Here is a 72,089-nt window from a genome sequence, read left to right on the forward strand (position 1 = left end):
GCCGACAGGTTGCGACATGCTACGGTATTGGTGAGATGTGAGAAAATAGCAGAACTATTCGGCCAGTTTAGATCATTTTGACTGAAGGGTATTTATACCAACTGTCACTAATGCAAAATAATGCTCACTTTAGTTCAACAAAGTCCTCCTATGAAACATTTAGGCTTCATTTGACTCCAAAAGCTCAGTTGAAAGTCAGATATGTAGAGTGTAAACTTCAGTCTGATAACAGTATGGTGATAACAGTAGAAATATATTATATTATTTTGAAAGATTTTCTCTTGAAAGTTGCTTAAAAACCTGTATAAGCCTGTATTAGACAATGTGAAATCTACTGATGTAAATGTTTTAGTTAAAACTCTGTAATAGTAACTTCTAGTGTGAAGAAGTGTGTGAGGTTTTATTTGTTTTTTTTATGAGATGTGTATGACCACATGAATTTCCCCTTGCGGGAAAATGAAGCTGACCTTTAACCCTCAGTTCCCTTTAATTTACTTCCTTAAATGTAACTTCTGCTGATGTAAAGCTGAACAGTTATTATTATTGCACATAATATAATAATAATATGTTATAAGTTATGTGCAATACTGTCACACTGACAGTTGAGCGTACAAGAGATTTTACTTCTCATTTACATCAAATTATGTATAGTACATACATACCACATGACTAGAAACCATAGTCCAAGCATTTATATGATCAGAGTGGGGAAAAGGAAAAATCTGTGAAGTATTCTAACAAGGCCTTACTCATATTGGTTTTCTGCATGATATTATAAGTTTTGGGGTCCCCCAAGAATTTGAATATGTTGCACTTTCACCACTGCTTAACAGATACATGAAAACAAAGCATATTATTAGTTAGCATGCTAAGATTTGCTAATTAGCACTCAACACAAAGTGCAGCTGATGCTGATACATCAGACCGGCACATCCGAGTACTTCACAAAAAGTCAAGGCCACGCCCCCTTTTGGGGGATCGAAAACTGAAGATCTCATAGACTTCAACGCAATAAGACGTATGTTTGGATTGTAATTTTGACAAGTTCTTATGCATACATCTCTTGTTTACACACATGTCTAATATTTATTTTGCGATCTTGCCTGAACCTGAGCGTTGGCGATACCTTAATAAATGAAGGTTGATCCCTTCAGTCTTCCCCCATCCAACACAGTGGCTGGATATTACTGATCCAGACATTTCTACATATCTGATTGAATCCCGTTAGGCTAAGTGTTGTCTGTACATAACCAACGTGTTAATAACCAACTGTTTGATCTATTTGCTGAGATTTAGTTGGAGACGACAGTCTGATGCTGCTATAACGTTAATGTATGACTGTATTACTGCAGCAGCCTCCCACTCAAGCTAACGTTAGCTAGCCACCCTAGTCACTGTCACCAGCATCATTTAGCCATTTAGCACACTGACAGTGAATATTTACGTATCGTATGTGCCTCAAATCTCAGTGTGAAAGCCTCGGTTAACCAGCAACACAACAGCATTTCATGATTTTCTCTTCTGTGACAGCGATTTTCTTTTGGAGATCAGCGTTTTGGGATTTATTGTTGGTGCAACCAACTACACAGCAACTCTTCAGTATAGCGTAATTACTATTAGCAGTTTGTTTAAAGTAGAAGTTTGGAGACATGTTTCAATTTCTGTTTACTCTGTTACCGTCTATGAGGAACACGTGATTGAGAGCCTACTCTGGATGACGTATTGCCGGTCTGATGTATGGGAATGTCATTAGTTTTGCAGGTATTTGGTCATTAACTTAAATATAAAGATCATAAACAAAATGATTGGACCAATTAAAAGTTAGCCCTGATGATGGCGCTAGAGAAGTCCCTGAATCCTTAAAGTGGTTACAATTCACCCTGAGGGGACCATGTATGCCTGTTGGAAATTAAATGACAATCCATCCAATAGCTGTTGTGACATTTCACTCAACACCACATTACAACCTCATGGTGCTGCTAGAGGAAGTCAGGGGATGAGTTCATTCCGGTTCATTTGCTAGCTTCCATGGCGAAGGCTGTGTTTGCCTGCCAATTTGTTTCATATATGGCAACAGGGTGTGGAAATGGTCCTTTAACTTAAAGAGTAACTTAATAACACCCCCTAGAAATCTTGTCTTTGCTGACCTCCAGTGGTTTAACTTCTCATCTTGCTGCAGGGATGTACAAGTGTACTTCAGGACCCCGTGACATCACTGTTGGGTGTGGTTACAGAGCACATTTCTGACCACACCGATCAGTGAAGCTGGCTGTGTTCAGAGATGAAACAGGCCTGAAACACTTTTTGTCAGCCTTGTGTTATGTGTTTTAGTTATAGCAATTAAATTATGTTTAAGTTTAGGTAAGGGTTAGGCAATTGAAACACTTGGTTATGGTTAATACAAAGGCTAACTTTTATAGTAATTCTGTAAAAACTGAATTTCCCCTAATGAAATATGTCTTCTAACTCTTTGTCTTCTACCCCTCCACCACCATGACCTCCTCACCCATACTTCCTGTCTCACTACATATAGAGTTTACTACTTCCTGCACTGGCACTGAATATCGGCACTGGAAGTAAATTGTGAAGTGCAGAATTGTCCAGTATGAAAATAATTCTTAGGGATACTGGGCTGGTAATTACTTAGTACTATCAGGCTAGCAGCTACTGTATGCAGAGAGTGAGAATAAGGACTTGACTGGTTAAAAAAAAGTACAGTAAATGAAGACAGGGAATCTCCCAGTTTGCAAACCTCACTGCAGAAATGCATACCTACTTCTATTGTTGACAAAAGAGAAGAAATACATTCTTATAAAATCTCCACTTGACTATACAACAACAGATGAGCAATAAGCAGGTTCTTGAGCAAAATACAATACACTTCTCTTACAGCTAACCTTTGGCCTTCCAGTGACAAACATGATCCACACGTTAAAAACACTGTATTTCCAACTGTTGTTGGAGGTAACACATCCTCTTATTTACCAGGAACCAATGATGGCGGCTGTTAAAGAGCTGCTTTTGGAAACACTGAATGATCTGGGAGAGGAAGAGTTAAAGACCTTCAAGTGGTTCCTACAGCAGGCTGAAATCCTGGAAGACTTCCCAGCCATCCAAAGGGGTCGTCTGGAGAAGGCTGACAGGCTGGACACAGTGGACCTGATAGTGAAGACATACAATAAACAATCGGTGGAGGAGACCAAGAAAGTGTTGACAAAGATCAACAGGAATGACCTGGTGCAGCGTTTATCCAACATCGGCTCAGGACCCAATGTGCATGATGTTGGAAGAATTTCAGAGAGCAGAGAAACATCCTCTGCCCGTCCCACCAGCAGCAGTCAGACTAAAGGTAAAGCTCCTCTCATTTTCTCTCCCTGGATGTCTTTTTAATCAGCCTGCATATTTAGTTAAAGGTGCTAAATGTGAGATTGATGGTGACGGCTGAGCCGGCGGCTCACAGCTAACGGTGCTAACAACGCTATCAGTGAAAACAACAGTGTCGACAGAGCTAACAGTGTTAACCTGGGGGGAAACAATAGACTGTAGCTGGCCTTAATAAGAATTGGACGTAGTCATGAACATCATGCTGTATTGAAGAAGACTTGAAAGTAGTTATTGACTCGACGGGAGCGAGTAACATTATCTACTCATCCACTCAATCTAAGCAGGAAAAGTGAACAGTGTTTGGTTTGTCCGTTCTGGGCTACTGTAGTAACATGGAGGTGCAACATGGCGGACTCCATGGAGAGGACCTGCTCCCTATGTAGATATGAAGGGCTCATTCTAAGGCAACAAAGACCAACAATTCTTATTTTCAGGTGATTATACACTAAAGAAAACATATTATTGATATTATATTCCATTTCTGTCAATAGATCTCCCTAAATGCTACACACTGTTCCTTTAAAGACTTTGGATTGGATCTGCTATGTAGGTGTTTTTAACTCTATGATTGTTTTCACAAAGTTTTAGCAACGAAACCAGGGAGATTGTCTTCAGTCTCTAGTTGAGCGAAGCGTTTACAGACTGATTTATGAGTCTAGTCACGGTGTGTCTCTCTGTCCCTCCTCTCCAGCCACATTCCCTATTTCCCAGGCCCCTTCATTGCCATTTTCCATCCATCCACCAGATGCCCTTGGACTTTCTTTCCTTTCCCCATCACCTGACTGCCCCACCCAGCTACACACCTGTTCCCACCTCCCTCATCTGTTCTGCTGCTTTCCCTCATCAGCCACTCTCCATATACTGGCCCAGATCCTTTGTTCCTCTGTCAATTTATCAATGTTGCAATGTGATTTCCGGTCATTGCTTTTGAGCCTGTTTCCTCTCTGCCTGTAACCAGGCAGCAACCTCCTGTTCCGAAAAGTAAAGCCAATGGGGAAGTGCCTTAAACTTGCATTCTTCCTAACAGCCAGCACGACTTCTCAGGTTGCAAAAAAGAAGTCTGGTTGTATAGAAGTCTATGAGAAAATGAGCCTACTTCTCACTTGATTTATTACCTCAGTAAACATTGTAAACATGAGTTTATGGTCTCAATCACTAGTTTCAAGTCTTCTTCAATACAGCATGATGTTCATTTAGTAAATTATGGTCCCATTTAGAGTCAAATAGACCATAAAGCAGGGAATGCTTTAGGGCATGACTACCTTGTGATCGCTACCACGGCGTTGTCCGGTCTGGGAGTTATCCGTGTTTTCGTCTTAGAACTTTAACCCTGTGTTTTCTGCTCATAAAAGTTAATTGGAACATTTTGATCGTCTAAAGATGTTTTGTTCAGCTTTCAGCTGTACTTAGCTCCAACCTCTCGTGTCACTTCTGGTGCCAAACTCAAGGCTTCAAAACCACAGTCCACAAACCAATGGATGACGTCACTGTGACTACGTCCACTTCTTAAGGCTCTGACACACCAAGCCGACGGTTGGCCATTTGCCAGTTTAGGGCCGTCAGTGAGCGTCTGTTGGCCTAATTTTTGCGATGTGTCCCGCACCATCAGCTCTAGTCTGCCCGTGTCTGAGTTTTTTTGGGCCGATTCAGCATGTTGAAACGGCGGCGGTGCCAGTCAGTGAGAGAAGTCATTCTGATTGGCTGTTTAGCTTAAACCAAACAGTGCACAAGAAGTGAGGAAAGCAAGCAAACAAGTAAAGTCAAGAGGGCACACACAGAACAGACACACATCTTTATCTCATCTGATCATTCAAATACACAGATATTTTCACAACCACATGGCCACCTGAACTGAAGCTAAGTGGTGAGCGAGAGTGGTGTGAAAATGGTCGGCAAGCGCCGCTTTGTTTCATGTACATATAACAACAGCATGTATAGCCGCCGTCCTCGGTCTTCTGGTTTCCCTTTTTGAATGACAAATACAGACTAAAGCTGCCTGCTGGTGTGGAGAGTTATTTCCTCTCATGCAGGGGCAGAACAAAAGACGGCTAACTGGCCGTCGGCTGCAGTCTTTGCTGTGTCTTCAAGTACAACTTGTCGGCCAAGACAAAGGCGACGTGAGGCGACGCAATAGCCAGCTTTCATCGCCGCTAGTTCTTTCGTGTCAGTTTGGTGTGTCTGGGCCTTTATATACAGTCTGCCTGACCTACTGCCTAATTTGGACTCCTGTCTTTAGCTTCTCCCAGCCTGGTCAGGTCTGCCTTCCTTTGTTTGCCTGCCTGCCTGTAAGTCTATCCATACCCTTGCCACAATGAAACACTGAAATTGCCCTGCTTGCTCGACTGTCTGCATTTGAGTCCTTCCCCCGTTGCCACTGCCCCCCCTCCCATGTGACAGAATCTGTTTGTGGATATACTGATTGACAGTTTGTATTTACTCTATGTTAATTTGTTCTCGCATAGATTTGCTGGAGCCAGAACCTGACCCTCCAGAACTCATTGATTTAAACCAACGCACACTCCAATCACACCTCCAGAACAGGTTTATGTGTGCCCAAGAAGGGTGGACAGAAAGGATGGATAAAAAACACCTAGATGACATCTACATAGAGCTCTCCATCAGATATGGGAGCGGTGCAAACATCAATATGCAGCATGAAGTCAGGCAGGTTGAGATGGCATCAAGAGAACCGGGGGGAACAGAGCAACCAGTCCAACCCAGTGATATTTTCACACACCCCTCTGGAAAAAACATACCCGTAAGAACAGTGCTGACCACTGGGATTGCAGGAATCGGCAAAACATTCCTTGTACACAAATTCATCCTGGACTGGGCTGAAGGAAGAGCCAATCAAGATGTGCATCTCACGTTCCCCTTCACCTTCCGCCAGCTGAACTTACTGAAGGGCAGAAGGTTTCGTTTGGCAGAGTTCATTCACGAATGTATCCGGGAAACTAAAGACATCAGCGAAGAGGATCTTAATGACATCTTTACAAAACTACAGGCTTCAGGAAACACCAACTACGACAAGAGTAAATTCAAACTTCTGTTTGTGCTTGATGGGCTGGACGAAAGCCGCCTTCAGCTCGACTTCACTGCTGACAAACATCCCACTATTGATGTGACACAGGCAGTTGGAGTAGAAGTCCTGGTGACTAGCCTCATCAAGGGAGATATGCTCCCCTCTGCTCGCCTCTGGATAACCACACGGCCGGCAGCAGCCAATAAGATCCCTTTGAACTTTGTTGACATCATGACCGAGGTGAGAGGGTTCACTGATCCACAGAAGGAGGAGTACTTCAGGAAAAGATTCAGAGATGAGGAGCTGTGCGGCAGAATCCTCTCCCACGTCAAGACATCACGAAGCCTCCACATCATGTGCCACATCCCAGTCTTCTGCTGGATCACCGCTACAGTTCTGGAGGATGTGTTGAAAACCAGTGACAAAGTAGAACTGCCCAAGACCCTGACTGAGTTGTACATAGAATTCTTGGTGTTCCAGATCAGACAGACGAAAGAGAAGTATGGCACACAGAAGTGCATTCAGTACATTAATTCGCTTGCAAAACTTGCTTTTCACCAACTGGAAAAGGGGAACCAAATCTTCTATGAAAAAGATCTCAAAGAGAATGGCATTGATTTCAACGAAGCCTCAGTGTACTCAGGAGTGTTCACGCAGATCTTTAAAAAGGAGCGCCGCTTGAAGAAGGGCAAGGATGAGGATAAGATGTTCAGCTTTGTCCATCTGAGTATTCACGAGTTCTTGGCTGCTGTTTATGTGGTGCAGTCACTCATTAACAGAAACAAAAATGTAATGGGGCAACAACAACTCGTGCAGATGCTTTTTAGCAAACCGTCTATAGCGGAGGTCCAAAGAATGGCTATTGACAAGGCCTTAAAGAGTCCAGATGGACACCTGAACTTGTTCCTCCGCTTCCTCATGGGTCTCTCCTTAGAGACCAGTCAGGATAGCCTACAAGGCCTACTGAAACAGACAATAAGTACTTCAGAGGCCAATCAGGAAACAGTGCAGTACATCAAGGAAAAGATCCGGGAGAATCCGTCTCCAGAGAGATGCATCAACCTCTTCCACTGTCTGAATGAGCTCAATGATCATTCTCTAGTGGAGGAGATCCAGCAGAGCCTGAGTTCAGGAAGTCTCTCCACAGACAAACTCTCTCCGGCTCAGTGGTCAGCTCTGATCTTCATCTTACTGTCATCGGGAAAAGACCTGGATGTGTTTGACCTCAGGAAGTATTCTGCTTCAGAGGAAGGTCTCTTGAGGCTGCTGCCGGTGGTCAAGAATTCTAGTGTGTTCTTGTAAGTGTATAGACAACCCTTTATAAAATGTTATGAAGTGAGAAGATATTGATTTTCCAAATTGATTTTATCAATCTTTAGACCTGTAAAGTCTTAATGCAATAATAATTGGCCATCATGTTGAATCACAGTTCACATTGCCAGCTAATGGACCTTTTTCACAGCAGACATTTTGACTTGTCCTAGCAGGAAAATTACAGGTGAAACACATTTCATTAACCCTGGCTCAGTTCCATTACGTGTCCTAATAAGCTATGCCAGTAAGCAAGTGTTGGAGGCGGGCACACGTTCATTCCGATGAGAGTTTGCTCAGTCGCGCATGAGCCAAAATGGCCCGACTGCCGAGTGATAAAGTACCTCATCTTCCTCATCCATTGGGCCCATAGAGCAGGCGCAGTAGCGTTTCCTTTGACTCCGCCTCCCAGCCCTCGCTCCTGCCTCGGTCTGGGTCTCATTCACATGAACGGAGGAAGAGAGATAACTCTGGATTCAGTTATTAGTGCATTTTACAACTTTTAGGACCTAATGATTGAAACAAGGGCTATTCAAATGTTTATACTGGGCAGTTGATTTACCTAAAAAAAAAAAAAAAGAAATATCCATTGATGTATGGACATGTCTTTCCCAATGTAAGTTCCCAATGGGAAAAAAGTTTTTTTGGACCCAATGGCATCACGTGACGGACGGAAGTTGTAGTACCGCCATTTGGCCACTATGAAAAATTGCTTCAAAGCCTGGGGCTCTTCCTGGGGCTTTGGCCAACATGCACCATACCAGGACCCTGGAACTAGCTCACGTGAATTGAATGCAGTTGATTTTAATGTTTTAATTTACACCTGTGCTTTTCCTGCTGTAAAGACAGGATAATCGCAAGTCTTTTCGTGTGCAATAGGAACATTGTTCTTGCTTTTGGCATGCCATGTGTACGCCATGTAGTCTGTATTGACTGCAATATAAACGTAAAATCTGCGTAAATATGCAATACTCAGAGCTAGTGACGTAGAATAAAAAGTGAGAAAGACAGCTTATGGTGGGCAGTAGGAGAGGTGGATGGGTCCAACAAACACAGGACTTTCAACCTGGAGACCAGTATTCAAGACCAGTGTTTGTGTCCCAAAATGTTGTTGAGTTAGTTTGAAGTAATGTTAGTGACATTATTTCCATACTTTCGTTATTTTGTTTCCGTACATATTTCACTTAATTTACATATTTACTTTAAGCCCAACCATGATGTTTTTCCTAAGTGGTTTTGTTGCCTAAACCTAACTGTGGCCGTTACAGTAGTTTTGTTGCATGGCCTAAAAATGACACACAAGAGAGGTGTACAACTGACATGCAAAAAGGATAAAAGGCGTTTTCATGATGTGCCGAATGTTTTTGTAATGTCTTGCTATTTATATGCCTTCAGCTTAAATATGCAACACTCAGAGTTAGTGATGTAGAATAAAAAGTGAAAAAGACAGCTTATGTTGGGCAGTAGGAGAGGTGGATGGGTCCAACAAACACAGGACTTTCAATCTGGAGACTAGTGTTCGAGACCGGTGTTTGTGTCCTAAGGTGTTGTTGAGTTATTTTGAAGTTACGTTAGTGACGTGTTTTCCGTACTTCCGTTACGTTGTTTCCATACATATTTCACTTAATTTACATACTTACTTTAAGCCCAACCATGATGTTTTTCCTAAGTGGTTTTGTTGTCTGAACCTAACTGTGGCTGTTACCGTAGTTTTACTGCGTGGCGTAAAAATTACACAAAAAGAGGTGTACAAAGGAGACGCAAAAAGGCTATTATGCGTTTTCATGACACGCTGAATGTCTTTGTATTGTTGTGCTATTTATATGCCTTCCCATGAGATCGGGTTACATGATAAGATGTCTGCAATGAAAAAGGTCTATTGTGGTTTGTTACATCTGTCACTATTTCTCCTTTAGCCTGAGTAGCTGTAAATTGTCAGAGAGAAGCTGTGAAGCTCTGTCCTCGGTTCTCAGCTCCCAGTCCTCCACTCTGAGAGAGCTGGACCTGAGTAACAACGAGCTGCGGGATTCTGGAGTGAAGCTGCTTTCTGGTGGACTGGAGAGTCCACACTGTAAACTGGAAACATTCTGGTCTGCTCACCTCAATTTTATAACCATTCGTAATTCACTTTTACATATTTTATGTTTGTGCATGTGTATGTTTTTCAAGCCAAGCTTATTGTGAGATTATTTTGTTTCTGATTCTTAATCAGGCTGAGTGGCTGCAAACTGACCTGGAGAAGCTGTGAAACTCTGGCCTCAGCTCTCAGCTCCCAGTCCTCCGGTCTGAGAGAATTGGACCTGAGTAACAATGACCTGCGGGATTCGGGAGTGAAGACACTCTCTGCTGGACTGATGAGTCCAAGCTGTAAACTGGAAACACTTAGGTTAACATTCATGAAATTGCACAGTTTGACTGAGTTTTAAATCAGGTTGGAAATGTTAAAATATGTTATGAGGAAAGAGGGTATGGAGGAATTCATTTATCTGATACACTGTAACTTGAAGAACATGTATTATGAGTGAACTGTAGTTTTTTTGGATTCCCCATTATGCACTGATATTCCAACACAGTCTGACGACAGTTTGTGAAATAGTCATGAAATTTAAACAATTTGATTCGTGTACACAGACACAAATTTCCCCCTTTTTTTTCTCGTGACGCTCAGCACGACTTTAAGCAATGTATTTTTTTGTGCTTTTTCCTACGAATGTTCAGCAACACGTGACGCACATGTCAATTTTCGCTCCAGTCTAATCAAAATAAAACTAATTGGTTAGGTTTAGGAAAAGATCGCGGTAAGGGTTAAACTTACTCTTGAAGTGCCATAACTTAAGTACGGAAGTTACGTGACAAATAAATCAACTTTGACTTCTGGTTTCAAATGGGACACAAACACCAGTCTCCTGTGTGAAAGTCCTGTGTTTTTTGACACACCCATTCACTCCAACTTCCTCCCTACATGCCGTTCACCGCTCTTCACAAAAACCTGGATTACATATGAATGCTATGAAGCAGAGAGAGATTACTGGTTGCTCTGTGTACCCAACTGTAGATAACAAATGTGTTGGGTGCTTTTGGAAAATGGGGAAAAACCGGATAAACACGAAGGCAATCCAGGCACTCCAAAATCTTAGGACAAGTAACAACGAGGAAATAAATATTAAAAAAACCTTTACGATCATGGCTAAAATCCGGAAATGAGTTAACATTTTAGCAATTCGGTTCCCTCGTCTGGAAGTCAATGGGTTTTTAGTAAGATACCTGAAATTAGGTCTGTGGTTAACACAAGCTTACAAGATGTCAACGTTTTGTTCTCTAACATAAAATACATCAGTAAATACCGTAAATTGCTAACAAATGGCTAAATGAGACTACTAAACGTCATTACGCCGACTCGTCCTCCTTTACAGCCTCGTTGTGTTTACTCGTGCTCATGCGACCGTGGTGTAGTTCATTTATAGCCTAACGTTAGCTTTTTACTTCTGGCGATTGCGTTTACGCTTCAAAAATCATAAAAGTGGTGTTCATTTGTGGAGATTATCTTGCTGAACAAAACGTGTTAGTATCATAAACGTGCATTTGCCACAGAGCAAATTTTCTGCAATAATCCAAAACCCAACGGAACAATCCCATGGGCTTTTTGTCGAGGGAACCAGGGAGATGCTAACTTCCTGGATGGCCTACGAAAATACGTCATACCTGGAGCACTCTATTCATCAGGGCATTTAACTATATGAGTACAGTATGAGTGAAACAGAATTTTATATCTGAACTTTTCTTTTATGTTTTTCAAATTTCTTTTTTATTCCAAATTCTTCAGGTTGAATGTGTGTAACCTGTCAGAGAGAAGCTGTGAAGCTCTGTCCTCGGTTCTCAGCTCCCAGTCCTCCAGTCTGAGAACGCTGAACCTGAGTAACAACGACCTGCAGGATTCTGGAGTGAAGCTGCTCTCTGGTGGACTAGAGAGTCCACGCTGTAGACTGGAAACCCTCAGGTCAGGAATCCTCACTTTGACAATACTGCCGTTTGGTAAGTTCCCCTCGGCATTGGAAACCGACGCACAGAGACACCCTTTAGCAACAGTATGTGACGAACCGGGCGTTCAACTAACTCCAATGTAAACCCACCCACGGTATTATTTTTGACAGTCAGAGCAGGGGACGTAGTATTAATAGCGTGAGAGTCTGTACAGGGCGGGCGGGAAGAGTGGTGGAGGGGTCAAACAAACACAAGACTTTCAACCAGGAGACCGGTGTTCGTGTCCCGTGTGAAACTAAAAGTAATGTTGACTTATTTTGTCACGTAAGTCGGTAGTCAGTGAAGCTAACGTCAACCACGACCATTTCCTAACCCTACCTAAGTGTTTCCTAACCATACCTAAGTGGTTGTGTTGCCTAAACCTAACTTCCTGTGAAAACAGAAGTTTATTTTGAAAGGACACTGTGCATGTAACAAGCGTATATTGACACGCCGTCCTCGGTCCGTCCAAAAGTAACGCAAGAGGGTTACCCCGTGCATCGGTCTCTGATGCCGAGGGGCACTGACCAAGCGGTGGTAAATGACGAGTTGGGAGTGAGAATGTGTTGGTTTGTCCTTGTTGCCTTCAGTGTTGAGGTCTAAATTACATTATAAAAGGGAATTATGCAGCAGCTTATTCAAGACCTGCTGAAGTGACCAAATACAGGCAGAAAGAAGATTATGGAGCAGTGGTTGCTGTTTGTTTTTCTAAAACATTTTAACACCACACATACAAAGTGCTTTGTAGTAAGACCGTGGCCCTCTCTCATGTCTGTGCAGGTTGTCGGGCTGCCTGGTCACAGAGGAAGGCTGTGCTTCTTTGGCCTCAGCTCTGAGCTCTAACCCGTCCCATCTGAGAGAGCTGGACCTGAGCTACAATCATCCAGGAGACCCAGGAGTGAAGCTGTTGTCTGCTGGACTGGAGGATCCACTGTGGAGACTGGGCACGCTCAGGTAAAGCTTTGAACTAAACCCATTTTCTCAGTCACACTGATGAGCTGATAAGTATTGTCTCCATATTTAACAAGGTTATGACTGATATTGCTTGTAAAAAGAAAATACAACAGTCTGGTTTTGTTTATTTCTCTAGAGTGGACCATATCGGAATGTGCTGGTTGAAAGCTGGTCTGAGGAAGTGTAAGTGTGTATCTTTTCATAATAAGTCCTGTGCATTCGATAATGGACACAGTTTTGTGTGAATGCTAATCTATGATACCTTTGGGAAGCAGGGCTTGGGTCTGTTAGGGCTGTCACTCTTTATTCAATGTTTGAACATGGGAAAATAGTGGTAACAACATAAAACACTTTTTGACACACCAAATTAAACAGAAATTTGATTTCTCAAATTACCTATGATAATTTAAAGAATGATACATGAAATAGAAACCCCTGTACAATGTGATGTAATGATAAGAATATATTTACATTGTATCATGTTATAATTGTTTATACTGTGTCAGTTAAGATTTCGTGGAACTTTTATAACTGTAGTTTGTTGTGAGGTGGACAAAATATCAGAAACACGTTTTCATATAATACAGTTCAATATGATAGCAAAGAACGCAAGAAGTGAAAGTCAATTGTTCGTTCCTTTGCAACATCAGCGCCCAGCAGCAGAACTACGCTTCCGCCATTTTGGACTGAGAGCGACTACTGAACGCAAGTAAAACGTCCGCCTACAAGTGCCGTACAAAATTAAAACTAAATTATTTATATTCTATTGTCATATTCTACTGAAATGGCCTGTGTTGAATAATAAAATGTTATAAATATAGTAAGCGTTTTCAGTCCAAAATGACGGCAACAGCTGTTGTCCAAAAAAACACTTTAGTTTTGTCTCTTTGCTTCTCTACTCTTTGATAATAGGCTACTAACACAAACACCGAGCACCCTGACCGGTCTGTGGCTACACAGCCCCATACGCAACAAACTGCGATGCACTGTATATTCTGACGCATTTCTATCGGAACCAGCATTCACTTTTTCAGCAGTTTGAGCTACAGTAGCTCTTCTATTGGATCGGACAACACGGGCCAGCCTTCACTCCCCACGTGCATCAATGAGCCTCGGGTCTGACCCTGTCGCCGGTTCACCGGTTTTCCGTTCTCTAACCACTGCAGACCGGGAACATCCCAAAAGAGCTGCAGTTTTGGAGATGCTCTGACCCAGTCGTTTAGCCATTACAATTTGACCCTTGTCAAAGCTGCTCACATCCTTATGCTTGCCCACTTTTTTCACAAAGTTCAAAGTTCAAAATTTGCACTTGCTGTCTAATATATCCCAGCTGCCATTGTAATGAGATAATCAATGTTATCACTTAACCTCTCAGTGGTCTTAATGTTATGGCTGATATATCTATATATATGTCAATTCTATAATAATAACTCTATTCTATCTTTCATGGTGTCAGTAAACAGCCGTTTTCAGCTTTGCGACGATGCTTTTTCCAGCTGATCCAAGAGGATTTTTTAAATAGTTTATTTAGCTGAAGAAGTTGGAGCATTTTGTCAATCACAAACATTCAACATCAACACATCTGGAGATACCTGGTTTTCACTGGAGAGTAAGGGGATGAAAAACTGTCATCTGAAAAGTAACTTAAGCTGTCAGACAAATGTAGTGGAGGAAAAAGTAGCTGCAAAATGTACCCCTGAGATGTGTAGTTGTAGAAAGTTGCATAAAATAGATACTCAAATAAGTACCTCAAATTTGTACTGAAGTACAGTACTTGAGTAAATATACTTTCATTCCACTACTGTCCTTCTGTAATGAAGTTCTGTAAGATCTGAGCTAATCACACAGACAAAGTGCTTTGGTTAAACAGCAAATTAGAATTTCTGTTGATACAGAGCGGAGCTAAACATTGTTATCCTGCTAACCGGACCCAGTTTATCTCATCCCTGTTGTCTTCTGCCAACCACTTCAGCTGCAGAACAGTCCCACATCTAACATAAGAAAAGCAGTTTGGTCTCCACACAAAAGATGGAAAAATCATGGATAAAGATGATTTCTTGTTCTCTCCATCAGATGCTTGTGAAGTCACCCTGGACCCAAACACAGCAAACAGATACCTGGTTTTGTCTAAAGACAACAGAACGGTGACACTGGTGAGAGAGAAGCAGCCATATCCTGATCACCCAGAGAGATCCTCCAATTCGAAGCAGCTGCTGTGTACAAATGGTCTGACTGGCCGCTGTTACTGGGAGGTGGAGAGGAAAGGGTGGGTTGATGTAGGAGTGACTTACAGAAGAAACAGTGCTGACTGCTGCCTCGGGCTCAATGACACGTCTTGGAGCGTGTGTTGCTCTCTGGACCGGTACTCTGCCTTTACCAATAACAGATTGACAGCCATATGTACGACCACCTCTGTTTCTGACAGAGTAGCGGTGTATCTGGACTGGCCTGCCGGCACTCTGTCCTTCTACAAAGTCTCCTCTGACACGCTGGTCCACCTCCACACCTTCCACTGCACATTCACTGAACCCGTCTATCCTGCGTTTGGGTTTGAGTATCTGAGAGGCACAGTGTCTCTGTGTCAGCTGAAGGAGGGAGAGTCGCCTCCCGTAGACAAACACGGTTGCTGAAATAAGGCCGTACAACATCACGCACACAAATAAAACTTATATGTTTATGTTACAATATGTTTTTTCATGTGACAATACAAATCTCAATGTCAGTGTCTTAATGTATTCTGCATGGAGGGAAATGAACAGTAACATAACTTGTGCAGTATCTGTATATTATGATTGACCGATTAAATTATCTTTCTTATGAACCTTTTTCTTTTATTTCTTTTTTTTATTGGGTTTCTTTAACACTTTTCTTTTTTGTCAACCTAAGCAATTTATGTTTTCAAATGTTGTCACACAGAATTACAAGTTAAAGGTTAGAGAACTTTAATTGTCGCTCACGGTGGAAAAATACACTGAAAACTAAAAGCTAATGTCCAAGAACTTGCACATTCTGTCTGAATATAATAATATTGGCCCCTTGGCAGTGACAGTGAGTGGACATCTACAAGACGAAAACAAGACTAGTCACATGTATCAGGACTGAACAACATTCAATTCTGTACTTTTCCAGAACTTCTGTACAATGCCGATTTTTTTGCAGAGCTGGACATGATGACATGTCAGTAATCCAGGCTTTATGGAGACACAGAAGAACCCTGCTTTAAGCACAACACAACACAACCAAACAGGGATATGATCTCTTTAACTTCCACTTCAGGAAGTGTGTTGCAATCAACATTTTGGCAATCACATATATTCTGCTATAGGAGCTGCTTCTCATATAACCATTCTATAACATAATAAAACAGATAAAAAGGAATGCCCTATATTAGTGGAGAGCTAAAGGCAGACACTGGAGGACAATGGAAGGCAGAAAGGGAATACAACAAGCAGAAACGACGTTCACTTGTCCGACCCCTTGTCTCACCATGTTGAAAAGAGTGCAAGAAGGGTTGCATGCTTAAGAGTCTGTATTCGGACTTAAAGGAGTAAAACAACACACAAAACATTCATAAAGAAAAGAAAAGGCAAAACAATAAGTGACAGTTAAAATAAGATAAAATCAGAAATATATTAGAATTTTAAAGGGTCTGTATTTAAGTTTTTACACTTAAACATTTTTTTTTGCCAATGTGTGAACAGGTTTTAATCTAACCAAAAACAAAAATGAGACCCTCCATGACTTTCTGGGTTTCCTCTTTATCAGCCTTTAGACTGCATTTAATGTGAAGAACGCGGGCCCGTGTTTTTTCCAGGAAAATCCAACGGATGTGACATCATGCGCGCTTGCAAGTGCCTTTATTTTCAGCTCTGCTTCAGGGTTAACAGTGTGCAACCATAGCTAACGTTTGGTTAGAAATGGTGTCTGCTAAATGCTAGACGACCAGCCCCCCCACCACAACTCAAGACTCCAACACAAACTCTACGTTGACTGTCGTCGACTTCACAGGCACCAGTGTCACTGTTAACAAGCAATTTCTGATTCTACATACAGTCCCTTTAAGATCAGATTTTGGATTTCATCATCCTCAATGTTTCTCCATTTGGGGCATTCCATCAAAAATCAGTCACCTTTTTGACCTGACAGAAAGCTCTTTCCTACATTAGACCTGCAGTGAGCAGTATATTTTTTGCATCGTTTCAGCATATTGTCATTCAAGTGTTCTGAGAGAAAACTAGACTTCTGCACCTCCTCGTTGCTCTGTTTTCAGGCTTTAAAGAATCTAGCCCGGGACATGAGACTTTGACCAATCACAGGTCATTTCAGAGAGAGTGAGCATTCCTATTGGCTGTTCATTCAACGGAGGCAGCTGTCAATCACTCTCAAACTCCGATCAAATAGAATATTGATTCATATTTGATCAGTGCTGCCTATAGTTTGACCGTTTGATTGGAGTTGGTGAGTGATTGACAGCTGCTCAGAGACGGCGGATTCCAGCTCAGCTCTGATTGGTTGTGTTCACAGAGGGAACACAGAGGCTTTTTTTCAGATTACCTGTCTCATGCACTACTGTCAGGAAATAATGACCGTTTTATTAAAGCTCCATTTCTACACACTGCAGCTTTAAGATACAATAAAATCAGAAATATACTTACATTTTAAGATCGGATTTTTGATTTCATCATCCTCAATGTTTCTCCATTTGGGGCACTCTTTGTGGACAATGCTCTCAGGCTGGTTTGTCTCCTGTAGCTTCCACCACCCTGAGTCCACCACCAGGAACTAAAGGGGAGCTACACTACAACTCAGCCAAGTATAGGTACTATGCAAGTGTGCAAAAGAGTTAGACAAAGCTCTCCATCTACTGGACAAAGAGAAAAATTAAACTTCCACATTATGTTAACCTCAGTGTTCCCTGAGCTCAGCCTCGCAGGTAACATTTCCTCCCTTCTATGTACTGCTGCCAGCATGCTAATAATAAGATAGCTTTTCTAAAGCCTGAAAACAGAGCCATGAACACTTGAATTACAATATGCTGAGAGGTTATTGAAATTATGGAATTTATGCCCAATGATGCCTAAAACATTCTGCCTACTGCAGGTTTCAGATAGTAGATGGTTAACTTTAGTGTTTGGATCATGACAGTGTTCGGGTACCTGCCAATCATACTGAATGGCAGGTTTACAGCATGCAAGGAAATGTTGCCTAGCAAGCTTCACTCAGGGAAACAATACCTCGCAATATTTCTTCACCTCAGACTTGCACTGGTCCAACGGTTAATCTGGATTTGAAGAGTGAAGTTGTGAGGATGTGACAGCAGAATCAGATCAAATGAGGCACAATCAGCAATGTCTCCTGAGCGTTTCCTATACAGATGGAATGAAAATCTCTTCATTTGGATGTGAGTTGTCTATGTTTAATGAACAAATTATTGCCATTTATTCTATAATTATATATATAAGGATGACTACAAGGGCAGTTGTATATCTGAATATTAATTTGAGTTGTAATGTGATTGTGGGAGCCATAGCCTTCTATGAATCCATTTTTGTTTGTTATTCGCAGTGTTACAAGAATGAGGCCGACCGGTTGCAACTTGCTACGGTATTGGTGCAATGTGAGAAAATAGCAGAAGTAGTCGGCCAGTCTATATAATTTTGACCGAAGGGTATTTATACCAACTGTCACTAATGCAAAATAATGCTCACTTAAGTTCAACCAAGTCCTCCTATGAAACATTCAGGCTTCATTTGACTTCAAAAGCTCAGTGGAAAGTCAGATATGTAGAGTGTAAACTTCAGTCTGATAACAGTATGGTGATAACAGTAGAAATATATTATTTTGAAAGATTTTATCTTGAAAGTTGCTTAAAAACCTGTATAAACCTGTATTAGACAATGTGAAATCTATTGATGTAAATGTTTTAGTTAAAACTCTGCAATAGTGACTGCTAGTGTCTGTGTATGTGTGTGTGTGTGTCTAGTGTGTATCTTTAATTTACTTCCCTAAATGTAACTTCTGCTGACGTAAAACTGAACAGTTACAAACGCACATAACAAAGCTATGTGCAATACTGCCACACTGACAGTTGAACGTACTCAAGATTTTACTTCTCATTTACTACAAATTATGTATAGTACATACATACTACATGACTAGAAACCATAGTCCAAGTATTTATATGATCAGAGTGGGGAAAAGGAAAAATCTGTGGAGTATTCTAATCAGGCCTTACTCATAATGGTTTCCTACATGATGATACACGTTTTGGGGTCCCCCAAGAATTTGAATATGTTGCACTTTCAGCACTGCTTAACAGATACATGAAAACAAAGCATCTACTTAGTTAGCATGCTAAGATTTCATAATTAGCACTCAACACAAAGTGCAGCTGATGCTGACACATCAGACCGGCACATCCGAGTACTTTACAAAAAGTCAAGGCCACGCCCCCTTTTTGGGAATAGAAAACTGAAGATGAACTTCAATTCAATCTGACATATGATTGGATTGTAATTTTAACAAGTTCTTATGCATTCACCTCTTGTTACAATACATATACAAATGTTTGTTTATACACGTCTAATATTTATTTTGCGATCTTGCCTGAACCTGAGCGTTGGTGATACCTTAAAGGGACTATTTGTAACTTTCAGAATTGCTTGTTAACAGCGACACCTGTGGCCGTGAAGTCAACGAAAGTCAGCATCGGGGTCGCGCTTGCTCGCTCTCAATATACCTGAACAGTGGTTCAAAACAGTGAGGCGACACACGTCAGCTAAAACCACAATATCACTCTATATTTCACCTGCTTGACAGTAATGTTAGCTGACCAGGCGAAGGTCTCTCCATGAATCAATGCTGATCCTAGTGTTGGCTTTTCCTGCTTCAGCGCAGGCTGAAGCAGAGGGGCTCCGCAGCGAGTAACGTTGTCGTCTCCGCCCGCAGCCGGAGTGAGCAGGGAAGACACCGGCACCCGGTCGATAACGAGATGATAGCGTTTCTCGCTGCGGAACCCCGTCACTTCACAAGACTCGGGAAACCTCTGTTGGTCTGGAGGAGTTGCAGCAGTTATTTCTACACAAATGTCCACTGAACATTCACGAGATATTCTCAGAGCTACTAACTCTCCTGCAGTGTGGAGTGAGCGCGCGTTCACGTCTAGAGGTGGAGAGAGTACGCGAGAACGCGCACGCGCGCTGTCTGAGTGAAGGCAGGCAGAGGAGGAGAGGCTCCGGCCACACGCGAGCACGCATGTGTCCCGACCCGGTACATTTATACGCTTAAAAAGTTACAAACAGTCCCTTTAATAAATGAAGGTTGATCGCTGTCATGTCCCTTCAGTCTTCCCCCCATCCAACATAGTGGCCGGATATTGCTTATCCAGACATCTCTACATATCTGATTGAATCCCGTTAGGCTAAGTGTTGTCTGTAAATAACCAACGTGGTTACAGCTAACTTTTGGCCTTTCAGTGACAAACATGACCCACACGTTAAAAACACCTTATTTCGAACTGTTGTGGGAGGTAACACATCCTCTGATTTACCAGGAACCAATGATGGCGGCTGTTAAAGAGCTGCTTTTGGAAACACTGGATGATCTGGGAGAGGAAGAGTTAAAGACCTTCAAGTGGTTCCTACAGCAGGCTGAAATCCTGGAAGACTTCCCAGCCATCCAAAGGAGTCATCTGGAGAAGGCTGACAGGCTGGACACACTGGACCTGATAGTGAAGACCTACAATGAACAATCCGTGGAGGTGACCAAGAAAGTGTTGAAAAAGATCAACAGGAATGACCTGGTGCAGAGTTTGTCCAACATCGGCTCAGGACCCAAACGTAAGTCATCACATCTGCAATGTGACAGAAATTAAGTCCTGTATAAACTGAAGGTCTTGGGAGATACTTGTTTCTTTCTTTATTTGTCAGAAATTGTGCATGATGTTGGAGGAATTTCAGAGAGCAGAGAAGCATCTTCTGCCCGTCCCACCAGCAGCAGTCAGACTAAAGGTAAAGCTCCTCTCATTTTCTCTCCCTGGATGTCTTTTTCTTCCAACATTATTTTTATTATGCTCTTAAATACAGACACAGACAAAACCAACAATACACCAACACACAGTGGCCACAATAACTAAACACCAGATTTAGATCCCTAACACACAGTATACATAGCACATAATATACTCAAAGAGTATATTATATGTAGTTGAAAATATCAAAGCATCTATGTATGTTTATGTATAAGGATAAGGAGGCGCTCAGTCCGTTACAGTTTATCCCAATCGACACTGATGCAACAACAAAACATTTTAAGAAAAATAAGAAAACAAAACAAAATAAATGTCTTTTTAATCAGAATGCTTATTTAGTTAAAGGTGCTAAATGCGAGATTGATGGTGACGGCTGAGGCGGCGGCTCACAGCTAACGGTGCTAACAGCGCTATCAGTGAAAATAAAACAGCAACAGTGCCGACAGAGCTAACAGTGTTAACTTGGGGGGAACGCATAGACTGTAGCTGGCCTATATAAGAATTGGACGTAGTCATGAACATCATGCTATATTGAAGAAGACTTGAAACTAGTTATTGAGACCATAAACTCGACAGGAGCGAGTTACGTTATCGACTCCTGCCCAAGCAGGAAAAGTGAACAGTGTTTGGTTTGTCTGTTCTGGGCTACTGTAGTACCATGGAGGTGCAACATGGCGGACTCTATGGAGAGGACCCGCTCCCTATGTAGATATGAAAGGCTCATTCTAAGGCAACAAAAACACAACAGTTCTTATTTTCAGGGCCTTCATTACAGTTTGGGGCTGTCAGTGAACGTCTGTTGGCCTAGTTTTTGCGGTGTGTCCCGCACCGTCGGCTCTAGTCTGCCCGTCTGATGTTTTTTTGGCCGATTCAGCATGTTGAATCGGCGGTGGTGCCCATCAGTGAGAGAAGTCGCTCTGACTGGCTGTTTAGATTAAAAGAAATCAGTGCATGAGGAGTTAGGGAAGCAAGCAAACGCTGCTTTGTTTCATGTACATATAACAACGGCATGTAAATCCGCCGTCCTCTGCCTTGTGGTTTCCCTTTTTTAATGAAGAATACAGACTACCGCTCCCTGCTGGTGTGGAGAGTTATTTCCTCTCACGCAGGGGCAGAACAAAGGACGGCTAACTGGCTGTCGGCTGTAGTCTTTGCGGTGTGTTCAAGTACAACTTGTCGGCCAAGACACAGGCGACCTGAGGTGACGCAACAGCCAGCTTTCATCACTGCTAGTTCTTTGATGTCAGTTTGGTGTGTCTGGGCCTTTATATACAGTCTGCCTGACCTACTGCCTAATTTGGACTCCTGTCTTTAACCGCTCCCAGCCTGGTCAAGTTCGCCTTCTTTTGTTTGCCCTCCTGTCTGTAAGTCTATCCATACCCTTGCCACAATAAAACACTGAAATCGTCCTGCTTGCTCGACTGTCTGCATTTGAGTCCTTCCCCCATTGCCACTGTCCCCCCTCCCATGTGACAGAATCTGTTTGTGGATATACTGATTGACACTTTGTTTTTACTATATGTTAATTTGTTCTGCATAGATTTGCTGGAGCCAGAACCTGACCCTCCAGAACTCATTGATTTAAACCAGCGCACACTCCAATCACACCTCCAGAACAGGTTTATGTGTGCCCAAGAAGGGTGGACAGAAAGGATGGATAAAAAACACCTAGATGACATCTACATAGAGCTCTACATCACATATGGGAGCGGTGCAAACATCAATATGCAGCATGAAGTCAGGCAGGTTGAGATGGCATCAAGAGAACCGGGGGGAACAGAACAAGCAGTCCAACCCAGTGATATTTTCACACACCCCTCTGGAAAAAACACACCCGTAAGAACAGTGCTGACCACTGGGATTGCAGGAATCGGCAAAACATTCCTTGTACACAAATTCATCCTGGACTGGGCTGAAGGAAGAGCCAATCAAGATGTGCATCTCACGTTCCCTTTCACCTTCCGCCAGCTGAATTTACTGAAGGGCAGAAGGTTTCGTTTGGCAGAGTTCATTCACGAATGTATCCGGGAAACTAAAGACATCAGCGAAGAGGATCTTAATGATGTCTTCACAAAAATACAGGCGTCAGGAAACACCAACTACGACAAGAGTAAATTCAAACTTCTGTTTGTGCTTGATGGGCTGGACGAAAGCCGCCTTCAGCTCGACTTCACTGCTGACAAACATCCCACTATTGATGTGAAACAGGCAGTTGGAGTAGAAGTCCTGGTGACTAGCCTCATCAAGGGAGAACTGCTCCCCTCTGCTCGCCTCTGGATAACCACACGGCCGGCAGCAGCCAATCAGATCCCTTTTGACTTTGTTGACATCATGACAGAGGTGAGAGGGTTCACTGATCCACAGAAGGAGGAGTACTTCAGGAAAAGATTCAGAGATGAGGAGCTGTGCGGCAGAATCCTCTCCCACGTCAAGACATCACGAAGCCTCCACATCATGTGCCACATCCCAGTCTTTTGCTGGATCACCGCTACAGTTCTGGAGGATGTGTTGAAAACCAGTGACAAAGTAGAGCTGCCCAAGACCCTGACTGAGTTGTACATAGAATTCTTGGTGTTTCAGATCAGACAGACGAAAGAGAAGTATGGCACACAGAAGTGTATTCAGTACATTCATTCGCTTGCAAAACTTGCTTTTCACCAACTGGAAAAGGGAAACCTGATCTTCTATGAAAAAGATCTCAAAGAGAGTGGCATTGATTTCAACGAAGCCTCAGTGTACTCAGGAGTCTTCACGCAGGTCTTTAAAAAGGAGCGCCGCTGGAAGAAGGGCAAGGATGAGGATAAGATGTTCAGCTTTGTCCATCTGAGTATTCACGAGTTCTTGGCTGCTGTTTATGTGGTGCAGTCACTCATTAACAAAAACAAAAATGTAATGGGGCAACAACTACTCAAGTTCCAAAGTGTGCAGATGCTTTTTAGCAAACCGTCTATAGCGGAGGTCCAAAGAATGGCTATTGACAAGGCCTTAAAGAGTCCAGATGGACATCTGGACTTGTTCCTCCGCTTCCTGCTGGGTCTCTCCTTAGAGACCAGTCAGGATAACCTACAGGGCCTGCTGAAACAGACAATAAGTACTTCAGAGGCCAATCAGGAAACAGTGCAGTACATCAAGGAAAAGATCCGGGAGAATCCGTCTCCAGAGAGATGCATCAACCTGTTCCACTGTCTAAATGAGCTCAATGATCATTCTCTAGTGGAAGAGATCCAGCAGAGCCTGAGTTCAGGAAGTCTCTCCACAGACAAACTCTCTCTGGCTCAGTGGTCAGCTCTGATCTTCATCTTACTGTCATCAGGAAAAGACCTGGACGTGTTTGACCTCAGGAAGTACTCTGCTTCAGAGGAAGGTCTCTTGAGGCTGCTGCCGGTGGTCAAGAATTCTAGTGTGTTCTTGTAGGTGTATAGACAACACTTTATAAAATGTTATGAAATTAATTTCTGAGAGAAGATAGTGATTTTCCAAATTTATTTTATCACTCTTTAGACCTGTGATCAGAGTTCACATTGTCAGCTAATGGACCTTTCTCACAGCAGACATTTTGACTTGTCTTTGCAGGAAAATTACAGGTGCAACACATTTCATTAACAATGGCTCAGTTCCATTACGTGTCCTAATAAACTATGACGGTGAGCCAGCATCATAGAGAGAACTGAATACAGCGTTGGAGGCAGGCGCCCGTTCATTCCGATGAGAGTTGCTCAGTTGCACATCAAGCCAAAATGGTCCGACTGTCGAGTGATAAAGTACCTGGATCATCCGGTGAAATTCCGCATCTATTGGGCCCATAGAGCAGGCGCAGTAGCGTTTCCTTTAACTCCCCCTCCCAGCCCTCGCTCCAGCCTCGGTCTGGGTCTCATTCACATGAACGGAGGAAGAGAAATAACTAATAACCTAATGATTTAAATAAGGGCTATTCAAGTGTTCATACTGGGCAGTTGATTTACCTAAAAAAAAAAATATCCGCTGATTTATGGATGTCTCTTTCCCAATATAAGTCTATGGGAAAAAGTATTTTTGGACCCAATGGCATCACGTGACGGACTGAAGATGTAGTACCGCTATTTGGCCACTATGAAAACTTGCTTCAAAGCCTGGCGCTCTTCTTGTGGCTTGGCCAGCATGCACCATACCAGGACCCTGGAACTAGCTCGTGAATGGAATGCAGTTGATTTTAATGTTTTCATTTGCACCTGTGCTTTTCCTGCTGTATGACGGACACAGTAATCGCAAGTCTTTTCGCGTGAAATAAGAATGTCGTTCTTGCCTTTGGCATGTCATGTGTACGCCATGTAGTCTGTATTGACTGCAATATAAACTCATCTGCGTAAATATGCCACGCTCAGAGCTAGGGACGTAGAATAAAAAGTGAGAAAGACCGCTTATGGTGGGCAGTAGGGGAGGTGGATGGGTCCAACAAACACAGGACACTTCACCTGGATACTAGTGTTCGAGACCGGTGTTTGTGTCCCAAAGTGTTGTTGAGTTAGTTTGAAGTTATGTTAGTGACATTTTTCTATACTTCCGTTATGTTGATTCCGTACATATTTCACTTATTTGACATACTTACTTTAAGCGCAACCATGATATTTTTCCTAATCCTAAATGGTTTTGTTGCCTAAACTGTGGCTGTTACCGTAGTTTTGTAGCATGGCTTAAAAGTGACACGCAAAAGAGGTGTAAAAATGAATTGTGAAAAGGATAAAATACGTTTTCATGACGTGCTGAATGTGTTTGTATTGTGGTTTGTTATATCTGTCACTATTTCTCCTTTAGCCTGAGTAGCTGTAACTTGTCAGAGAGAAGCTGTGAAGCACTGTCCTCGGTTCTCAGCTCCCAGTCCTCCACTCTGAGAGAGCTGAACCTGAGTAACAACGAGCTGCAGGATTCTGGTGTGAAGCTGCTTTCTGGTGGACTGGAGAGTCCACACTGTAAGCTGGAAACTTTCGGGTCAGCTCACCTCAATTTTATAACCATTTGTAATTCACTTTTACATGTTTTATGTTTGTGCATGTGTATGTTTTTCAAGCCAAGCTTATTGTGAGATTATTTTGTTTCTGATTCTTATTCAGGCTGAGTGGCTGCAAACTGACCTGGAGAAGCTGTGAAACTCTGGCCTCAGCTCTCAGCTCCCAGTCCTCCGGTCTGAGAGAATTGGACCTGAGTAACAATGACCTGCGGGATTCGGGAGTGAAGACACTCTCTGCTGGACTGATGAGTCCAAGCTGTAAACTGGAAACACTTAGGTTAACATTCATGAAATTGCAAAGTTTGACTGAGTTTTAAATCAGGTTGGAAATGTTAAAATATGTTATGAGGAAAGAGGGTATGGAGGAATTAATTTATCTGATACACTGTAACTTGAAGAACATGTATTATGAGTGAACTGTAGTTTTTTTGGATTCCCCATTATGCACTGATATTCCAACACAGTCTCACGGCAGTTTGTGAAAATAGTCATGAAATTTAAACTATTTGATTTGTGTATACAGACACAAATTTTCCTTTTTTTTTCGTGACGTCCAGCACGACTTCCAACAACATATTTTTTTGTGCTGTTTCCTACGAATGTCCAGCAACACGTGACACACGTGTCAATTTCCGCTCCAGTCTTATCAAAAGAAAACTACTTGGTTAGGTTTAGGAAAAGATCGCGGTTTGGGTTAAACTTACTCCGGAAGTGCCATAACTGAAGTACGGAAGTTACGTGACAAATAAATCAACTTTGACTTCTGGTTTCAAACCGGACACACCAGTCTCCTGTGCGAAAGTCCTGTGTTTTTTGCTGTTCGCCACTCTTTATACTTCCCGGTTCACAATTACGTGGATTACAAATGAATGCATTTTGTGTTGACCATCATGAAAAAAATGTGTACGCGAATCAATATATTCAATTTTGTGACTTTTCACAAACTGCTGTATGACTGGGCTGTCTATTAATGTGATCAAACAGGAGAAAACAATGTCTGCCAGTTTAAAAAGTTGTTCAGACCTGGACCACATGGGTATGCTATTTTGGGGTAGAACTCAGCATCCAGGACAATACAGTATGAGTGAAGCAGAGAGAGATGACTGGTTGCTCTGTGTACCCAACTGTGGATCACAAACGTGTTGGGTGCTCTTGGAAAACAGGGGAAAAACAGGATAAACACGAAGGCAATCCAGGCACTCCAAAATCTTAGGACAAGTGACAGCATGGAAATAATTATTAAAAAACCTTTATGATCGTGGTTAAATCATTAAAAAAAGCCAACATACTACGGCCAATGTAGGTATAGAGTGCTACAAGAAGGAGTCCTAAAACCCGGAAATGAGTTAGCATTTTAGCACTTCACTTCCCTCATCTGGAAGTCAATGGGTTTTTAGTAAGATGCCTGAAATAAGGTCTGTGGTTTACACAAGCTTACAAGATGTCAACGTTTTGTTCTCTGACATAAAATACATCAGTAAATACCACACTCGTGAATTGCTAACAAATGGCTAAATGAGACTATTAAACATCATCACGCCGACTCGTCCTCCTTTACAGCCTCGTTGTGTTAACTCGTGCTCATGCGACCGTGGTGTAGTTCATTTATAGCCTAACGTTAGATTTGTACTTCTGGCGATTGCGTTCACGCTTTAAAAATCATAACAGTGGTGTTCATTTGTGGAGATTATCTTGCTGAACAAAACGTGTAAGTATCATAAACGTGCGTTTTGCCATCCAAAACCCAACGGAACAATCCCATTGGCTTTTTGTCGAGGGAACCAGGGAGATGCTAACTTCCTGGTTGGCCTACAAAAATACGTCATACCTGGATTATGTATTCATCAGGGCATTTAACTATATGAGTACAGTATGAGTGAAACTGAATTTTATATCTGAACTTTTCTTTTATGTTTTTCAAATTTCTTTTTTATTCCAAATTCTTCAGGTTGAATGTGTGTAACCTGTCAGAGAGAAGCTGTGAAGCTCTGTCCTTGGTTCTCAGCTCCCAGTCCTCCAGTCTGAGAGAGCTGAACCTGAGTAACAACGACCTGCAGGATTCTGGAGTGAAGCTGCTCTCTGGTGGACTAGAGAATCCACGCTGTAGACTGGAAACCCTCAGGTCAGGAATCCTCACTTTGACAATACTGCCGTTTGGTAAGTTCCCCTACGCATTGGAAACCGACGCACAGAGGCACCCTTTAGCAACAGTATGTGACGAACTGGGTGTTCAACTAACTCCAATGTAAACCCACCCACGGCAGTATTTTGGACAGTCGGAGCAAGTGACGTAGTATTAATAGCGGGAGAGTCCGTACAGGGCGGGTGGGAGTAGTGGTGGAGGGGTCAAACAAACACAAGGCTTTCAACCAGGTGACCGGTGTTTGTGTCCCGTTTGAAACTAAAATGAATGTTGACTTATTTTGTCACGTGAGTCGGTAGTCAGTGAAGATAACGTCAACCACGACCATTTCCTAACCCTACCTAAGTGTTTCCTAACCATACCTAAGTGGTTGTGTTGCCTAAACCCAACTTCCTGTGAAAACGGAAGTTTATTTTGAAAGGACACTATGCATGTAACGAGCGGATATTGTCACGCCGTCCTCGGTCCGTCCAAAAGCAACGCAAGAGGGTTATCCCGTGCGTCGGTCTCTGATGCCGAGGGGCACTGACCAAGCGACGGTATTTCACGAGTTGGGAGTGAGAATGTGTTGGTTTGTCCTTGTTGCCTCCAGCCTCCTTCAGGACCTGCTGAAGTGACCAAATACAAGTAGAAAGAAGATTATGGAGCAGTGGTTGCTGTTTGTTTTTCTAAAACATTTTAACACCACACATACAAAGTGCTTTGTAGTAAGACCGTGGCCCTCTCTCATGTCTGTGCAGGTTGTCGGGCTGCCTGGTCACAGAGGAAGGCTGTGCTTCTTTGGCCTCAGCTCTGAGCTCTAACCCGTCCCATCTGAGAGAGCTGGACCTGAGCTACAATCATCCAGGAGACCCAGGAGTGAAGCTTTTGTCTGCTGGATTGGAGGATCCACTGTGGAGACTGGACACGCTCAGGTAGAGCTTTGAACTAAACCCATTTTCTCAGTCACACTGATGAGCTGATATGTATTGTCTCCATATTTAACAAGGTTATGACTGATATTGCTTGTAAAAAGAAAATACAACAGTCTGGTTTTGTTTATTTCTCCAGAGTGGACCATATCGGAATGTGCTGGTTGAAATGTGGTCTGAGGAAGTGTAAGTGTGTATCTTTTCATAATAAGTCCTGTGCATTCGATAATGGACAGAGTTTTGTGTGAATGCTAATCTATGATACCTTTGGGAAGCAGGGCTTGGGTCTGTTAGGGCTGTCACTCTTTATTCAATGTTTGAACGTGGGAAAATAGTGGGAACAACATAAAACACTCTGTGACACCAAATTAAACAGAAATTTGATTTCTCAAATTACCTATGATAATTTATAGAATGATACATGAAATAGAAACCCCTGCACAATGTGATGTAATGATAAGAATATATTTACATTGTATAATGTTTTCTGCTTCCAACACAAAGTTCAAAGTTCAAAATGTACACTTGCTGTCTAATACATCCCAGGTGTCATTGTAACGAGATAATCAATGTTATTCACTTAACCTCTCAGTGGTGTTAATGTTATGGCTGATATATCTATATATAGGTCAATTCTATAATAATAATTCTATTCTATCTTTCATGGTGTCAGAAAAACAGCCGTTTTCAGCTTTGTGATGATGCTTTTTCCAGCTGATCCAAGAGGATTTTTTAAATAGTTTATTTAGCTGAAGAAGTTGGAGCAATTTCTCAATCACATCAAGGAACACTTCATCTTTCAGTTTATCACAAACATTCAACATCAACACATCTAGAGATACCTGGTTTTCACTGGACAGTAAGGGGATGAGTGGATGTAGTGGAGTAAAAAGTAGCTGCAAAATAAAACCCTGAGATGTGTAGTTATATAAAGTTGCATAAGATAGATACTCAAGTAAGTACCTCGAATTTGTACTGAAGTACAGTACTCGAGTAAATATACTTTTATTCCACTACTGTCCTTCTGTAATGAAGTTCTGTAAGATCTGAGCTAATCACACAGACAAAGTGCTTTGCTTAAACAGCGCACTAGAATTTCTGTTGATACAGAGCGGAGCTAAACATTGTTATCCTGCTAACCGGACCCAGTTTATCTCATCCCTGTTGTCTTCTGCCAACCGCTTCAGCTGCAGAACAGTCCCACATCTAACATAAGAAAAGCAGTTTGGTCTCGACACCAAAGATGGAAAAATCATGGATAAAGATGATTTCTTGTTCTCTCCATCAGATGCTTGTGAAGTCACCCTGGACCCAAACACAGCAAACAGATACCTGGTTTTGTCTAAAGACAACAGAACGGTGACACTGGTGAGAGAGAGGCAGCCACATCCTGATCACCCAGAGAGATCCTACCAATGGAAGCAGCTGCTGTGTACAAATGGTCTGACTGGTCGCTGTTACTGGGAGGTGGAGAGGAAAGGGTGGGTATATGTAGGAGTGACTTACAGAAGAAACAGTGCTGACTGCTGCCTCGGGCTCAATGACACATCTTGGAGCGTGTGTTGCTCTCTGGGCCGGTACTCTGCCTTTACCAATAACAGATTGACACCCATATGTACAACCACCTCTGTTTCTGACAGAGTAGCGGTGTATCTGGACTGGCCTGCCGGCACTCTGTCCTTCTACAAAGTCTCCTCTGACACGCTGGTCCACCTCCACACCTTCCACTGCACATTCAATGAACCCGTCTATCCTGCATTTGGGTTTGAGTATCTGAGAGGCACAGTGTCTCTGTGTCAGCTGAAGGAGGGAGAGTCACCTCCGGTAGACAAACTCGGTTGCTGAAATAAGGCCGTACAACATCACGCACACAAATAAAACTTATATGTTTATGTCTTAATGTACTTGCATGGAGGGAAATTAACAGTAACATAACTTGTACAGTATCTGTATATTATGATTGACCGATTAAAATATCTGTCCTATGAACCTTTTTTTTATTTATTTTATTGGGTTTCTTTAAAATTTTTGTTTTTTGTCAACCTAAGCAATTTCAGTTTTCAAATGCACAGTAAAAACTCTAACTTGTATTTGTTGGCATAAAAAAGCGTTTCAAGTTGTTAAGACTTTGAAATATACGTTATTAACATTTGAGTCAAAAATATAAGTCAATCCAGCAAATCAGACTTTAAGTTGGCGTCAAATCCATTAAGTGAGTTCATAATACTTATATCTCTCAGTTGTGAACACAGACTGTAGGTTGCGAGTCAACACAAGGGGCGAAAGTTCAGGTAACTCTCATGTCTTTGTTGTGAATGGAGGGAAAGACAACTAAAGGAGTTGACTCTTGAAGTACTCCGCCCCCCAGTCTGTCTGTCTGCACCGGAGCTCCAGTTTGACTCCACACAGGTAAGATTAACTTATTTTTCGTTTGATATAGTTGAAATTGTGTCATATTTGTATTCAGAGTTATATGGTGTGATACATTAACAGATACGGTAGACATTACCATCGACAACAGTTAACTTAAACACTAGTAACGTTAGCTTCATTAGCGACAGCTAGCTGCTAGCTGATGCTAGCGAGGCTTGTATGGACAAGAAGCTTTCAAACAGGGAGGACGATGTTAGGACTGGTTTGTCTGAATGGTATTAATGTGTTAATGTGTATTAATACTGTAAGGTCTCGTTACAGTATTTCAGCTACAGGGGTAGTTCGCTGCGTCCACATGTCAACGGCTAAACTGCGCTAACCGTTAAGCTATTAATGCTAACGGGACATTGTGGTCATTCTAGACGGTGTTGGTGAGTAACGTTAGTGTTGTTGTTTGAACTAAAGTGTACACTAGTTAACTGAATGCTTCGTGTCTTAACTAGAAGGCCACTCGGAGAGTTTAGACCTCCGTCAAGGCCAAATGCCCGTCGCCCGTAGCGGCCACAGTCAAGTCCGTCCGTCCGTCTTCCGCCCCTCCGGTTAACACTATTAGCTCTGTTAGCTCTGTTAGCACCGTTAGCACCATTAGGGCGGCTAGCCGCCGCCATTTCGGCTCTGCCACCTCCGTGTTTGCTTGTGAGGTCGGAGTGGAGGAGTGGAGAGCCCTGTGCAGACTCTTTGCATAAGCTATTCTAAAAAATGTAACTTTCGAAATGAATGGGACAGAATATTGTATTAAATTTTTCAATTTAATACAATAAATTGACAAATTTATTGACAGCGCTGGATCACACTAGTTCTGTTTGGAGTTCCATTTCAACCCATGAGCTACTTCTTGTGGTAACTCTGAATCTTCTTATGTTTTGTATTTTATCATGGTTTATTACACGGCGTTGTTGAATACTCGATTCTGATTGGTTAATCACGGCGTTCTGCGGTCTGTTATTTCTTTATAGCAGACCGTCGCTATGGGCGCAGCTCTGATGTCAGACTCTGACACTCTGACAGACCGTTTTGTGTCAAATTATTGATTTCTCAAGTAAGTGGCCATGTAATAAGCGAGATAATGTACAGCTAGCCGGTCATTGGTGTGAAAGAATCCCCTTCAGGGCGATGCCGCTCAATGTTTCTTTCACAATAATGACCGGCTCGCTGTACATTATCCCTTACGTAAACGAATGTACTCTCTTTTTAGTAGTCTAACTGTCGAAGTGCTGACTTTTTCCTTTAACTTTATCTTGCTATGCTCACAACTCCCACACAACTGCTACCTCATTGTATTATGGTGTTCAAGATGTGATTCATACTAGTATACAATGTTAAAACACAAGTTAAGTGCTGCATGCTAGTATTCAATGTTACACCACTTAAGTGCTTCATGTTAGTTAATGGATTGGATAGACTGTGTTTTACAGAATTAAAAAATAAGTGTTGAAGGTAGATGTTGCATCTGTAATTATTTATACATTTGATGGGCAGTTATTGCTCCTAATTTATATATTTGACTTAACTGTTGCAGTGCACAATTTGAAGTTACTCTAACCTATTCCACTAAATTAACTCAACTGAAATTAAGTGGGTACTATGTACAGGTTTAAGTTACTGCAACTTGAGTTAACAGAGTTAAGGATTCAAAGTTGTTACAATATGAAATTATAAGTTACTGCAACTTGAGTTGAGTTAATAGAAATGAGAATTGAAAGTTGAGCAAACTCAAAAGCAGTGTGTTTTACAGTGTGTTGTCACACAGAATTACAAGTTAAAGGTTAGAGAACATTAATTGTCAGCAAATCTCAAATGAAAAGACCAAGAATGTGTTACTCCGTCTCAGTACTTTTTGACTTCCCGACACCGTCTGTGGCTCTCAGCTCCAAGCCCATTGATTCCCACTGAAGACGTAAATCTTTAAAAATACCTCACAAATACACTGGGGAAAAAATAGTTCGGAAACTTGTGTTTGGTCTTTTATTTCTCTGTTGTTACAATGCTAATTGGCATTGTATTTTAAATAGTTGGAAAGCCTGTTTATTTACCTTCACAATGATGTCCAACTTGTAAGGATCATGCACTTGTGGGATGAGCAGCACAGCTGATTATATGGGTAGCGCCCAAGAAAAAATTGCCAAAATGCTCTGCCAATGGTAAACAGTGTTCTCCTGTTGGTATTGACTCTTGTTTTGAGTTGTTTGGTGGATTGGATGATTGAACTCTCCATCAGTAACAAGGAACAAACAAAACATATTGGCAATTTTTCACTTTATTCATTTAATACACCGTCAGGAGCCTCAGTAGCGGTGGAAGATCCATACGCAGCCACAACAGCCTAAAACCTCCTCCTCATGCTGGTTACCAATCTGGTCACACGTTGCTGTGGGATGACGTCCCATTCCTCAACCAGGATTCGTTGCAGGTCAGCCAGCGTGGTTTTGTGTTCCCTCAATGATGTCACTGGTAAAACAAGGCTTGTCATCATTGAAGGCCATCTCAATGCAGTGAGATATCGGGATGAGATTCTGCAGCCAGTGGCGATCCCATATCTCCACAATCTGGGACCTAACTTCATCCTCCAAGATGACAACGCTCGCCCCCACAGAGCCAGGGTTATCACAGACTACCTCCACAATGTGGGAGTAGAGAGAATGGAACGGCCTGCCAAGAGTCCACACCTCAACCCAATTCAACACTTGTGGGATCAGCTTGGGCATGCTGTACGTGTTAGAGTGACCAACACAACCACGCTGGCTGACCTGCAACGAATCCTGGTTGAGGAATGGAACGCCATCCCGCAGCAACGTGTGACCAGGTTGGTGACCAGCATGAGGAGGAGGTGCCAGGCTGTTGTGGCTGCGTATGGATCTTCCACCGCTACTGAGGCTCCTGACGGTGTATTAAATGAATAAAGTGTCAAATTGCCAATATGTCTTGTTTGTTCCTTGTTACTGATAGAGAGTTCAATAATCCAATCCACCAAACAACTCAAAACAAGAGTCAATTCCAACAGGAGAATACACTGTTTACCATTGGCAGAGCATTTTGGCAAATTTTTCTTGGGCGCTACCCACATAATCAGCTGTGCTGCTCATCCCACAAATGTATGATCCTTACAAGTTGGACATCATTGTGAAGGTAAATAAACAGGCTTTCCAACGATGTAAAATACAATGCCAATTAGCATTGTGGCAACAGAGAAATAATCGACCAAACACAAGTTTCCAAACTTTTTTCCCCCAGTTTATATAGTTTCATAACAAAAAATCTCCGCCAACCAGTTATGTTTCCTGAAATACTGTGTTTTGACCCTTAAGGCCACCGTAATCCACACATAAAAACGCAACATAGTGTGGGACGGCGTTATCTCCTTTCCTTTCACAAAGGATGGCCCAGTGTATCCTAAGCTAAAGGAGACAAGAAAGGAAGCACCGAAGCACCTTTCTTTAACATTTAGAGGATTCTAACAGCTCTTATCATTGCTGCCACTTTATATTTCAGGGTAATTTCACTCAGTTAGGAACCTTCTTAAGCAAAAAAAAGGCCGTAGGTCCAGAGTGCCCCCGGACACCAATACTTTTTAAACATATTGGTGTTTTAAAAGAGCACTAATTAAAACAGAAAACAGTAATATGAAGACATTAGGATCAAATTGAAAGACGTGAAAATTTGAAATGATAGAATAAAGCTGCTGTGAGATATGACAAACAGAATACCCTTGGGGTCAGCGGGGACCCCAGTTGGTAGGATTAAGATTAAAATGAAAGGATGTTAGATTCCCACAATCCTGAGAAGAGACATAAAATAAACTCACTGTGGAATAATACACTGAAAACTAAAAGCTAATGTCCAAGAAGTTGCACATTCTGTCTGAATATAATAATATTGGCCCCTCGGCATTAACAGTGGGTGGACATCTACAAGAAAAAAACAAGACTAGTCACATGTATCAGGACTGAACAACATTTTATTCTGTACTTTTCCAGAACTTCTGTACAATGCCAACATTTTTGCAGAGCTGGACATGATGACATGTCAGTAATCCAGGCTTTATGGAGCCACAGAAGAACCCTGCTTTAAGCACAACACAACACAACCAAACAGGGATATGATCTCTTTAACTTCCACTTCAGGAAGTGTGTTGCAATCAACATTTTGGCAATCACATATATTCTGCTATAGGAGCTGCTTCTCATATAACCATTCTATAACATAATAAAACAAATAAAAAGGAATGCCCTATATTAGTAATCCCATTTGAACCTAACCTGTGCCGGTGGACCAGGGGTTTGACAGAACACTGACAGCAGAAGCAAACTGCTCCTCTCTCCGTCAGCATGGATGCGGAGAGCTAAAGACAGACACTGGAGGACAATGGAAGGCAGAAAGGAAATACAACAAGCACAAAACGTCGTTCACTTGTCCGACCCCTTGTCTCACCATGTTGAAAAGAGTGCAAGAAGGGTTGCATGCTGAAGAGTCTGTATTCGGACTTAAAGGAGTAGTACGCAAAAATGTTGTTACCACTCTCCCTATCGGCTAAATATGAGGCTACAGCCGAAATGAAACTATCGCAACATGAGATATGAATTCCCCTTTTCCTCTCACATAATAGCTCTCACAGTCCAACAGCTAACTAGCTAGCTAGCTAGCCCGACCACATCTACCGGCATCAAAACAGGAAGGGGATAGCATAATTGCTAAAAAATGCTAAAAAAATGGGCAAATGAGCGAGCGCTCTCCTTCCGGTCAAAGTAGTTTCCCAGCGACGGGGAGGAGGGACCTAGACCCAGCGCTGCCGCTGTTCTGCTCATTTCCTGTAACCGGAGTAACGTTAGCATGAAAGCATGGTGGAATTAGCAAGCTATTGTTAGCTAGCTAAGTAGCCAGCTGCTAAATGAGTAAATGCTTCATCCATCAACACACTCGTCACAGCGAAGGAAAGCACATCGCTATCGCTATGCTCAGTTATTAACACGTAACCTCTTGTTTAATCCGTACAAAATGTAAAAACAATGTTTTATGGTTTTATGGGGGGTTATGTACCGGATTCTTTCTTGGCACATACTCCCCCTTTAAAATGGCAAATTGTCATTTTTGTCTGGACCGCAGAGGGCCAGCCCTACAAACGCAAGTTGAAGAAGTTGTGAAGTTACACAATTGGTTGGCAGAGTGTTTGATGAGTTTCCTCATTGTGCCGTTGCTTTTTCAAAATAAAAAAAGGCAGGAACAGTCCGTTATGCAAATGAGCCCGTCCAGCGCGACGCTTCCGGCTCACGAAACTTGGACGAAGCTGTGAAACTGGGGCGATCTAGTTCTAAATTGAAACCAGATTCAGCAGTGACATCATAGTCCATTTCTCGCTTAAAATGTTTTCACGAGTAGATTTTGGTGGATTTTTTAGACGGGATAGTTTACGAGCAGGCCGCCGTGTTGCGTCCCTTAGTATCCTCACCGGACCTTGTGGACATGTACCGCTGGATTTAACACTATAGATGTGACCGCTGATTATTTGTATAGCAATTTAGCCACAAATTCACAGACTGACTGTACACGGTCCAGACATATACTGGGTTTATACACTTTGGTTTGTACAGATTAAACAATGTGTTAATTGGTGAGTTTTGGAGGTGCTAGTATGTGGATGGTTACCTTCAGACAGAGACAGGCTAGCTCTATTCCCCCCCTATTTACAGTCTTCATTTTAAGCTAACTGGCTGTAGCTTCATATTTACTGTACGGACATGCGAGTAGTATCGTTCTTATCCAACTCTTGGCAAGGATGTCAATAAGCATATTTCCCAAAATATCAAACTATTCCTTTAAAAGGATACGTTCAGATTTTTCTCAACTCTTATCTCAATACGATGCTCACGTACTGTATGTATGTATGTATGTATGTATATATGTATGTATGTGTGTTTGGAAGAGTTACTGGTATTGGTTACTCGGTATAATCATTCCTCCTGGTCATACTGGCCATGAACAGATCCCTCCCTAATATTCAGCTGACAAGTTAACCTGGAAAAATTGTACTTTCCACTGACAATGTTTCCAGCGTGGAATCCATCTGCTGGGGCTCAGATACTGTAACATCCTGGTAGTTGCAAAGCAGGCACCAAATATAGCAATAAACCTACACCTGACCACCAGGACGTCGTACGAACATACCCACTTGATGTTTTCACGGCCAGTGTGAACAGGTTGAATAATTACAGCAACCGATAACACATTCGACGTACATAGGACGTGAGTATTGTGTCAAGATGGACTTCTCCACTCATAAAGCCATGCTCCCTTCTCTTCTCTTTCTAGAGAACACGTCTCCCTGTGATCACACTGCAAACTATGCTGTCAACGAGTCCGTTCATTTCACTGTGTGAAACTTGCTGATCAGATTTATTCATTGCGTCATTATTTCCCCTATTGATGTGATTTTGGAACGTCAAACCCAAATCGGGGCTTACATCTAGGGGCACGCATGTGAAATGACGAATATTGGTATGCGAATTATTGGAGGGCAGGTTTTCATCGGTTTCTTTTCAACAAAAGCTCCAAGTATTAAATCAAATTATTTAGAAACCGATACCAAAGCAGTAAGAGGCTTACATTGCCCTCTGTGTATAGAGAGGTGAGTTGACTCCGGTGACTACCGTACATATCTTTTCCGAAATAAGGCCCCCAAAGGCTTTGGTTGGCCCTCATTAACAGCGCGACTGAGTCACTTACAGTGTGATCACATGGAAAGTTACTTTTGCTTGCCTCCATTAGTTCCCCCCGAGCCCGGGTGGATCTAGCTAAAGCATAGGATAGTTTGGTTTATATCTTGACGGGTTAATCACAAGAGCCAGCAACCCAAAGAACGGCAGGGTTTCCAAATAAACGATGCACCCTACACACTGCAAATTAGCATTAGTTTCAGCACAACAATGAGGAAAACAGACAAAAAGAGGGTATAAACAAAAAGGGTATAAAGGTGGAGGATGTCAATGAAACATTGTGACATTTCTCTAACTGCTTCTTATCTGGTAAACAGATTTACTGTCAACTCAACAGCACTATTAGAACTGAAATCTAAGCAGAGGTTTTTGTATAATACACAGGAATCATTGTACTCAGACTAGCGAGCTGCTGATGTTTTTTTGTGGCCTGGTTATAGAGGCGGCTGAGGTTCAGTATGAAAGAGCTGTGACGTGGCTTCACCCTGCCCAGAGGAGACGAGGCACGTGACTCACGAAAGCCTTTCTCCAACTACCTTCCGTTTGTTAAAAGGTCCATCTTTGAATTTTAAAGAAGACAGGGCGACTTTGAAGGAGAGCCTGCTGTGATGAACACCATCAACCTCCACTGGCCAGTTACCCCGACGTTCCCAATATAAGGTCCCTTCGTCTGGCTCAAACATGCCAATTTTTTTAGCTCCAGGCCTTCTCCTCGTCGATTCCCATCAGACAGTCTTTTCTCAGTAAGGAGTATAAAAACTGACTGGGCATCTGTTTTGGGTTTGTGGGTTAAAGTGGAACAACTGCCTTAGAATGTTGCAATAATCTGCATATATGCATTCAAAAGGTTTGAGCCATGAAACTAATCTTTTATATCCACAAGCAACAATGGCTGGTTAACATCTTTCGGGCATTTGGGCAGCCGACAAATTTTAGAATCAAACAGGACATCAAAATGACAGCTGGTTAGCTACAAAAGTAGCACAAATACGCCGCTCCACCCTAGATTTACCAGCATTTGACTAGCGGATGGTGCTCATTTCCTGTTGTCAGGAGAGCACTACCAATTCTTCTCTCTCTCTGAAGCAGCCATACAACAGAAGCTTGATTCCAAACCCTGAACCCTGGACTCACTAAACTCTGCATTCTCTTCTGTGATTTTGTTCCTCCAATGCAACCAAAACAAAAAAAAAAGGTCCCTTTGTCTTTAGTTCTTGGCCTGGCTTTGAGTCCACCACTGTCCAGGGAGTCAGGGCTGGGAGCTGCCCTGGCTGTCAGGGTCCGTCCCCGAGGAGCTGGTGTCTGAGTCTGAGACGTCGTCGTTGTGGTTTTCCTCCGCCAAAGTTTTCTCACGTATTCGCCTGTGGGTGGCGCTGAGACGAGCCATTAGGCCCTGGTAGTCGAAACGGCCGCGCTTCTCGCCAAATGGGTCCTGGGTAGAGGGACGGGTAAATAAACAGAGAGGTGAGCTAAGTTTAGGCTAGTATTAGGGATGTGCATTCCAAGCAAAAATACTATTCGAAAATCATGCCTCTGTGTCCTCCGGTGCTCCTAAAGACATCTGCAAGATTTCACAGACCGGAGGAAAACAACCAATCAGAACTAATCTGGAGCCTTGCCGTCTCTGAGCAGCCGTCAATCACTAGCCAACTCCGATCGAACGGTCAAACTAGGCAGCGCTGATCAAATATGAATCAATATTCTGTTACTGTAATGCCTTTTTCTCTCCTCAAATGTTCTCAGAAACATCTTGTAGTGTACTGTTTAGCTGTGAAATGAGAAAGTTTGTGACCCGTCAGCCATGTTGAGATCAAGTTGAGGAAATACGAAAGCACCGCCCACCAGCTAGAGCAAACTTGTCTCCAAAGACACTTTGGCAGACAGTGAATGCAACAACAACATTAATAACTACATTTTTTTAGATATATGTGACATTGTTTCATCCGCATGTTGTATATTTGTAAATATTTACATCATGAATATTCATCTCAATGGATTTCTTACATTGTTACTAAAATATACTGACATTAGTAGACATGTAGATGTAAATGGATTAAAATAAATAACAAGAAATATAGTCACCTGCATGTTCTGTCCCTGTAGATGCAGTCTCTCTTTGCACACCCCCTCGTAGAAATCGTAGTATTCTAGGAAGGACTTTTCCATCACACTCCTAAAAAACACACACACACAAGTACGCACCAATCAGCTGATGAGCAGAAAGAAGAGAAGAGAGGATGAAGAGAAGGACAGGATCAGAGCCAGATGGATAAGAAGAAGAAAAAGAAGAAGGAATGTAAAGCTCAGCTGGACAATTATGTTGGGTCTCACCACAGAGCTTCAGGACAGGGGACTTTACCCTCCAGCATGTCACACACAGCCACCCTCATGGTCTCATGGCGGATACACTCGTTGTAGTTTTTACTGTCCCCTGGGTGGCGCTCCTGAAAGACACACGTACACACACACAGACGAACCACAGTCTTATATTGAAACTTTAATGACATGGCCGTGACTGTGAATTAGGTGTGACATTGCTGGTATCAGCTCACACATACATTAAGTTATGGTCACTTCATTATTACGGGTGTCACTATTCTTCAAATCCACGATTCAATTTGATTTTCGACATAAACACGCCATTGTTAGACTATGGAGTCTCGATCCGTAAAGATCAACAGATCATTGGTTTTATGTCCTGACAACTGTCATTTACATTTTCAAACTCTTCTTTGAAAAGAGAACTGAACTCCCTTTTTATTCAGAAAGTGTTTCAAAAACTAGACTACAACAGTCTGTGATAGAAAAAGCTGCATCTTTTCAATACCAGTGTCTGTGTGACCCACCTCAGTACATAATCATTACAAAAACTAAACAGAAATCCTTCTGCAGTGCATTAGAGTGTGTTGTAATCTACAAAAATACAGTTTTGTTGTTGCGTTTGTTTCTCTCTCCTCTTTTTTCCCCTCTCTTCTCTGATCGCTGTTTGTCACCGAGAGCGGAGGCGGAGCTTTGGACACAGTCTGCGTGCGCTCAGCGGTCCCGCCCGCTACCAATATCAGCTGCTCTGATTCAACAACGTTGAGCAGAAGAAAATGTGCATGTACGCTGAAATTCATCCATGGTGTTGTACTGTCAGGAGATGCAGCGACTTTAACGTTAAACCGAGCAAGAGTAGAAGAGTAATGAAGTAAACTAACTACCTAAAGTCCGCTAGCCGCTAGGCTAATTCATGCAATGTAAAATGACACAGATATGCAGGAAGTGCCCTGAGTATCGTAGCGACAGGGACGGCCCACATTTCCCATCATGCCTGCCATTTCCCGAGTGCTGGACTGAGTAGTTTCAGTTTACTTTTGTTAGTGTTTGTAATGTAATGTGTCTGTTCAGAACATGGTGGCTGATGTTGGTAATTGGGATTTCTGTGCTGGTTTATAATTTTAACCATGAGTGAGGTGGCGGTTACATTTCTTGAGTCCAGCAGTGATTTTCTTCAAACGCACAAAAGAGGGATGGGGCAGAGAGAAAAAAAAATAATCGTCGATCCTGCTTTTGATTTCGATGGTCGAAATCGGAAGCTGATATCGATTGATTTCTGATTTGGAATTGAAATCGTGACGCCCTTAGATGACACTGTAGTTTTGTGCTGAAGTGTGTGTGTGTGTGTGTGTGTTTTAGTTTGGCAATTATTACTTGGGATAATTTGGTGTGTTAATCAACTCTGACTTCTGTTCCTTAATGACGCTCACAGTTTGTTTTAGGTGCAGGTGTCAAAGGGCCTTGCATAAGAGGTTTACTGATCAATACAAAGATGAGACTGATAACCGGGTTCCTAAAAGCACCTCTTACTAGATGTAAAACCAACCCAAGCCAGACAGACAGACAGACAGACAGACAGACAGACAGACAGACAGACAGACAGACAGACAGACAGACAGACAGACAGACTACTGTACCTGTTCAAAGCCAGGTTCATTGTGATAGGGGTTCTCGGTCATCAGAGACTGGATGGAGATGAGGACAGATGAGATACTCTGGGCTGGGCTCCATGCTGGGCCTGTCCATGTCCTACACACACACGCACACACACACACGCACAGGTTATAGTACTGGATAGCAGTTTATAGGGTATTAACTCTACATTGCAAGAAAGAAACACACTTAACACGCATGTGTTTTCACACTGTTTCTCACCATAACCAATAGGGGTGTAAGAAAAATTCAAGTATTACAATATTATGTTTTGTGATACTCTATTGATTCGATGGCGTTTCTGTATACTATTGACAGTTTTCCTAAAATAAGATTTAAAAAATTTAAATATATCGCCTTGCTTACTGTATCGCAATATATTGAATCATAACCCCCCTATCAAGATACATATCGTGATATGTATCGTATCGCTGGATTCATGCCAATACACAGCCCTAATGACCGACCATCCTTAAATGGATGAAAGAAATGAATGGTGACTCACCCCAGAATGCTGAGGCAGACCTTGCCGTTGCGGTAAAAGTTGGGGTTGAAGCGGACAGTGTTGTGTCCAGTGGTGATGAGCTTGACCCGCGGTGGGTGGATGGGGTAGTCGGGGGGGCAGCGGAACAGGAAGAGGAAGAAGCCGCCCTCGTACGGTGTGTCGAACGGCCCTGTGATCAGGGCATGGATCTACAGGAAATTAAAGAAGAGAGATTATGAGAGGTGTACAAGGGGAGAGAGGGATGCTGTGGATGAACAGACCGTGGAGCAGAAAATCAGACCTAGAAAACAACTGGTAACATCCACATCAGAGTCTGCTGTGAGGAAGACATGAGAAGAACATCAGGTTTCAATGATTCCATGACCTAACAACTTCACTCCTTCCCTGTGCGTTAATGGTTTCCAGTGTGGTTTTGAACTGGAAACCCCCGTGTCAAAGCATGACACATGCTGGAAAACACCCTGATGCTGTCCAACATGCACACAACATTACAACATGCACAAAAAAGGAATTGTTTAGTCAAAAGTGTACCTGGGTGATAGCTGCTACATTAGCTATCTTAAGTCCCAACTGTAAACTATGACGCGATGACGGTTACACTACGTGAGGCGTGACTCCAGGTGTCTCCTGACGCCTGGTTGGTTCTGGTTGTCTCATAGTGGATTTAGCAGTTCGATAGACGAGAGGGACCGACTAAAAATCTGCACACTGATCTGTGCTCTCAGTTTGTTGACAAGGAATTGTCTCAAGTTACGAGAGGTGAAGCCATAGTCGATGGAGCAACGTGTGGATTCAACTCCACTCAGTGTGTCCCTGCCATGTAGCCAGGTCGTGCGTCGTTAAATAGGTCTTTCAATGACAGGCTGCTTCACCCGCGGTGTGTGAAAGAGAGATACCACAGGTCCTCCTACTGCTGGAACACTTTACATCAAGATATATTAAAAGGATTATCTGACCTTAAACGTGGACAATCGGTGAAAAATATCACTTCATTACCAAGGTTGTAATTGAAATAAACAAAGGAATAACCTACAGGCTACCACAAAGTTTATACGATAAATATTGAGTTAATTGTTTGAGTTTCGGAGAAGGTGTAGGACCATGTACTTCTTCCAACTTCTTTTCGGATATGTAATATTTATTTATGTTGATTATTTGTTAATTTTATTGTTTACTGTTCATTTGATTTGTTATTCTTGTTTTGTACTTCGGTATTTGTTACATGTTTGAAATAAATAATTAATTAAAAATAAAGTGAAACGAAATGGTCGTCACTGTCCACTAATATTAAACATGAATCCCAATTAGTGTATGAGCGTATGAAAATAATATGCAAGATAAGCATATCGTTTGCTATCAGGAACGGCCGAATGGTGCGTCGCTTTAAATGCTGCGACCGCAAGGAATTGTGGGATGTTAAGGATGGTCCAGTGTATCCTATGCTAAAGGAGATAATAAAGGAAGCATTGGAGCTCCTTTCCTTAGCATTTAGAGGATTCAATCACAGCTCTTATCATGGCTACTACTGAGGTACTTCCGGGTCATTTCACTCCGTTAGGAACCTTCCTATAAGCAAAAAGGACTATTCGACCGCAGCCCTGGCCTTTTACCTTGGTCATGTCTTGAGGATCAGGTACGACAAACATCCCTGGTGGAGGTTCCTTGTAGATGGACATGATATCCCTGCAGAGACAGACAGAGAGAGAGGGAGTGAGACAAATGAGGTTCCGAAAAGGACAAAGTTAAGGTAGAGATAGGGAGAATCTTACAAATAGTAGACACAAACTTGCCATAAACATTTTTTTATGGGACTATTTCTTTGGTAGAAAGTACTTCCAATAAAAACTACAGTAAAAACTAGGGATGTCACGAGAACCGATACTTCCGTACCAACTGGGTACCGAAATTCAAAAAATTTGACGCTACTCGTTTTCTTCGGTACCAAAGGTACCGAACGATGCCTGTAATGGTCATTTGGTACCGGAGCGGAGGTACTGGAGATGCGATTCTTCCGGATCTAATGGGGGCAGTATACGCTTACAAGTGTTCTCATCTGCCGTGAAATGAAGGAAGAAGAAGAACGCCATAAGAGCACGGAAAAAAACAACAACACGAGACGTGAAAGATGGCAGCTGCTGCAGCGCTACCTCCGCCTCAACTCGTTGAGAAAACAAATAGCAAGAGTCGGGTATGGAAGTACTTTGCGTTCGAGGCGGATTTACAATGAGTAATAATAGATTCGCAAAAAACAGTATGCGGTGCAGTAACGGTGCCGTCGTACTTTTCTTTCCAAAGGAGGAAATACTTCCAATTTAGCAAAGCACCTCAAAGACAGACATCCAGACAATATTGTTTATATTAAATACTTGAAGGCTGCATGCCACTGTTCTGTTCGGCAATGTTAATAGACGTTTCTTTTTATTTATTACTTAAAGGCTACATGCCTCTGTGTTTTGTAATGTTCAAGTGTTTTAATAAAAGGAGTGCATGTTGAATTACATGGGATTTTTTTTTTTTTTTTTTTTAACCGTCGTACCGAATTGGTATTGAGAATCGTGTGAATTCACTGGTATTGGTATCGACTACTAGATTTCTGGAACCGTGACATCCCCAGTAAAAACCACAGCAGCAGGTAAATCCAAAACTATCTACTTGGTTAGATATCACAAGGGGTAAGTGAAATATGTATTTTTGCAATTTGGGTGAACTAACCCTTTAATAAAGTTTAACTCATGAATAGGAAGCAACATGGCAACTGTAAAAGACAACACATTAATGTTGTTTTATATGGTTAAACCAAACTAAACTGATGATCCTGACATCTTTCTCAAGTCCTGCCTGTGATCTGTGTATTATTGTCTACAGTAAACACTGAAGTCATTTTCTAAGGCCCCAAAGAGGTTTCCTGAAACTTTAAGGAAAACTTTCACTTTCGATTTTTACTCACCTCGTTGACATTTTAGGTCTTAAATTACCTGAAAACATACAAATGTGAGAACTGTGAGAACAACATGTTTCCATTACCTCTTTATCCTCAGGATGCACTGCTGGGAAGCCTTCTCGTTGTCCCAGTCCGTGCTGAGAGTCGGGTCCCAGGACGTGGCGTGGATGTGGGACAGGAGGTCCGCTCCTGCCACCCCGCCGACCCCCAGCCCGACACCGGGGAGAGGCAAGGATGCGTGTAGGGTCGGAGACATGGCCACGACCGGTGGCGAGGAGCCCGGGGTGAACGTGTTCCCAAACCCGGCAGAGGTAGCAGTGACAGCGGACAGAGGGGCCACCAGAGCGGTTAGGCCACTGTGCGCGGCCGCGGCGGGAGGAGGGGAGAACGGGTTCGAGCTGGAGTGAGCGCCGCTGGCTGCCGGCAGAGAGTTGGCCAAAGTCGGCAGTGAAGCTCCGCTGCCCTGTCCGGTACCGGCTAAGCCAAGGGCACCGCTGCTGCTGGATTGCTCTCCAAAGCTGTCCGCCATGGCTCCGCAAGCTAACGAGTAAAAACCGTCGGTGTTGACTAATTTACAATGCTAACTGTGAGCTGCATTGACAGCTGAAGTTACCGCTGCTCGTGTTGTTGTCCAGCGGGATCAGAGAGCAGGTGAGCGGGCTAGAGGCGAGCACAGAGCCGAGGCCGCAAAACAACAAGGTATTTCTTCCCACGACATGGTGGCTACGTCTCGTTAGCTCAACGCTGTGTGTGTTTCCCCCCAGGCCTCCGGGGGAAAGTATGAAGTCGTCAGCGAAATGACCTCGTCTAACCTCGCTAAGGCTTGTGAAGCCGCTCACTGTCCGGTTGTTACCGGTTTAAAGGAATATGTTGTCCGAGTATTTGGTATTGAACCGACCACATCGCCGCCGCCGCTCCGTTAACACACAACGCAACTTCAGGATCTGATGTCGCTCCAGTTCAGCTGCACTGACATCACACAACACGGGACATCCGGTAGGAATTTCAAAGTAAAAGTCCTCTATGACTTGGTAAAAAAACTAAAGCGTTTAAAGTGGCAGTAGGCAGTATATTTTTGGCATCATTTTGCAAAAAAAATCCCATAATAACCTTTCAGCATATTGTAATTCAAGTGTTCTGAGAGGTAACTAGACTTCTGCACTTCCTCATGGCTCTGTTTTCAGGCTTTAGAAAATCTGACCTGTGGCATGGTATTAGCAAAAAAACTTATTCTCAGAGACTGGAAGACACCAACTCCACCGTGCTTCAGGAACTGGTTGCATGAACTGGTCTCAGTTATCCACATGGAGAAATTGCGAGCCAATAATTTAAAATGTCAACATAAATGTGAAGAATCTTTGGGGCCCCTTTCTGCAATATTTGGGCTCAGCTTGACAATATTTATATTCATATATTGATTGTTTTGTTTTTCCTTTTCTCTGTTCTGTTGTTGAATACTCTCACTATGGACGGCTTGCATTTAACTATCACATTGATGATACTGTATGTAACGATATGTATGTTTTGTCCTTGACATGCGGTTTAGATAATTTTCTCTTAGTTATTTGTATCACTCCTCCCCAGGTGTAAATGTGTGTGGGTGTTTGTGTGAGTGTGCGAGTGCAGGTGCGTGAACTTTCGGGTTGGGTTGCAGGTTTTGATTTTTGTTTGATGTATGTGTTGTCCTTAAAATTAGTCAATAAAAAGTATATAAAAAAATAAATAAAAAAAATCTAGCCTGTGACGGGAGACTTTGACCACTCACAGGTCATTTCATTGAGAGAGCGTTCCTATTGGCTGTGCTCCGGTCATGTGACCAGAACTTGGCGTTCTCATTTTACAGCTAAACAGTACACTACAAGATGATTCTGAAAACATTGGAGGAGAGAAATAGACATTAACGTAACATAATATTGATTCATATTTGATCAGCGCTGCCTAGTTTGACCGTTTGGTCGGAGTTCGCGAGTGATTGACAGCCGGCTCTCATAGATGGCAGATGGACAGCAGACCTCAGATCCGCTCTTACTGCTTGTCTTCCTCTGGTCTGTGAAATCTTGCAGATGCAGTTAGGAGCACCAGAGGACACCGGTGGACACAGAGGCACATGATTTTTTTCAGGTTACCTGTTTCATGTACTACTGTCACGATATAGCGTTTATAAAAATAACTTTTTTTAATCATATTTGCTCCAATCTCGCCTACTTCAGCTTTAATTATTAAAGTATGTATGGAAAAAAAATATAAATGTAAATCTATTTAAATTATTTTCATTAAGTCCAAGCCACAGACCTGCTGATGCCAGACACCCATTACTATTTACAACACATGTACCTGAGAGGTACAGTAGACCACTGCTGTTCTCCATGTATTATGTAAACAATCTTTGTGATAACTTATCAAATGCTGCGTTCCATTTTTATGCAGACGATACAGTTATCTATTGCTCATCCCCTTCAGTAGTACAGACCCTTGAATTTCTGCAGTCTGCCTTTGATGTGGTTCACTCACATTTAACTCAACTTCAGTTGGTGTTAAATACAGACATATCCAAAATCATGCTATTTTCTAATGGCAAAACAAATTACCATCTTATCTTCCTAAGGTCTCAACTGCTCAAGGGTTTGATATTGAAATGGTTCCAACATATAAGTATATAGGTATCATTATTGATCAGAGATTGTCTTTGAAATCACACATTGAAAACCTGGTTTCCCAGCTGAAAATTAAATTGGGGTTCTTTTTTTTTTTTAGAAACAAATCCTGTTTCTCTTTCCAGGCGAGGAAACATTTGATTTCAGCCACTTTTTTTTTTTTTACCTTTATTGGATTATGGTGATCTGCTCTATATGAATGCACCTGACCAGTGCCTAAAGAAGCTGGATACTGTATACTATTGTGCTTTACGTTTTATTACTGGCTGTGGAAATCTGGTTCACCACTGTACCCTGTATGCGGCTGCTAAATGGCCATCTCTGTATGTCCGCAGACTTTCACATTGGGTGGCTCTTATGTATAAATCGCTCCTTGGAGTGGTTCCTTCGTATCTGTGTACATACATGTGCACAAACCGCAATCAATATGGCCTGCGCTCTCACAATGTTCTACAGATGTTTGTCCCAAAGGTTAGAACGGAGCTAGGCAAAAAAGCATTGAAATACACTGCTCCTTCTTCCTGGAATAATGTACAGAAGGACCTGAAATTGTCAGAGCTGATTACTGTCTGAGGTCATTTAAATCCATTTTAGAGGATCGAGAAAGTGGCAATGTAGGTCGATGTGATTGCTCTTGATTTTCTCACTGAATTGTTTTGAGATTGACCTGTTTGTGCATTATAGCAGGTTTTTTTTGTGTTGCATACAAACTAGATGTCATGCTCGTTCACTGGTGGTGTGACTGTTGTATTTGTCTGCTTTTATTGTTGTAACAATGTCTCTTAGCCAGGTCACTCTTGTATAAGAGATTTTAATCTCAACGAGTTTTTTTTTACCTGGTTAAATAAAGGATATATAGTAGCAAACATTATCAGTTCATTCTCTTTATTATGAGTCAGTTACTGCACTATGTGGAAAGTTTAACAGCAAGTATCCAAAGAACCTTTTTTTGTATGTTTTATGGAGGCCTTGAGGGGTCAAAATCTGTGATCTTCAATACAAAATATGTATCTTGTGTGATGTGACATCCAGATCAATAACTTTTTCACAATCACTATAAAGACCTGCAAAATATGAAGTCTTAAATGACTACTAAATTTACTGACCGACAGAATCTGATATAACCACCAGTACTGTGATTTAATTAGCTTTGTAGTGTAAATAGTTGAAGCCCTAATTAGGTGGCAGTCAAGTTTCATGACAAATTCTTTTTCATAGCATATTGGAGGTTAGGAACCGAAAGGCTGCCTGTGAACGAAGGAAAAGCTTCACCCAACTGTCATTTGTAGTAAACAGGCTAAAACATCCAAACACGAGTGGGGTCCTTTAAGCCCGGTTAGAAATGACCACACAAATACCCAACAGTACATCTGAAACTAGATAACTTTTCTTCAAGTGCTCATGTGAAACCTGCAACTTATTTCAGTAGAGTTAAGAGTACATCTAGTTCAGCAGGACATTTTGGTTCTTTTCACAACTCATTTTGTAAGCAGTCATGATTGCCACAGTAGATCATCTACATTAACATTTCCCTTTCTTTTTTTAAAAACACAGGAGGTTAAAAGGAACCTTGGTTCCAAACACTTCTGACTGCCAACTTGTCATCATTTATAAGACGGGCAAAACCTGTGAATGACATTTGAAAACAACCATCTGTTTTTATTTTTCATTGTACATATGCAAAAGTTTATTTTCTTAAGAAATGAAAAAGATTCAAAACACTGCAGACTGTTTTTTTTTTTTTAGTTATCCCAACCATTTATTTTGGACAGATTATTTTCAACTGAAGTGAGGTCTTACATAAAACTTTTGAAAAACAGAAATAAACGTAGGAACATAAAAATGTAGGATTGGAGGTTTTGTTAACCTCAGATGTAAATATTTTTCCATTTATATATTTCCGTTTGGAATGGCCTGTCAGCTCATTCAGAGTTCCCGTTCTGGAAACCCCCCCTCTGGATGGGAGGAAGGGAGGGCGAAGGGAGCAAGGAAGGAAATGAGACGGGGAAGTAGGGGCAAGTGATGGGAGCGGAGCTGTGGGTGTGTATCCAGGTTTACATGGCAAAGAGGATGAGGAACGCCACCATCAGACAGAAGAGACCCATAGCCTCAGACAGAGCGAAGCCCAGGATGGCGTAGGAGAAGAGCTGCTGCTTCAGGGAGGGGTTCCTGTGGGAGGGAAGAGGTGCACAGTCAAATACACGGCTCATTAAATGTTAATTTCACTACAACCAAAACAAAAAGGACCATCATCTCTACAAACAGTCCTACAGGGTCGACACAAAGCTTCCGTTTGTCCACAAGACACGTGTTCAAAATTTTTGCCATCTCAAAAATGTCAGTGAGAGAGGTTTCTATGGCAGTATTGAAAGCCCAAGGGAAATCACAGGGGTTTCCACATCTTATACTTAAACCTAGAGCCAGGCCATTTACACATGAATGCTTTTTGCGGCAAGATGGAGGGGTAACATGCAGAGAAAAATGTCATGTTTTAGTTGTTTTTTTTTTTTAAACTGTGGCTGCTCATTAATGGTGGCTACATCAGTGTTTGTGTTCTCTCCGTTTGGGTCTGCTCAGGTCCACTGCATTTTGGATTGGGACAAGTCCTTAAGTCCCTTTTGGGACAGCTGTGGCTCAGAGGGTAGGGCAGGCCGCCCACCAGTCGGAAGGTCGGCGGTTCGGTTCCTGACTCCTTCAGCCCACATGTTGAAGTGTTCTTGAGCAAGATGCTGAACCCCAAATTGCTCCTGAAGGCTGTGCCATCGGTGTGTGAATGAGTATTTAGATAAGATCTTGATGGGCAGGTTGGCACCTTGTATGGTAGCCTCTGCCATCAGTGTGTGAATATGTGTGTGAATGCTGACATGTAGTGTAAAGCGCTTTGAGTGGCATGTTAGGGATACACAGTGTATAGAAAATAAACATTTATTACACAGAAATAGTACTTAAGAGACAGTCTTGTACTTATTTGCCAACTACCTCGCTATTTGGCACTCGAACATTGTTTTATCAGTGATTATCATCGCGCATTAGTTGACAAATATTGTCCAGAAACCCTCACAGGTACTGCGTTTAGCATAAAAATATATATATATGCTCAAATCATAACATGGCAAACTGCAGCCCAACAGGCAACAACAGCTGTCAGTGTGTCAGTGTGCTGACTTGACTATGACTTGCCCCAAACTGCATGTGATTATCATAAAGTGGGCATGTCTGTAAAGGGGAGACTCGTGGGTACCCACAGAACCCGTTTTCATGCACATATATTGGAGGTCAGAGGTCAAGAGGACCCCTTTGAAAATGCAACGTTATTTAGCCTCCTTCGCAACAGGATTTCTAGTTTCGTGACGCCAATATCCTCACTAACTGAGCCTGCTACAACCAAAAAATTGTAAGTAGCGTTAAACGAATTTGAGCAAACGCATCTTTATCGCATTAACTTTGAAAGCCCCAATTATAATTATTTTAACACTGACGACTACTCTCTGCTCTCTACTGCAAGGACACAACCTCAGCTGAGCGTGCACACATTCATATAGAGCATGTACGGGCGGGACTGATCCAGACAGATAGGCACGTTTCTCTTCTATCAAGCTCACATTGTTTTGAAGCGGAGGTGAATGGTCATGAAATGTACACGCATAATGAATCACAACCAAAACTTTTAGAATCCCACAATTAATAAAATATGGTAGTCGGCTGTTTGGCCGGCAGCCGGCACTTATGGAAAGCTCGGGTCTCATTAATAATGCATAGCAGCCTATGGTTATTTTGTCAAACTTATTGTTTCCAAGGTCAAGAAGGAAGTTCTGGTGTTTTTAAGGTAAAACTTCCTTTGTTTTTAGATTTGGACAGACCATTTTGACAGACTAAAAAAATCCAGTTCTCATCTGAATGTCTTGAAGGGACCGTGCAGAGTGTTTAGTGATTGTAGAAGAGCTTTACCTGGCATAGCCGATGATGAGGCTGCCGAACACTGTTCCGATTCCAGCTCCTGAGCCGGCCACACCCACTGTGGCAGCACCAGCACCAATGAACTTGGCGGCAGTGTCGATGTCCCGGGAGACGGCGCTGGTCTGGAAGGAGCGGGTCAGGACTGCAGACTGGCTGAATGGCAATAGAGCCTGGGAGAGGAGGGAAAGGAGAAACGGCTATAGTACATGCCACTGCTGCATCAGCCAAGAGCTTACCTGACTTTAATGCCCTTTATGCATTTAATTCATTTTAATGTATCCACTGTAAGTCAGCTATATACCTTTATACCTGGTACCTTGAACCACAGACGCATTTAGAGTGGAATTTGACCTACTTATAATTACTAAACCGGAGGATGCGAGGGGTGCCAGCACACCCCAAAATTCCAATATCACTAAACGAGAAATAACATTTTTAAAAAAAAGCTGTGTGTAGGATTTGGCAGCATCTAGGTGTGGTTGCAGATAGCAGCCAACTGAGTACCCATCTTCTCACTACTCCCTTTCCAAGACTGTGGTAACGTGAGCCACTGAGTGCAAAACCGTGGTAATGCCGTTCGCCTCTCTCAGAGGCCATCCTTACATAATAATACTACTTTAGGAGCATTGGAAGTCAGACGGTGACTGGCAGTACCACAGTTTTGCACTAAGGTTACTTACCCCTGCTCTAGAGCCAGTGTTAAGTTTCTCTGTTCTTGGCCACTGTAGAAACATGGCAGACTCTGAGGAGGACCTGCTCCCTATGTAGATACGAAGGGCTCATTCTAAAGGTACCGAAAATACAACGATTCTTAGTTTCAGGTGATTATACGCCAATGAAAACAGTTATGAAAACCATACTCCATTTCTGCCAATTAGGGATGCCAATTTTTTTTCTGACCAATAGCCGACCCTTGTTAACCGCTCATTAAACGTTAACCGAAGTTTAGTGTGTTGCATGCAGGGCTGCTGTGCGGCTGAAGTGCCTAACACGCCAGCCAGCTGCAGCGATAAGCCGATGCACAAACAGGTCCCCGGTTCACCCACCCGGGAGAGTTACTGTAGCAGCCATGATGCTGCGTGCACTGCAACCACTTTCCCAGTAAAAGTCTCCATCGCATCATTTTAGCTTAGCATTGCTCAGATTTAGTATGTCCCAATACATAGTATGTCAAATGAAGTATGCCAAATATACCAGGATGTCCTACTGCATCCGGTCGCATTTTGCAGTATGCAAGCCAGCATGCTTTTCTGGCTATTCTGACCTACAATCCTCTGCACAGCGGATATACAAGCAAGAGGGTCAAATTTCAAGCGCAATACTTAAAGTAAAAAGTATGCGATTTGGAACGTAGCTACTGTTACTTCAACGGTAAAATGGCAGATAAATTGTGATGCTGGAAACCTACTGTGTTCACAGATATGTTACTCAATAGTGCAGAACCATTTTACATCTATCATTTAGATATTTAGCCAGAATCTGTTTAACATTCTGTCTTGTGTTCACTTATGTCAGATTAAGGTGGGTGAAATAATGAGGTTATACTGGTGTAGCTATCCCTTTACGAGGCCAATTCGAAATAGTACGATATCCAGATGTATAACATTGCAATACAAGTGATGCACTGCAACAGATTTGATCAATATTGGCCATCTCTATGCACATCACAGTATTTGCCATGTGTATTGAGAAGAAGGCAAAAGCCATTCAAAGACAACTGGGTGCAGGATCATTGAAGTTCAAAGGACTGACCTGCTGCTCCGCTGTGGCTTCAGGTCTGTTGAAGAGGGATACGGAGACTGGCCGGGCGAGGACTCTGGACCCCCCACGCAGCTACAGAAAGACAAAACTATATTAGTGCACTTCCACGATGTGTCACGCTTAAAAACATTTTCTATTGCAAAAACAAAAAGAGCAGACCTGACCATCTGAATGTTTCACTTTTACTACATACTGAAGTTAACTGAAACTAATAGAATAATATAACAGGATCAGCTGCGATGTAAGGTATGACGGGCTTAAAAATTGCATTTCTGCTGGTATGCTTCAAATTTTCAGAACTGCAGTCTTTTGTTTCTCTGAAAGATTTTGTTATTTCAAATACTGAAATATTTGACCCCTTCCTGGGGAAGTGCATTAAGAAAATTATTTTCTATGACTGGATTTGGGATTAACAAACTACCAAATTAAATAAATCGAGGAAAACATAAGCATAATTTAAGTAGAAACTTTTGCAACACTCCATAAAAGCTTTAACATAATGAATTCAGTCAAAATGATGGAACAGCAAAAAAAAGTACTTCCAAGTCGGACAAAATGATTATACTTGATCAATATTGTGATTAATAAAGTTCAAATTATGACAAAATACCCACTGTTGCAACATCAATTTGTCTAGTTTCACACAGGTAGTTTTAGATATAGATATAGCCAGGCAATGCAGCTACATATGTGGTCTGTCAATCTGTAGAGATTTTGATTCTACCGTTTCTACCATGGCATCTATCCCATAATCTCTCTGGTTATAATTGGCCCATTTAGGGCAATTTTGCAAAGCTGTGAGCAAGACTGATTGATTAATTATAGCATTTCTGCATCAGCATCAATTTAGCTCACCCATAGAACTACATTATGACTGCCCAACTTGATCGGAGTGTCTGATGTAAATATGGAACAGTGTCCTCCACAACACCTCCATGGCTGAGATGCCCTACATGCTGCAGGGTCAGCTGACACGGAAATGCCACCAACGGTGCAACGGTCATAAAGAGCATGGACAAAACATGGCTGCATATCTGCTGTGTCCTTGAAGACAAATGGAGGATGCCAAAAGCTTATGCAGCCATGAAACTCTGAATGTAGTCATCCTTCAGAGTCATGTCACTGAGATTACATTTTGTGTCCCACAGGTGGGTTTAAATACTTTTCCACTGAAGTACATTAACAGGATAACTACATGTAGCTGCATTACAGTTAAAAGCTTCACAATTAAGTACCGATGCTCACATCGGTACTTAATTGTGAAGCAATTGTGTGCCAAAAAGTAATATAGCTGACGTACCACAGCTGGAGAAGTGACGAACTTTGCGCAGGCATACATGGCTGGAAGCTGGAGAGAGAAGGAACAGTTTACATCAGTTGTCAGTGTTTTCATGCAGTCACTTGTTGATCAAGTACCAGATTCAGATTCACTGGTTAAAGGCCATTTCAGGAATCAAACCTGGGACCTTTTAGTTATAGACCGTAGTTTGTTCTTACTGACTTGCAGCTTTGACAGCTTGAGAAGTTACCATAGGTCAGTTATTGTCAACTGGTGGCCCGCGGGCCACATAAGGCCCACCAAAGCTTCCCATCTGGCCCTCAGACAATTATGGAATTCAGAAATTGGAGAAGGAAAAAAAAATGTGTGCTGGTATTTAGGTTACGTAGCATGTTTTTGCTCGTGTATTGAAGCAAACTCTAAAACAATCGAGATGGAAATAATTATGAGGAATGATTTACCAACCCCAAATATGTGCGTTCTATCCGCGGGTACTAAAGATGTTATAAATCTGTCAGCTTATTAGCAAGTAGCCTACACAAACCAGTGGAGGATTATGCGAGCTGTGCTTACTTTGCTGGTTGTGCACTGAATAGCAGTAGCCTAGGATAGGTGAAGCTGAAACGATTCCCCATCTTATATGCAGATTGTGCCGTGTCTAAAGTTGCATGCCTTCTGTAACGGTAACGCCCAATATTGTATTCCTTTGCAACAAATGAGGCATACTTGCATGCATACTTGTTGGGAACAACTTCAGGCTCTTTGAGAGTAACATTACCTTACCTGACAAACTATTCAACAGGCTTTTCAATCAGGACACTGCATAACAGTTTCAAACCGGTTAAAGACAATTAATATTTCCTGCCAATCAGGACTCCATTCTGCAATTATGTTTCTGTTCATTACAGATTTTAACCACCACTCCTCAGTGAATATATATATATATATATATATATATATATATATATATATATATATATATATATATATATATATATATATATATATATATCTCGTGTGCAATACTACTTTTTAAATTCTCATGTACAATATCACTGTTCATTGTGTGAAATATTAATGTCCAATATTTGCAATATTACTTATTTTTCTGTTTGTTAGCTTACTTTACCTTTTTTATTTTACTTATCTTATTTACTCATTTTACTAAATGTATCTTACTTAATTGTTACTTTATTAGGCACTGGTGCTAGAAATAGTACTTTTTTATTTCATATACATGAACTTGTTGTATTTTTGAGCAATCTCTGGCACAAGAATTTCCTTTGGGATTAATAAAGTTCTATTTTATCATATTTATATATATTGTATTTGAAAGTCCGGCCTCCACAGTGTCAGCATAGAAAAACTCTGGCCCTTGGACAAATGCAGCTGAAGACCCCTGGGGCCTTAGGTTCACAGCTCAGGGTCAAAGTACACACACACTCATCTAGGTACACTTCCAGTGCATACAAATCTTCCATGTGAAATAAAATGAGAGTTGCAAGATAGATGTCCCAATCACAGAGGGGAATATCTATATAGAGTATACAAAGGTCAAGTCTAGCAACAAGTTGATCTTGAAGACTAATTCTGGTCTGTTGGTCCTCCTGGTCAGCTCAGTCAGAGGGCTAATCCAATCCAATCGACTACTGAAAGGATCACCTCTAGATAAACCTGCTAAACATCCACACACACATGCTGCAGAATGAATGGCTTTAACAACACTCCCACTTCCAGACGCCATTAGCTAAACCCTCGAGGACATGTCATGCTTGGAAGTGGAGCTGCAAAGATGTGGAGTCCAGTAAATAATCAATACGTTTAGAGAAAACACCACTACTACTTTAATCTCTCCAATTAGTTGGCATGATTGGATCTCCTGTTTGCACCAGGGTTTGTCTGACTGACTGTCCTCGTAGAAGAGGGGAAGCTAAGCTGCTAAGCTAAGCTAACCAGTCTGCAGACTTGAAGGTCACAAATGAGCCACGGACGGTCACATTGGGCCTGGAGAGCAGGCACGGTGCACCCCCTGCTACAATGCACCTTAACCGTGCTGTAGTGCAATGACAAGGGGCGACATGACACCACGGCTCTCCGACAGGGGTGTCCTTGTAGCGGCGGACTGAAGCACAGCACGGTAGGCCCAGAGTAGTCAGACATTTTACATCCAAGTGTCTGTCAACCAGCGCAGCTCGGCCGCGCTCTGCTCAGTAGCACGACCCGCTGCATACTGCACCAGTAGTAACATTAACATTACAACCTACAGCATTTGCAACACGGACCACAAAGTGAGCACATATTAAGTGTTGAAGGCAAATATTACCGGTTTGTTACGGCCTTTCGGAGGGTCCTGGATTACTCTCGCACACACAGCGGCAGTCAATGAGTGTAGGATGAGATGAGCTGTCACCTTGTTATTTATAAGCGCAGCGTCTTACGTCCTAAACGCCCATTGGTCAGTCAGAAGCCTCCTTCGTTCATGATTGGCTCATCACCATGTGACGCCCGTCACTCTAGCCTATCGGATAGGGCTTTGTTGAAGCACAATGTTTTTGATTGGATGGGAGGTTTAAAGAGGCGGGACTTGAGGAACTTTCATTAATTTGATTGGACGGTGTTGCCGGGAATGACGAGTTTACTAGGGAGCAACCTTTCAAAGCACATCCAGTGTCCTATGTACCTATTGGTTAGTCTATGGGAAGTCCCGCCTTTTTATTAGCTTTTTTATTTTATTTGTATTATTATTAACAAAATATAAGTACAATAGCAATATGTACACGCAAAACTGTTCATGCCAGGAGTACAATAAAAAAAATACATAAGTAAATAAGAAAATATAATAAACAGTAGAGAGATATACATCTATATAGAGACAACAAATACAAAATAATTTCTCATCTGTCCATAAGAAATTTATCAAACACATAGCTGGTTCTGGTTGCCTTCTTATTCTTAATGTTTTTAATTATGGTGCCATACTGCCGCAGTTCTGATAAAAACTGTTCAAAATTGGGCCTTTTTATTAGCTCCTCAGCTCTAGCCCCTCTTGCCAGACGTCAATGCCACAATTTGGGGTATCCATGAAGGGTGTCCATAAAGTTAGAAACGGGTTTGCATTAAACAATATCTACACAATTCTGTAAAGCACTGATAAAACATTGTTTTGTTTCATCCTCAATTAGCTTCACTTGACAACATGTAATAGGCCTAATTATTTCATGAGAACATGCATTAGAAACTACTAAACACAAACTACTTGAACTAATTTCAAGTAGACCTAGACAAAAATCCCCCATTTCATTAAGGATTTCATTACTAGGGTAGAAAATATCTTATCTTTGTCTTCCTATAATATGAAAGAGACACATTTTAAGACTATGAAAGGCTACATTTCCCAAAGAAAATTTAAGTGCTCACTGCTAAAATTTTGGAGTTAAAACATTTTTTAATGTTTGAAACTGTTAATTTTTTTCTCCAAAAATTTGGACGATAAGTATTCGTTGACATCCTTTTATTTCATGACTAAATTGTAACAACGATGTAAATGAAAAAAAAATACTGACAACAAAAATTACAGCAAAGCACAGTGATGCAGTGGTTATACTGTTGCCTCATAGCAAGAGGGTTCCTTGGGTCCCTCTGTGTGGTGTTTGCATGTTCTCCCCGTGTTAGCGTGGGTTTTCTCTAGGATGTCCGGTTTCCTCCCACAGTCCAAAGACATGCAGGTTAGGTTCATTGTTGACTCTAAATGACCCGCAGGTGTGAATGTGAGCGTGAATGGTTGTCTGTCTCTATGTGTCAGCCCTGTGATAGTCTGGTGACCTGTCCAGGGCAGGCCAGCCATTAGGAATTATGGGCAGGGGGACAGACTTTCCAAATTGGGCCACTCATCCACCCCGAATCCAGGTTGCCCAGTTTCATATACCAGTATCTACACTCTAGCTTTAAAACTGAGCCCGCGACAGCAGGTTTTCTAGTCTGCTTATAGCTCCTCATCTTTGCACGTCCAGCTTCACCTGTCATACCTGGTGCTTCTCCAGAAATTGTTCATTGACTCTCTGATCCTTTCTAGTTCTCTCTGTACCATGACTTTTATTTATTTTTTATTTATTTTTATACAGCTGGCCTTGGCCCAGCAGTGTTTCAGTGTGTCGTCTCCTTGTTCACTGACATCATGTTTCTGTGTTGTTTGACTTAAATGAGTCCTTCAGAAAGCTGCAGGATATCTTCAGCTATGCTGCTTTCTTTATTCATATCAACTTATATGTCGTGGCTCTGTCAGCTCATGTTTCAGTCTCTGCCTTTTATTTTGAAATTGATCTCACAATAATAACTTAATATATCATAGTTAGTACTTGATATCTCATAATTAGTATTTCATATCTAAGTAAAATTCTTAAAAAATAAGTACAATACTTAATTATGAAAGTTTGCAAAATCCTTTATTACAACATTAAGTGAAATTCTTATGAAATAAACAAAAACCTTCATTAGAAAAAAAGTAGTAAAAGTAAAATCCTCAATTCTAAATTTTCCTTATGTACAAAATTAAGCAAAATTCTAATGAAATGCGAAAATTCCTTAATCACACTATAAGCTGTTATTACTCTTTTATTTTTGCTCCCATTTGTATTATTATGGTTATTCTTTTAGCTAAATGTGGTCCTGCTTCCAAAATCTTGCCCACAACAATAAATGAGCCATGTGAACCACAAGAGAGCGCTAAAGTGAGGTCATAAAATTCATGTCTCACTAACAAGATGAAACTGGTGTCAAAACAGCCTCTGATTTTTAATACTCTACTTTGTTTGCTAGCTACATGACTTTGATTCATTCATTATGTATTTTTGAATCACAAACCCCAACAGCTTGTCAACCCTGGATGTGCTCCAGATCTACAGATCCAACAGTAAGTTGCTCTGTGACATCTTTTTCCTCTTATCTCAGGATTTAATTCTTCAATTGTCTTCAAATGTGATTGGTAATACAGAGTTTAGAGCATATATATCAATGTTTCACATTTATTTTAATTTAATAAATAGCATTGTTCCCGATCAGCCTGGGTTGGTGTCTTTGGTTTCAAATTGCGCCGGCTGCTTGGACTCCGGCGTTCCTGCTTACAAGCCTAGTTTTCAATGACACTTTATGTTTGTGAGGTGTTTTTAGAGATTTACGTCTTCAGTAGGAACCAATGGGCTACATATGTTGGTTTTCATGTTGACAGTAAGACAAATATAGTATGCAATGTAATAGAATAAATCCAGCCTTTTTGTTTAAAGGGAACATTCATATAAAATGAGCTGAGGCTGGGTTGTGTGTTATAAATCCATCTGGATGTGAGATGAGCGCCTTGGAGGTGCTACTCTCTTCCCTGAGCTCCTTCCTCTTCAGTCGGCCCTCCTTCAGCTGCAGGAACTCCCAGGTTATAATAATCCAGCTCAGTGTTCTCCCTTCTGCCCGGTTTCTGCCCCCTGGTGGCCTGGAGACACACGACAGCACACAGATGTGACTTCCTACATCACTCCTCTTTCTTCACTTCAATAAACACAGACTGAGTGCTTCATGTCAGTCAGTGGTCTGAACAACAGACGTGTGTCAGTACCTTACAGTAGAAGTAAAGGCCAATGTTCGCCAACAGCAGAATCAGCTGCAAGACGATCGCTCTGATGATAAAAGGCCTTAGATCTGATCAAACACATGGACAGTCATCACATCACATCACATGACATCATGAGTCCAACAGCTCCCATTAAACACAAACTGTAGTGACCTGAAATCTAAAATCACTTCTTGAATCTTCTTTACGTGAATCCAGGCTCTGAGGATGGAGATTGTTCTTTGTTGTACAGATTATAAAGTCCTCTGAGATTAATCTGTAGAAATACAACTGACGTGACTTTAGTGAGACTTTTATATGTTTATAACCAAACATGCTCTGTCCTACAGTAGATTGTTTGCCTTATTTATTATCTATACACTTTGTATAAGTTTGGTTACTATATGACATGTGTAACACAATGACAGTAGTCACCGTGTCATTCCAGACACAACAACATTCATGGACGTATTATGACTGAATATGTCATAACCCTTAAAGTACTTTGCTAAAGCAGTACTAGTACTACATTTCTCTCTTTTATTGGTTGTGAGCAGACGTCCTAAAGTGACGCCATCTCCACGTAGAATAAACCTCTAATTTGTATTCATGTTTTAATCTCTATGATCTCTGAAGGCTCCGACAAAATGTATCAAACTTCTTAAATACAAAAATAAGGAAAATTATTACAAAATAAAAAAGACTTTTACAAAATTAATTACATTTCTAATGTAATAAGCAAAATCCTTCATTACAAATTAAGTAAAATCCTTAATTATAAAAAAGCAAAATTCTTAATGACAAAATTATGTAAATTCATGAAGTATAAAAATACGCAAACTTCTTACGAAATAAGAAAATTCTTAAAGTACAAAATTAAGTGAAATTTTTATGAAATAAGAAAATTCCTTAAGTAGAAAATTAAGTAAAATTCTTATGAAATAAGCAAAGTCCTTAATTATAAAAGCAAGTAAAATCCTTCATTACAGAATGAAAGCTTCTCTGTTGTCAACTGATCATTTTCACTCCGTTCGGACCAATCACATTTTCCAAACCTACACGTAAACGTTCAGCTTACCTGCGACGGTGAGAGAGATCAGACGGCTCTCAGAGAAGAAGTCATGAGAAAAAACATAGACGTGATAAACACAGCTGTAGCTTCCTTGGTGGGCGGGCTCTGCAGCAAGAAACAGGAAGTGGGCGGAGTGATTGACAGCTGGCTTGGTGTAGTTGAGTGGTGAGGTGGAGGAGGTGAAGTTGAGCTGGAAGGAGCCTCCTGGGTACTGTGGCTGGATAGAGCAGCTGATGGTGAAGGTGGAGCCCCTGAGCACGTGAAAGGCCTGCTGCTGGGCCTTGGAGACCTCGTCCACGGAGGAGGACGCAGAGATGTTGGGCTGAAGCAGCAAGTCTGTAAACGCAGAGAGATGATTGACTGAGAGCTGGGGCAAATTCAGTCTGAAAACAGTGTGCACTGATTTTGCTAAGGTTTCCGGGTTGAACGGCGTGTTTCCTCGAAATGGTGCCAACAGGCTTTGAGGTGCGTTTCCTCTCATTTGGTGGGTGTGTCAGAGGTGTTACCCAATCAGCAGCGACGTGCACAAACCCTGGCATATAATAAAGGCAGTGCATCTGCGTAGCACAACAGAGTGTTCATTGCACCACCGTTTCCATTTAAACGTTTTGCTATGTTTTGTTGATCCTCCGTTCAACATAATGGACCTGATTTTGTGCCTCCTCGTCTCCTCGATCCTCGATGCTCCGGCTTGTGATCCCGAAATCGATCTCAGCGCTCCATCTTGTAGGACGTCCAAATTCCTAAAATGCATTTGGAGGAGCGAGGAGGCTTGCCGAAGGAGCTATAAGCGACGATACATCTGTGTATACTTTGCGTAAGTCTTCTTGGCACCCGTGTTTTTATTTTTTTATTTTATTGAAGCAGTTATCAAGTTTAAAACACATGTGTATACATCTCGAGTCTAAAATTACAAACACGCCAGTGGGACTAAAGGTTGTAATAACAAAGATTTAAAAAATCTAAGTTAGATAAATATCTTGTAAAGCTTACAGTGGTTTATATGTTTTAACCACTTTTTTGTTTGTAAATTCAGATATAGAGGAAACAGTTAAAATAACACGCAAATTGATGAAATGGAACTGTGAACAGAAACTGTCGTTTTGATTAGTCACAATGACGTTATAGATATCTGGAATAAGAATTCTGACTAGTCACAATGTAGTTGTAGATATCTCTAATGTTAATTCTGGATAGGCAAGCTTAGCTATTAAATGTTAAAACAGCTCGCCATACACTTCTCTACACTTTAGGATGTCATTGTCCTGGATAACTTTACAGCTCAATCCAATGTAAACCACTGACTGTCACTGTGACAGAGGAAGGAACATACTGGAAACATTACTGTCATAGATGATGTCACTGATGGGCTTACCTGAGCAGGTGAGATTCAGGATGGAGTCCGAGATATCTGACACTCCCTCAGAGCAGATCCAGACTGAACACAGTCAGTCCAGATCCTCCACACAGATCTGAATAAGGACTCCTTTCTCCATCCTACAGAAACAACAGAGCCACAGTCCAACTCTCTGCAGGCTGCTGCTGCTTCCTTCAGGGTCCAGTCAGAGATCTCCCCTTGGAGGACTGAAGGAGCCCCACAGCCAAGCTCCCTACAGACTACCTCTGCATCCTGTTGGTCAAAGTCAGCTTCACACACTGAGGACCACCACTGGTTAGAGTGGTTAGACTTCACCTCCAGTCTGCCTGAGCACAGATTAGTCCCATTCACCAGCTTGACAGAGTCTGGAGAGATGATAGAAGATAAAATAGAGAGAGATAAAAGACACCAGACACAAAATAAAAAAGATGTCATGAAACAACAATTCTAGCATGAGTTCATCATCAGGACACATGTTTTCACTGCTCATTGACAGTGACTTACTGGAGAAGTTTAGAGCTGTCCATGACATCGATTAGCTAAGTTAGCTCAAAACAAAAATATCAAAAGCCAAAAGATCAAAAACATATCATTTTTATTCAGACTGGGAGAAGGATTATCTTTTTGTTTCTTCAAATTCTAACTCTGTCTGTCTTATCTGCAATGTGAGCATGGCTTTACGAAAGAAGGTCAATTTGGAGCAGCATTTCAAAACGGTGCACTAATAGTTGGACGCCGAATAAAGAAGCGTCAGGTGAAGGCTCAAGAGGGATAGAGCCACCTGAAAAACTGTATTATATACAGATTCCCAATATGTAGTTAGGGAGGGACAGGACTAAAACGTATTAATTAGATTTGCAGGGTTTCTGTGGCAGTGAATACATGTTGGATCAATATTTGGTTTGACTCTGGGCAATCACCTGCTCCAGTGTGCCCTGTGGATCATTTTGCACTGAATCAGCCCATGCCTGGCACAAATAGAAGAGTGGTGGTCCGAATCTAGCATAGCCTCCCAGGTCAAATCATCTTTGCCCTCACCTATTTCCTGAGACCAGGCTGTTCTTAACTTATCAGTTATAGCCTTTGTTGATTGATTTCCAATAATAAATATATACATACATTTGCATAAGGCAGCATATTTGCCCACTCCCATGTTGACAAGAGTATTAAATACTTGATAAATCTTTCTTTGAGGTACATTTTGAAAAGATAAAAAATGTGCCATTAATTTGTGATCAATCTCGATTAACTATTTTAACTGATTGACAGCCCTACTTATAACTTTAATGTTACTACGATCTCCCACATCCATTGGGCCCATGGAGCATTCGCAGTAGCGTCCGCTCGGTCACATGGCTCGGTCATGGAGTCACAGCCGTCATGCTGTCGTCGCGGCTTGCTAACTCCGCCTCCCAGCCCTCCGTCCAGCCTTGGTCTGGGTCTCATTCACATGAATGGAGGAAAGGAAATAACTCTGGATTCAGCTATTAGTGCAACAACTTTTAGGACCTAATTATTTAAATAACGGCTGTTCAAGTGTTCGCACTGGGAAGTTGATTAACCTAAAAAAAATGATCCGCTGAGTTACAGACGTCTCTTTCCCAATGTAAGTCTATGGGAAAAAGTCTATTTGGGCCCAATTGCATCACGTGACGGACACGGAAGTTGTTGTACAGAAATTTGCATCAACGACCCGCGCTCTTCCTGAGGGCTTGGTACAGTGGGAGAGTAGAACTTCCACATCAAAATACCCCTTGCAGTCTATGGAGTCTCTCCTGCTGCTCCCTCCCTATACGCTGTGGGCCAGAGGTTGGCTCAAGACAATTTTTATCTATATAGTGCCAAATCATAACAGAAGTTAGTTATTGCATGACACTTTTCATAGAGCAAGTCGTCGTATGGCTAATTGCAGGTTCAGCAACATCTTTTAATGGTCTCTGTCAGCCAGTTGTTAGCTGACAGGCTGTAGGTCTTTCCTTAGTCAAATGTGGTTAGCCATTCAGACAAGCACCTGCTGGATCTTATGCCTCAAGTCCTGCTGTAATGAACCCTGTCTGACATGTAACGCTCGCTGGCAAATTCCTCCCTGAAGGTTTGAAAATATAAAAAGTCTTAAGTAGCCTATTAGTGCTTTCTGTTCAGCTGCTGTCTTATATTCAGTTTGACATAAAGGCAAATGTAACTTTTCTTATAAATTGTTAAAATAAGATAAGATATGATAGAAGTTTATTAATACCGAAGGAAATTCTTGTGCCAGATATTGCTCAAAATTCAGGTGTTCAAGTGTATAAAATAAAAAGTACTATTGCTAGCACCAGTGCCGAAAAGAATAACAATTAAGTAAGATACATTTAGTAAAATGAGTAGGATAAGTAAAATAAAAAAGGTAAAGTAAGCTAAAAAACAGAAAAGGAAGTCATATTGCATGTGATGAGAAAAGAAGTAATATTGCATATCATGGACATTAATATTGCACATAATGAACAGTGATTTTGCAGATGAGAATGGAAAAAGTAGTATTGCACATGATACTGATATTATTTGTATTCTCAGTGTCCGGTGTTTTCAGTTGTCCTTCCTGCAGATGGCGGAGGAGTTATATAGTCTGATGGCCACTGGTAGGAAAGACCTCCTGTTGCTTCAACCATTAAAAGAGAACAAACTAATTATTTGCTAACCTGAAGCTGCAGTTGAATAGATGACTGCATTGTCTTCATATAGCGACGTCTGAATCAACGAAATTATTATTATTATTTTTTTTTTTTAGATATCAGCCATAAACATAAACATCCATAAAATCACATGATTTCTGCCATGACCAAAAAATAAGAGAATCAGTTTATCTTGTAATGGAAATTCTGTCAATTTCCCTAGATGAGTCCTAATGAACGTTGAAATAAAGATCTCAAACAGATGAAATGTCTTTGTTGTATTTTATTCTTGCAAGAAGAGGCACTGGTTATACAGAGTCACACAGAGTCTGCAGAAGAGCGCTGTGAAGGAGGAAATTACAACGTGATTATATAGAAATCTACAACAGGGAGTGTGGGAAACAGAGTTGTTTTACACAGATAAGGAGTTTTCAGACAGTGTCTCAGTGAAAGTCAACACTCAATACTTGTCCACTACACAAGACAAAGAGCACACATTAGACAGAGTAGACTTTCCACTGTTGCACAAAGAGACATCGCTACATACATAGTCATTTTCCATTACATTTCCACTTAAAACCTCTTCCCCCTGTATGTGTTTGAGAGTGCATTTGTTTGTGCATCCTATTACACTGCAATAACGGAAATTGTCCGGCAGCAGGGGCGCCAGAAAATGTCTGTTAAAAAACTGTCTGTTAATTAACATAAATAAACTGTAAAAAAAACCCCAGTAATTATCTTTATATGATTAGCCTTTATTACTGTAATATTACAATAAATATTTTACTTTTAACATATATTTATTGTTGGAATAGTCATACACTGTAAATCTAAGACCATTTACGTATAAATCACAAATGAAACATGTAATTTTACATTGCAAAAGCCCAATTTGTAATTTTTCAAGAAATATTTTTTAAATTTCATGAAATCCTTTTTTTCTAACATAAATTAATTGTTAAAATAGTCATAAACATCTAAAAAACAGAATAATTATCTTTAAAAATGATCAACAAAAGCTTAAATACAGATAATTTAGATTGTGATTACAAAAAATACTGTAAATCTAAGACCATTTACATATAAATCAAAAGTAAACATGTAAGTTTTAGATTTTTTTTCAGTCATTTTGAAATACAGACAAAAAATTTAAAATTTCTTGAAAAAAACTGTAAAAAAAATGTTTTTTTTACAGGGTATAAAGACAGCAATTAAGGACGGTGAGGGTTAGGGTTATGGTTATATATAGACGATCTTTTTCCAGCCAAGCTTCTATGTATTTTGCACATGAACTTTCAATAACCTGCTGAATAGACTTGTGCTATTAAAAAAATAACTTCCTGTTACAGCCTCAGTACCATACAGGCTACAATAGTGTTTTGCATTCATTTCTCTTGGTAACAAATGTGATGGATTACAGATTGGTGATATATTGGTGAATATTTCCAAATGGGTCATGTGAATTTGGTCATATTTATGACAGTCTCACGGCAGTTCGTGAAATAATCACACCAAATGTAATCTATTTGATTCATGTACATAGACTCAAATTTCCCTTTTTATTCATGACGCTCAGCACGACTTTCAACAACATATACTGTATTTCGTGCTTTTTTTTACGAATGTCCAGCACACATGTGATGCACCTAAAACTTGGGTGTTTGGGACCTTGGGACTAGACGATCTTTCTCGTCTCTGCATTTTGTTAAAGAGTGGATCAGTTAAATTGAAAGTGATTACTCCTCAACTGTGAGTGCAAAATACTTGTCTATTTATTGATCTTTGCACAGTGCTTCTGCATATTGGACACAGATGCCGAAGAGAAAGGTCTGTCCGTGCTGTCTTCCGCTGTTGCCTTCGAACTCTCCTCCAGCTGTCCACCAGATGTCCTCCTCAACATAAGCTGGAGCTGATCCTTTACACATTCACTAGACCCATGCATGATAACAGCTCAATGCAGGCCTTTATCATTATATTTACACACAGAGATTCTGAATGGACCTTGGGCATTTTATATGGAGAGAGTTTGAAGGCAACAAGATGGACAGAGATTTTATTTTTTTTGTGCAATTATTTAATTGAGGGGGGATATTCTACATCCATAAAAATGGACTGAGTATGACACCATAAAAAGCAAGAAAAAATTAATCTTTTGTTAAATACAGTATATGCATTGCATTACATACATACTGTATTATGCACATAGTGTATTATTTCTAGGGCTGTCAATTTATTGATATATTTAATGGTTGTCCATAGTTAATTAATCACAAATTAATCGCACATTTTTTTATCTGTCTCAAGTATTTAATACTCTTATCAACATTGGAGTGGGCAAATATGATTGCTCCATGCACATGTATGTATATATTTATTATTGGAAATCAATTAACAACACAAAACAATGACAGATATTGTCCAGAAACCCTCACAGGTACTGCATTTAACATAAAAAAATATGCTCAAATCATAACATGGCAAACTGCAGCCCAACAGGCAACAACAGCTGTCAGTGTGCGTATGTAAGTTAAATAACAAAAGTACGGTAAAATAAGTCAATGTTGACTTTTGGTTGATGACCAGCAGAACAACAGATGAACAGCGGTCACCTGCGTGGAAGTCCTGTGTTTGTTTGACCCGTCCATCCACCACTTTGTCACTCTTTATACTACACCACCTGACTTCCTCCTTTGCTATACAGTCATAATTACTACGGCCACTAGATATCAGCGTCTTCTTCTTGTCTATTCGTATCGGTGATCAACCATGTGATTAGATGATAACCTACTTAGTAGGTATAGCAGGCCCACTGATGACGCCAATTCAATCGGCTGATAACATTCAAAGGGGTTAACTGCCCGTTTGATTGCTGGAATTGAAGTGATAGCTGTTTTTAGTGCCCGCCCACACACATATTGTACCAATCCCATTCCATTGCCGACATCTTACATACACTAATGCGGGTCTGCGCTGTCACTGCACAGAAATAAATCAAAACTTGAATGTTTGTCAGCAAGCAAGAAAATTCTCCCTTTACCATCCAGACATATCCAGGCAACACACACACACACACACACACACGCACACACACACACACACACACACACACACACACACACACACACCGAGAGAGACTGCCATCTTCATTAGTGCTGAGTGCCAATGTGGCCTCTGGATTTATTGGCAGGCTGAGGGGAAGCAGACATGTACACACACACACACACACACACACACACACACACACACACCTCCTCAGCATTCCACTCCACAGTAGCCTAGTAATAATGACCAACCTCAGTGGGATCAATAGACTGGAGACAGATGAGCCTGGTTAGCACACACACACACACACACACAGACACACGCACACACACGCACGCACACACGCACACACACACACACACACACACACACAGGAGATGGATAGCTGTATCCACACTGCAATTAATAATGTTTTTACAAGACTGATAGCGGTGTGTGTGTGTGTGTGTGTGTGTGTGTTTGAGAGATCTATAGCACTACATCTCCAGTTTGTGGTGACGGGGTTCTGGAGCGTATCTCAGCATGCAAAAGCTAAGAGGCAGGTTGTACTGTGGGCAGGTCGTCAGTCTGTCATGGGCACTTTAGGCCCAATTCCAAATCACCCTCTACACCCTCTCCCTACCCAGTTCCACTCCGTTTGCGCGTTCGCGTGGAGGGTCCGCCATGTTAAGGGCCATTCCAAACCAATTCACGGGGAGTGGAAGTGGGTTATAAAACCCTCCAACAGCGAGCCTGCATCGATGCTGACTTAACCAGCTGCCCTTACTGACGACGTGCAACGCCGTTTTGTGTTCATCATGGAACACGATGTAATGTAAATTACGTGCGACTACCAGTACAAACATGCTCAAACTGATAGACATTTCATTTATTCTACTTTATTGTCATATAGATGTCAACGACATAAAGTAAATAGGGTGTATTTAAGATCAAATATACCCTTGTCCAGTCTAGAAAACGGTAGACATGTTCATTAGATTGTGAATTGTTGTATGTGTGTACATATATATATATATACACAACATATAATTATTATTTTTTTACCCTTTTCAGGAACTATAACATGATATATTATATCTTCAACTGTGCCATACTGACATAACAGTACAACAATTTGATGCAATAACTCAGCTGTGCAATAATTTGGTTTACTCTGGCCTTGACACTGCATTCATTTATACAGAACATTTAAACTCATATTCTTATTTTAAACTATTCTAGCATTTTTTAAAAATGTATGTATTTATATTATTTGCAATGTTGTTATATATATATCTTATTTATATTTTCTTATGATTTCTCTATTTATATTCTAGAACGGGAGCAAAACATAACTAAATTCCCCCCACCGGGAATCAATAAAGTATTTCTGATTCTGATATTTATTTCTTGCCAGAGAGAGGGAAGTTCGTCCTTAAGTAGCTGCTGCATTGATACCCTCCACCTTAAAGAAGGGTGCTTCATTCAGCTGTGAGTGTGACTACAAACAGAGTCACTCCACCACGGAGTGGGAGGGTGGAGGGGCCGGATTGGAATCGGGCCGTAGAGTTTCTAGTTCACCTAACATGCATCACAATGTGTAAGGCACAGAACATGGGAGAACATGCCAATCACATTCCTCCCTTCTTCCCTCAACAGAAAGGTGTTCAGCAGTCTTGCTCCACCACAGAGCACAGACCCCTTGATTGTTATTGCAGTTACTGTATGTTTCCCCTGGTTGTGGAAGAGTCCCTTTCATTTTTACCACAGACAATGTGCTTCAACTCTCAGTGATTCTATGGCTTGGATAGGCATGGGAATTTTCAAGCTAGATTTATCATGGTCATTGTGATCTATTGGACTTCCTGAACCTGTAAAGGAAACAATATGCAGGATTTTAATTGTTGCCTATTGTCACTGAAAGGTCCTTTGCATTTATTTATTACTAAGTTTTTTAGCTGCTTAGGTTTAAGGGAAATTTAATTGCTAGCAGGATTATGTTCGGTGGGAACGTTTTTCCGCATGTAGCCAGATGTGAAAAGGTCACTCCTGAGCCACTGTAGGGTTAAACAGCCAATATAATACCACTTCCATATTTTCCTTTTTTTTTTTTTTTATTACTCATAGACTGTATAGAAGTGGACATAGTCACCATGACGTCACCCATTGGTTTTTGGACTACGGTTTTTCGCCATCTTGTTTTTTTGCAACCAGAAGTGTCACGAGAGGGTGGAGCTAAGTACAACCGAACACTGAATAAGACATTTTTAAGCGAACAAAATGTTACAATCAACACTCACTGTGAAAGGGTTAAAGTACTGAGACGAAAACGTGAACAACTCCCAGACCGGACAACGCCGTGGTAGCGACCTGTCAATCACAAGGTAGCCCCGCCCTAAAGCATCCCCTGCTTTATGGTCTATTTGACTCTAAATGGGACCATCATTTATTATTACTATTTTAAATCCACCAGATTCTTTGTCATTTTCTGATGTTCAAATACATGCTATTTTCCTGGTTTGCTGCTGTATTGGGGAGCGCTGCAGTGTTTGATGCAATGCAATGATAATTATGTATTATATATATATATATATATATATATGTATATATGAACAAATCCCCCCAGCATTTAGTTTGCAGAAAATATACATATATATATATTTTTGTGTGTGTTTTTTGTATTATAAAAAAAACAACAGTGGCATTATGTAAACAAACTGTCATTTAAAAGGTTAACATTTTGAAAATGAATGAATATTTGGTAGTTATGATCAGGACTGATGTTGGTTAAAAAATGAACACAGTAGTTTTTTTAATCTGACACTGCACAAAAAAAATAAAAATGCATCAAAGTCAATGTTGTTGCTAATCATTGACATATTCCAGACTGTGAAAAAATAAAAAGAATTGCCCCTAGCATTTAGTATACAGAAAAAATATATATTTTTTTCTTCATGAAAAACAGTAGTTTGAATATTTGGTAGTTATGATCAGGACTGAGGTTGGTTCAAAGATTCAACTCAATGAAAGTGGAAAACAATATTAATATAGCATTTTTTTGGTAGTTATTTGACGCGGACATTTTTGTCCAACTTTTCTAAAGGGATGCACAAGGGTTAAAGTATATACTGTATATATATTTATTGCAGTTCCATTCGAATTGCATTACATTGTACAGTATTTTTTATTTTGCCTACTTAGACATGTCTGTTCCAATTCCATTATAATTATATGAACTATGAAAAGTTCATTGAGCCTTTTCTGTATGTGTGTCTTCTCTCTTCACTGTGTGTGTGAGTGTGTGTGTGGGTCCAGGACAGTGTGGTGGATGTGCTCTAATAAAGTCTTTGTAGGGTGGCTGTCTGACTCGGATGCCACCAGAGGCTAAGACACAGAACATCACT

At 41.4% G+C, this 72,089-nt stretch overlaps 3 protein-coding genes across 3 annotated transcripts; 1 reads left to right on the forward strand and 2 right to left on the reverse strand.

Moving 5' to 3' along the window:
- The first annotated feature begins 5,943 nt into the window (after nucleotides 1-5,943).
- Nucleotides 5,944-30,747, forward strand: LOC119501253. The gene is made up of 18 exons (XM_037791505.1): nucleotides 5,944-7,704; nucleotides 9,634-9,807; nucleotides 9,930-10,103; nucleotides 11,541-11,714; nucleotides 12,518-12,691; nucleotides 12,828-12,874; nucleotides 14,765-15,313; nucleotides 17,444-17,521; nucleotides 17,617-17,624; nucleotides 20,244-20,529; nucleotides 20,620-20,700; nucleotides 22,261-24,130; nucleotides 25,512-25,685; nucleotides 25,808-25,981; nucleotides 27,653-27,826; nucleotides 28,588-28,761; nucleotides 28,898-28,944; nucleotides 30,047-30,747. Exons 1-18 carry the CDS (start codon nucleotides 5,960-5,962, stop codon nucleotides 30,601-30,603), a joined length of 6,660 nt encoding a protein of 2,219 aa, XP_037647433.1. The 5' UTR covers nucleotides 5,944-5,959; the 3' UTR covers nucleotides 30,604-30,747.
- A 4,379-nt stretch (nucleotides 30,748-35,126) lies between these two features.
- On the reverse strand, nucleotides 35,127-46,347 carry ube2z (ubiquitin-conjugating enzyme E2Z). The gene is made up of 7 exons (XM_037791285.1): nucleotides 45,400-46,347; nucleotides 43,986-44,058; nucleotides 42,376-42,563; nucleotides 41,855-41,966; nucleotides 40,230-40,342; nucleotides 39,981-40,071; nucleotides 35,127-39,330 (listed from the first exon to the last, which is right to left on the reverse strand). The coding sequence occupies exons 1-7, from the start codon at nucleotides 45,843-45,845 to the stop codon at nucleotides 39,148-39,150; spliced, it is 1,206 nt and encodes a 401-aa protein (XP_037647213.1). The 5' UTR covers nucleotides 45,846-46,347; the 3' UTR covers nucleotides 35,127-39,147.
- A 3,354-nt stretch (nucleotides 46,348-49,701) lies between these two features.
- On the reverse strand, nucleotides 49,702-57,370 carry atp5mc1 (ATP synthase membrane subunit c locus 1). Its single transcript, XM_037792797.1, has 5 exons — nucleotides 57,291-57,370; nucleotides 54,989-55,036; nucleotides 53,680-53,760; nucleotides 51,919-52,097; nucleotides 49,702-50,139 (listed from the first exon to the last, which is right to left on the reverse strand). The coding sequence occupies exons 2-5, from the start codon at nucleotides 55,025-55,027 to the stop codon at nucleotides 50,025-50,027; spliced, it is 414 nt and encodes a 137-aa protein (XP_037648725.1). The 5' UTR covers nucleotides 55,028-55,036; nucleotides 57,291-57,370; the 3' UTR covers nucleotides 49,702-50,024.
- Nucleotides 57,371-72,089: the final 14,719 nt, after the last annotated feature.

Source organism: Sebastes umbrosus, chromosome 14 (genome assembly GCF_015220745.1).
Source record: "Sebastes umbrosus isolate fSebUmb1 chromosome 14, fSebUmb1.pri, whole genome shotgun sequence".
Lineage (NCBI taxonomy): Eukaryota > Metazoa > Chordata > Actinopteri > Perciformes > Sebastidae > Sebastes > Sebastes umbrosus.

Excerpts from the sequence above, each read along its gene's own strand:
- LOC119501253 (XM_037791505.1), top strand. The coding sequence starts at position 5,960 with ATGGATAAAAAACACCTAGATGACATCTACATAGAGCTCTCCATCAGA. Across the intron at positions 25,686-25,807 it reads TGTAAGCTGGAAACTTTCGG|GCTGAGTGGCTGCAAACTGA; the intron begins GTCAGCTCACCT and ends ATTCTTATTCAG. Across the intron at positions 28,945-30,046 it reads GAAATGTGGTCTGAGGAAGT|ATGCTTGTGAAGTCACCCTG; the intron begins GTAAGTGTGTAT and ends TCTCTCCATCAG.
- ube2z (XM_037791285.1), bottom strand. The coding sequence starts at position 45,845 with ATGGCGGACAGCTTTGGAGAGCAATCCAGCAGCAGCGGTGCCCTTGGC. Across the intron at positions 40,343-41,854 it reads ATGAACCTGGCTTTGAACAG|GAGCGCCACCCAGGGGACAG; the intron begins GTACAGTAGTCT and ends TGTGTCTTTCAG. Across the intron at positions 39,331-39,980 it reads TACAGGGACAGAACATGCAG|GACCCATTTGGCGAGAAGCG; the intron begins GTGACTATATTT and ends CCCTCTACCCAG.
- atp5mc1 (XM_037792797.1), bottom strand. The coding sequence starts at position 55,027 with ATGTATGCCTGCGCAAAGTTCGTCACTTCTCCAGCTGTG. Across the intron at positions 53,761-54,988 it reads TCGTCACTTCTCCAGCTGTG|CTGCGTGGGGGGTCCAGAGT; the intron begins GTACGTCAGCTA and ends GTCTTTCTGTAG. Across the intron at positions 52,098-53,679 it reads AAGCCACAGCGGAGCAGCAG|GCTCTATTGCCATTCAGCCA; the intron begins GTCAGTCCTTTG and ends CTCCTCTCCCAG.